Below are 70,259 nucleotides of genomic sequence, written 5' to 3' on the forward strand. Positions count from 1 at the left end.
GTGCCACTTGTGTCAGGTTTACGGACAATTTTTTATACTAGGTTCTTGATTTTCTGAGGTCATTGTAGGGCTGCAGAACCTGGTCCTGAATTTTTGCTACCAACAGCCCCGCTTTCCCCTCAGCGCACTGTGTGATCTGCAAAGTCCTTGGGGACACACTGGGTTGCTGATGGGGCACACTGGGGTGCTGATAGGGCACACTGGGGTGCTGATAGGGCACAGTGGGGTGCTGATGGGGCACAGGGATGCGCAGATGTGGTACAGGAGGTGGCTGATCAGCACAGGGGGTGACTGATCAGACTGTGAGGGTATATTTAGTTCACAAACTATTTTAGAATCCGTTTCTGATCTCCTCTAAAAACCAACAGAGGAGATCAGAGCTGGACACTATAGAAAAACCAGCCCTGCCTACGTCACTCCACTGTGATTGGTCTGTCTGCACTGACAGACCAATCATAGCCATCGCCGACAGACGACCGCTGTGATTGGTCCCGTTGGATAGCTCTGTTGCTAAGCTGTCTCGGACAGCAGTTTTCAGTGAAGTCACCTCGTCCCGCGGCGCTGTGACAGTTTAACTGCATCACGTACATGCACGCGGGAATGCGCTAACCAGCCGCATTCCCCGACGTGCATGTACGTAAAAATGTACGTAAAGGTGTTAACTCTCACTGCTCACTGTGATTGGTGTAAAAAAACAAAACACCAAAATTGCTGTTTTTAGGTCACCTTCCTTTTGAATTATTTCTGTCTCTCTAATACACCTTACTGCGCCTGCGTGCTTAGGTGTGCGTCCATTGGCGGCTTGTGTAGAGCCCATGATTCGCAGCACTGCCTGTCTGTCAGCGGGGTGAAGGCACGTCCCTCTATCCCGCTTATGATTGGTCTGCAACTGATTGAGGGGACACGTGCAGTCACTTTTCTGTGTATATAGCTACGGGATTTCCGCCGCGCGCTGTCATTGGCCCCGAAACCCCTGAAGACGCTACATCCGTATCGAAACATGTCGGGGGCTTCTTCCTAAATTTTAATACATGTCCTTGCTGACTCTTTAGAATTTAACTGTGTCCTCACAATAGAGTCCTCATACATTGCACTACGCTGATCCTTGTCAGCAATGGACTTGAACTTTTAATCTTTATGTAGTCTGTTCCTTGTTATATATTCAATAAAGACTTTGTTATTTTGTCCAGTGATAGTTGGAAAACAGGGCTTTCTTTTGCCGGCAGGCATTTCTCTGTATTGATCTATCTACAGGGGGGCTGTGTCTGGCGCTATCTACACACAGGCCCCCCTTGTAAACATTACTAACTTTATTTGTTTGTTTTTCATGTTCCGCTGTCCTGTTTGGACTACGTCGTAGATTCGTTGGACTACTGCGTTGGTCTACATTTTTTTTTTAAATAAAATGGTGAATAAGGGTTGTGTAGGGTGTTCTTTTTTCAATAAAAAAATATATTTTCTTATGTCTGTTTTTTTTAATACTTTATTGGCGCCTTTGTAATGGCAGTTGTCTGTTACTAAGGTGGAACTTAGTGTTAGCCAGTAAAAAGGCTGCAACTAACCCCCCATTATTAACCCAGTACCCACCGCCACCAGGGGTGCTGGAAAGAGCCGGGTACGATCCAGTACCTGACCATCTGTAGTGATGGGCGGCAGCAGGCTATTATGAGGCTGGAAAGGGCCAAAAACCATGGCCCTTCCCACCCTGGTAATGCTCGGCTGCTGCCGCTATGTTGTGTCTGGCTGGTTATGAAAAAAAGGGAGGACCCCACGACCCCCCCCCCCCCCATTTTCATAACCAGCCAGATACAACATAGCAGCAGCAGCCTAGCATTACCAGTGTGGGAAGGGCCACTGGTTCTGGACTCTCCAAGCCTGCGGCCGCCCCAGTGACCGCCCATCACTACAGATGGTCAGGCACTGGATCGCACCCGGCTCTTCCCAGCACCCCTAGTGGTGTTTTGTATCGGGGTAATAATGGGGGTTAGTTGCAGCCTTTTTACCGGCTCACACTGAGCCCCACCTTTAGTAATGGACGCTGTCAATTAGACAACTGCCATTACCAAGGCGCTATTAAAGAATTAAAAAAAACAGAGACATAAGAAAATATGTTTTTATTGAAATAAGAACTCCCCCACACAATCCTCGCTAACCATTTTATTTAAAACAAACAAACGCAGATCGAAGTAGTCCAAACGAACCTGCAAAAAAATAAATAAATAAGGTTAGTAATATGAAGTAAAAAACTTCTCCTCACCTCCAGCGACTTCTGTCTACTTCCCTGCGCTGCGATAGAAACTTGATGCCAATGAAAAATAATTCCCCTTCATGTAACTCTGCTACCTGTCAGCTGAAAAGTCATCCACCACAGGGAAAAACGTTTTCCCCATCATGTCTGACTCGCAGGTGTTTCTTTGTGTTACTCAACCATTGGGAAAGATCTGTGATATCCAGACAGTCTAGAGATCAGCAGTGCGAATGCGCACGTGTTATTTGCAGAAGGATCTGGCCGTGATTTGATGTGCGTATGCGGGATATTAGGCGTGGTTAGGGGCGTGGCTTAAAATGACCCTCTTTTCCGAATTCAAAAGTTGGGAGGTATGTCTACAACCCTTCCCTATATTATGAGATCCCATGAATATAGATCTACCAGCCATAAGTTTGCGCTGGGGCCCTGTCTTGCCTAGTTATGCCCTTGGTACAGAGCACTTCATGTTATGTTACGTTAGTAAAACAAATAAGAACCCGTTTATTTCTCCATCAAACGTTAATTTCAACTTATTGTACACATCTATCACAGTATGTATTTGATCACGGAAAAACTCCTCAGTACGTAGTTACATCCTTGTAGTATTCTCGTGACCACATAAAAACGAGGTAGCTGATATGGTCAGGTGGTATAGAGACGTGAATATGACGCCGATCACGTGAATCCCGGAAGCCGTATGGAACGCTGTACGTACAATATACGGAAGTGCTTGCGTTCCACAAGTCACGGAATCAGTTATCGCGATACTCTGAGCTACGTGGGCGTTTCCTAAGGAAGATGGAGGCCTCCGGGTCGCTAAATGTCAACAACAAAATGAGAACCGGTGTAGGCGGTGTTATTGCCGGGAGTCCTCAACCGGGAAAAGGACGGGAATATAATCGCAATCAGCGCAAGGATTCAGAGGTTGGGATACGTTTTTTTTTGTCCGTGGGCGCAGTGTGGGGACTATCACCTGGGGAAGTATGAGGATAGTTACCTGATCTTCTCTCCCTCCATTCACTATAATGGCTTAGCATGGCATACGTACATAGATACCGTAGATTTCTAGTAACTACTTGTCTGTGTGATGTAATGGCTCTTATATTATATAGTGCAGTCAGTCAGTCATTGTTTGCTTTTTACAGGATATGAAGTTGTACAATATGATGTCCCATTCGGGTCACTATCTGTGGGGATGAGGCAGAAAGCAATATAGAACCTCTACTGGAAACCAGAGATTCACGAATCCCTAATGACTACAGACGCCATTATGACTATGTTGCTTAGCAACTCCAGATGTCTCCCATGGGTGACACATGGATCTTCCCATTCTAGTGCCCCTTACGTTTAATCTGACTACTGGTGGCACCAAAAATATGTGATCTATTGGCACGTACGTTCCCTTCATGTTTCCTGTCCGCAAGCCGTATTACACCAGTCTGTAGTCTGCGACTCATCACATATGAAAATTATAGACAGCCAGAAACGTGGTTTGAAGTTTGCGAACAGAATTTATAAAAATGAAATAGATCAATCAGCGTGCTTAGTGTAACTTTGTAGATAGTTTTTAAAAATGTGTTTTACTTTTGCAGATACAGCTGTTGTGTATTCTCTATATCGTTCGCTTTACACTGAATCCATCAGTCCCGCGGACCTGACAGGTTCTGTGTCCGCAGGTCCTGCGTGTCACTTAGATGTGATCGATTACAGGTGGATTCTGCCTGTTCGCGGGACTGATGGATTCATTGTAAAGCGATCGATACAGTTGTTCTGTATAGAGACCAGGGAACAGCTATATCTCTAAAAGTAAAACAAATTTTGAATAAAAACAAAGTTACACTGACGTATTTTTTTTTTTTTTTAAATGCCCTCAAAGGTGTCCATGCAGTCCTGTGTAAGCGAAACTCTACTGTCAGATTACCAGAGCGTGAGAGTATTTTTGTATATCCATCCATATACAGTGTGAAGCTATTTCTGCACTAGTTACTAGGTCTGCCTTATGTACCACGTGTACATCTGAGTATTTTTATCAGTAGGCTATCACAAATGGAAGTGCCCAATTTTGTTTTTACAGGGTTACTCCGAGTCTCCAGATCTAGAATTTGTTTATGCTGACGCTGACAAATGGGCTGCAGAGCTATCAGGTAGGTAATCATCCCTATTCCTAGCATGCAGGTATAACTCATTTCAATACAGCAGGGGATACTAACGAAGTGTCAGGTCAAATCCATTGTGTCTGATCCTTTTCTTTAATGGCAGCTCTATGGTCCGTAAACTTTAGGTTATCAACAATAGCGTTGACCAATTTTATCTAAACTTTATGATATAATGAAAAGTTCTGAAATTTTCCAATATACTCTTGTTTCTTACTATTTTTAGATGTCTACTTGCAGTTCGTGAAATAGTACTTACTTTATATGCCAAGACTTAAAATCTGTACAGACTTAAAGGGGTTATCCGGGGACCAATAATTGCATTGCAATAATATATTTACGTGAAACGAAGTAACTTACTAATATATTTTAATTCAAAATTCTGTACTAAATGGTGCCGTTCAAATCTCATGAATTATTCAGGAAGTGCTGGAGCTTTTCTAGTAATATTGACGCCCTGACACCGCCCCACGTGACTGAGCTCATGCTTCATGTGCTGTTCGTGAACATGACCACAAGGGGCTGTCACATTGCCTATTGCTAAAGTCCCGAGCAGAGCATCAGCTAGCGCTTTGCTCGCGACTCCAGCCCTGCTCCCGACGTCCATATTTGGTCAATTCAGGAGTTTCCTATCACTGGAGACCCCGAGCAAAGCATCAGCTGATGCTCTGCCTGGGGACTCCACGGCTTCTGCCGACGTCATTGTCACTGTCCATATATGGACAATGACATCCGCAGAGCAGTACTGGAGTCGCCAAGCAAAGCATCAGCTGATGCTCTGTTTGGGGACTCCACAAATTCTGCCGACGTCACTGTCATGGACAATTACGTTGGCAGCACTACTGTAGTCCCCGAGCAAAGCATCAGCTAATGCTCTGCCTGGAAACTCCACAACTTTTGCCCACATCATTGTCACTATCCATATATGGACAATAACGTCGGCAGAGCAGTACTGGAGTCCCCGAGCAAAGCATCAGCTGATGCTCTGCCTGGGGACTCCACAACTTCTTCCCACGTCTCTGTCCATATATGAACATTGACGTTGGCAGCTGTACTGGAGTCCCCGGGCAAAGCATCGGGGACTCCTGAACAGCTGCCAACGTCATTGTCCATATATGGACAATGACAGTGACGTCGGCAGAAATTATGGTGTCCCCAGGCAGCATCAGCTGATGCTTTACTCGGGCACTCCAGCAATAGGAAACCTCTGAATTGACCAAATATTGATGTCGACAGCAGTAGTGGAGTCCCGAGCAAAGAGCTAGCTGATGCTCTGCCTATTGCTTGAGTCTCGAGCAATGTGACAGCCCCTTGCGGTCATGTTCATGAACGGCACATGAAACAAGAGTTCAGTCACGTGGGGCCGTGTTGGAGCGGCATCATTATTAGAGAAGCTCCAGCACGTACTGAATAATTCATGAGGTTTGAACTGCACCATTTAGTACAGAATTTTTAATTAAAGTATATTAGTAAGTGACTTAGTTTCACATAAATATGTTATTGCAATGCAATTTTTGGTCCCCCGGATAACCCCTTTAATGTTTCTTTTCAATGACAACACAAGAATTGTTCAGATCATGTGCAAATGAAGGCACACGAGCCCTCTGCACTCTAGCAGGGTGATGGCTCCTTCCACCTGCTCAGACTCTAAAAAAAGAAATGTAATTACAGGAGGTAGAAGCCATTACATGAGCATTCTTGGCCCAGTAGGTAGTGCCTTAAAGTGTAGCTAAATGTTCGACAAACTTGTGACATGTCAGAAGTTTGGATTGGTGGGGGTCCGAGCACGGAGACCCCCACCAATCGCTAGAACGAAGCAGCTGAAGCGCTCGTGTGAGCGCCCAGCTGCTTCGTGTCTGTTCGGCTTTTTCCGGAAATAAATGTATCGGAGTACGGGCTCATAGACTTTCTATTATTTCCGAAAAAAGCCGAACAGAAACAAAGCAGCTGGGCGCTCACACGAACTCTTCAGCTGCTTCGTTCTAGCGATTGGTGGGGGTCTCAGTGCTCGGACCCCCACCAATCCAAACTTCTGACATGTCACTATGACATGTCAAAAGTTTGTCGAACGTTTAGCTACACTTTAAGGAATTGTGTGCCCTCGTGTGCATATGCACAGGTGATCTTAAATCGAATCTGTCATTGACATTATGCTGCTCTACTCAGGGCAGCATAATATAGTGACAGATACGCTCTTTTTAGGTGTCTGTCATGCATTTGCTTGACTTAAGCGGTTTATGAGAACTTACCTGCAAAGTCTAGCTAGCCATGCCAGAGAAGAGTCCAGCGTATTCATGAGCTGCTGCTAGCTCCACCCACTCTCTGCTAGCTCTGCCTACTTTCCTCTGATAGATTTCTCCCTATTACTGTGCATAAGAAGACATCTGTCAATCAGACTCATGGCTGGCCGGGCTCTGGAGGTAAGTTCTCATAAACAGCTTAACTTAATGAATGACGGACTGCTGATCTCAGCGTATTTGTCAGTACTTTATGAGTGATGTCAATGACACTTTCCCTTTAAACCCCACATCAAATATTGTTTGTGCTCTCATTATCTCCCCTTTAACAAAGCGTCCCATAGATACCCTAAAATAAAGATTTATGCCGGATGCACTTTCAGCACAGAACTTCTTATAATATTTCTCAAAAGCATTCATTCATACATAAACTAGGGATGCACGATGCATGTTTCGATACTGTGCATCCCCAAACTGTTCAATACTGTTATTTCCTGTATTTCGATACTAAGCTGTGCGGCCACACAGCTCAGTATTGTAACACATGACTGTATGAGAGCAGGGCTGCGGCTGTGTAATACAGTCATTGCCCCGCTCCTGAGTACTGAGAAGTGCGTGCCGTCAGGATGATGCGATGCGGCCAGCGCTGCACTAATGAGCGGCGGCACTGAAGACCGAACATGGCGGGCGCACTGCAAAACACCCCCATGTTCTGTCTTCAGTGCCTGAACCGCCGCTCATTAGTGCAGCCCCGGCCACGTCACCTCATGCTGACCGCACACGCAGTTCCTGTCAGGAGCGGGGCAATGGCTGTATTACACAGCCGCAGCCCCGCTCTATAACGGCGGAGATCAGAGACACCTGTCATCTACGCTGCTATTGTTTCTCTCCTCTCCGCAGCTATTCCCCTGAATTCTGTGTTCATAGCGGACTGCAGCATTCAGGGGAAAATGAGAACGGGGGGATGCCCCTTGGATCGCATCACAGGAATCCCTGTGACGCATTTGAGGGACATACATACCATTTATGGGCAGACAGCCCAGAGCTGTCTTACCATATTTCCTGTTGTTAGGGCATACTTGGGTATGTCCTAACAACTGCCTGTGTATTGGCGTGGCCGTAATAACCTGCACAACAATTTTTTTTGCATCATTTATGATGTGTACGCTGTAAAAAATAAAATAAAAACTTCTTTCTTTCACTTAGGCCTCATGCACACGACCGTAAAAACACCCGTTATTGCTGGTCGTAATTACGACCCGCAATAACGGGCTCATATACTTCTGTTAGCCACGAGTACCTTCCCGTTTTCTCACGGGAAGGTGCCCGTGCCGTTAAAAAAATAGAACATGTTCTATTTTACGGGCCGTGCTGCTATACTTTATAATAGCAGCACGGCTCGCAAAAGCGGCCGGCTGCCCGTGGCCGGCCGTGCTCGTAATTACGAGCACGGTCGTGTGCATGAGGCCTTATTGTGAGGCACAAGTTGTGATGAATGTAACCTCCATGTGCCTCACATTAATAGTAATTAACCCCATCATGTACCTTACACATTAACCCATTATGACTGAGAAACATGATTGGGTTAATTACTATCAATGTGAGGCACATTCAAAATTCATCACACCTCGCGCCTCACATCAGAAAATGGAAGAACTTTTTTTTTTTTTTATTACTGTTGCCAAAATATCGTTTTATTATCGAAATCACAATACTACACGAAGTATCGGTATCGAAGTCCAAATTCTGGTATGGTGGCATCCCTAATATAAACAATGAGACATTATGGAGTGGTGGTTATCAGTCAATGTGAAAATTACTTCAGTCAACGATATAAAGGATAAACAAATTCCAGCAATACTAAAGCACTTGAGTGCCTGCAAGATATAGGCAAGTAGCCAGCCCCTCCATTGTGCTGCAGACACCATATGCATTGATGTTATAAATATATTGATTGTAATATTTTGTTCACGGCCATTCTCTTCTTTCTCCCATGACAGAGCTTTACAGTTACACAGAAGGTCCAGAATTCCATTGGAACAGGAAATGTTTTGAGGAAGACTTGCGATTACATGGTAAGCTGAGGATGATGGGTGTGTAGTCTACCGCCGTTCGCTTTCTATGCTCTGGGTGTAACGATTGCTTGGAGCGCTGTAGTTGGAATCTACTATATACTGTATTTTCTTTATTTTTGTACCTAAGTGTCTGATAAAAAATGGACCGAGCTGGATGTGTCCCAGCAGCGTGCACACGCTATGCGGCTCCTCGATGCTCTAGAGGTTACAGCCAGAGAAAAAAGACTGAAAGTGGCTAGGGCAATCCTTTATGTGGCACAGGGTATGTACAGGCATTTCTAATCACCCAGTGATTCTGTCATGTGTTGTGTAAGTCTTTATTTGTTTTATGTATTGGAGTCGCTTTGACACTTTTCACTCTTTTGCTTAGGCACTTTTGGAGAGTGCACTTGTGAGTCCGAAGTAGAGACCTGGCAGCGACATAACATCTTCCTGCTGCTAGAAGCGGGCGCATTCAATGCCCTTGTGGAACTTCTTAACATGGAAGTTGAGTGAGTATTAATAGGGGCTCAAATATGAAACTGAATACCAAATAGAAAAGTTATTTGATACATTTGCATTTATTTCCAGCAATTTCTAGCATATATGTGGTTTTATTTGTGCACTTTTTAATTGTAACGGCTATACTCCCCTTTTGCAACCAAATGTATTTATTTTTTATTATTCCAATTCATCTAGTCTGAGCAATAAAATAAAGCAACTTATATTAAGTCTTAATTAAAAATATCCTATTGTTTTCCAACTATAGCATCGATGTAGACCCGTGCGTCCCCATGGTAACAGAAACTCTGTGTAGTCTGATCCTGTAGTCAGACTCCCTTTCTCTTGCCTCCTACTTTTTGCTAATTTGAATTTAGTAAGCAAGGAATAAAGGACAGATTGGAAAAAAAAAAAAGCAAACACAAATCGTGGCAATCTGCGGTGCATGCCATATTATGTAGGTATTCTACCCCAGATTTACAAAAAACTGCTACCAGCAGAGAAATTCCTCTTAATCCAACTGACGATGACTAAATAAATAAATAAACAAATTTTATTGTGCTTCTATAAAGCAAAAAGACTGACTACACTGAATGATTAAAATAAGTAACATCACCTCCATTTGAGGTGTAAACGAGCTGTGCACATTGGACCATGTGTATGTGTGTTCTGATCGGTAATGCTCGCGGCTGCAGACCAGCGAGTCAAACAGATAACATATGTAAAGAGCAACGGAGGTACATATTAGATTAAAATGGTAGGTATCAGAGCCCCCCCCCGACATGTTTCGCTGTGCTAAACAGCGTCCTCAGGGGTTCAGGGGCTTAATGGCAGCGCGCCGAAAAAAAGATGCCGTATTAAGCTCTCCAGGAGGAACAGCTGAAAATCAGGCCAGCCAATCACAGGCCGCCGCTACGGCCAAGCCTCCCAACCGGCTTGATTGACATCACAGTGGACCAACCGGTGACTGTCACTGGAGGCCAATCAAAGAGCACAGCGGCTCTGTCCAATAGTACGTGGAGGGGAGAGACACAATTCCCATCTCTTCTGACCAGAGTGAAATCACGGCGGGGCAATGACAAGTGCCCGCCCCCCGTGTATAATCACATACTACGTCTCCTCATTGATTCTATCGTACAGAAGTACACGCAGCAGTACATTAAAGGACAGGCAGCCAGGCAATCACAGCATGATTATGCAGGGTTTATTAAGATCCCTGACAGATGCATGTAATGGCATTCCGAGGGACGGGCCGGCAGATAGGTATAATATCGAAAGGTGGTCAAGTGCCAATATTGTGCATCAACACAAATACATATACAAGGCGCGCTATCACCAATGATACAATAAAAAACACAGGGTAGTCAGAACCACTGTATCATTATATTTCAAAAAATATGTAAGTTATAATAATTATTCTAAATTGGAACGTGCGCACAGGTGCGCTATACACTCCAGTAAGTATGGTGTACTAATTTAATGTAGTAATTAGCCCAACCGAACGACCGGCATGCACACTTTTGTGCACGCGTGTTATCCGATTTTTAAGAGGTACTTTCATTAGATGAAGGCTGCAAAGTTGAAACCTTCATTGAGTCCAACAGAACTCAAAGTATTAAGACGATAGATCCATCTGGCCTCCTCCTGCAACAATTTGCGATCAAGATTGCCCGAACGTGGGCCCATCTTAACCAGAGATATACCCCAGAACTTCAGCACCCGGGTATCACCGCCATGAAGAGAACGAACATGTCTCGATAGTGGTGTATCCTCTTTTCCATTGATGGAGAAACAATGTCGAGAAATTCTTCTCCTAAGTTCCTGTATCGTCTTTCCAATGTACAATTTCGGACAAGGGCACTGTGCTGCATATACTACACCGCTGCTCTGGCAGTTCATAAATTGTTTGATCTGATATGTCTTACCATCCGAGATGTAGATTTTAGTAGCAGGCATATAAGGGCAGAATGAGCATCTGCCACATGGATGTGAGCCCGTAATTGTTGTTCTAAGCCAACATGCGGAGGTAGGTGACGGTTTTGAATAGTGGCTAGGGACCAGATATTCCCGTAAATTCTTCCCTCTTCTGTACGTTACACTGGGAATGGGAGAGATCCGATCACGTAGATCAGGATCTTCCCTTAGAATAGGCCAGTATTTTTCCAAGATCTTTCTAACTTGGGAGGAACATGCATCGTAGGTACCGATGCATTTGTGGTATTCTACCCCACAATCATTGCTTCTTGGATAATAGGGTATTTCAGGGAGGCACCATAGGGCAGTGCTTCACAAACTGAGGTGGCATCGAGTTGTTGGTGAAGTGCAGCTAGGGAAGCGGTTTGAACAAAAGTGGTGGTAAACTGCAGCAATCTCTGGGTTACCAACATAATTGACTTTTTTTTTTTTGTGCTTATTTTAATATTGATTATGGATATCGATTACTTGTGGTGAGGCTAAGGTATCACCATGTTCTGGTTGGTGAGACCTTAGTAGAAAAAGATTGAGGAGCTCTGGTGTAGGGTATTCCTTTGGGTTGGTAATATTGACCTGTGGTCGCTTTGTATGGCCCGTGCACAGCATTGCTCTGTGCATGAGACCTTTTTACTGTGCAGAATACGTGTGCCCGGCTCGCCAAAGTGCAGAAGAGCTCTTGCCTCATGCGAGATTTGCACCTGCAGAGCAGCACATTATAAGGCCTGATTCACACAAACGCTGCACATCTCGGACGTGAAAAACTGCATCCGAGGTGCATCCGTGCTCAGCGCTGCGGGACGCGATGTCACGCATCGCCCATAGTTGAGTGTCTATGGAGGGATGCGTGATTCGTGAAAAGATAGGACATGTCCTATTTTCCCACGGAGCCTTCACACGCGGCGGTGAAACAACTGCTGTGTAAACAGCCACAATTATATAGGTCAATATGAACGACCATGAATTATATAGGTCCGTGGGACGGGCGCTGTTTCAACGGCCGTCCCACGAACGTTTAACACGTTCGTGTAAATAAGGCCTAAGAAGAGAATCTGTCCATTGACTGACGGCGGGCAGGGATCTCAAAAATGGTTATGATTTGAAACTCAAAATATATTATTCAGTGAATAAGCTTCATATTCTTATTATCATGTTCTTGATTTCCACTGTTTATAATAAAGTTACTATTGTATTTCAGTGTATATCAATTTGCATAATTTGCACATTGTTTTTTTATAAATTCTTTTATTTTCATTTTGACCATTTAAAGGGACAGTGTCATGATTTTTTTTATTAATTTGTGTTTTTATTCAATAAAATATTATATTGACTTTATTTAATTTTTCACACAATGTTTTTTTTATTTTTTATTAACTCCTTCTTACTGTGCTGGGGGCTGCCATGTTTTATTTCATGTGTGTGTGTCTCTTAACGACACATACAGAGATGGAATACGGCAGCACAGGGCATAGGACACAACGAACGTGAGCCGTTCATTGCATCTGCCTTCTGGCTCTGTACTGCGCAGATGCAGTTCAAAGTCACACAGCAGAGAAGCTGTTTGTAGGGAGATAGCAGGCGCCATTATGAAGACCGGCTGCACTGCAGGTAAGGTGTGTCTCTCGCTCTCGCTCTCGCGACCCCCGGCGGTCCCCCCTCCCCTGTCGTTAGATGTATTGTCAGTGTGGACGGTGTGCGGACTGTGAGGAGGTGAGGTATCCGTCAGCAGGAGGTCAGTGAGGAGACTGTCAGCAGCAGATGGTTATTCCTATCACAGAGTGGTGTGACAGTCTCCTTTACTGCGGAGGAGACTTTCAGCAGGATTGTATGGGGACGCTGGAGGAGACTGTCAGCAAGATTGGGTAGTGATAATGGAGGAGACCTTCAGCAGTATTGGGTGGTGATCCTGGGGGAGACTGCCAGCAGGATGGAGGGATAAAGTCATTTAGCAGGAGAGGCATGTAAAATGCGCCAAAACAAAAACGTGTCAAATTTACGCCGTGTGAACCGGTCAACTGAAAAGTCATTCACTTCACTTTCATCATTCTAAGGGTATGTTCACACGCAGTGTTTTCAGCCGTTTTTCGTGCCGCAAACGTCCTGAAAAACGGCTGAAATATCGGAAGCAGAACGCCTCCAAATGTCTGCCCGTAGGAAATACAGCGTTATGTTCCGACAGGGTGTTTTTTTACGGAATAAGTAACTTACTTAAAAAAAAAAAAAGTTTAATTCGAGACACATTCCCTTTAAGCAGAAGATAATAAAGCACATACACGAGGAAGCACACACATCGGCACGCAGGCCAAGCCACTCTTTGCAGTCTTGCTAAAATAAAGTTGCAATTTAAGTACAGTGTAAAAAAAAAAGAATCTTCAGCTCACACACGTGTAAAGCAGGCCGCATGTGAATCCGGTTCACTGACCGGTCAGAATGCCCAGATATTCTGGCACTGATCTGTCCCGAGTGTTGGAAAATCCTTGTTTTTTTTATTTAATGTCAGAATTTTGTACTGTAGGTTATTTAATGGGGGGGACGGACTGCATGTAAACACTGAAGATCACTATGATGGTCTACATCAGATTAATGTGAATGTGTCTGTGTTGTCTTTTAGGAACAGTGCAGCTTGTAGTAATGCAGTGAGGAAGCCCGCAATTTCTCTGGCGGACAGCACAGATCTTCGGTAAAGGGAGTCTAAGTTGCCTAATACTTTGGAATTGTATTGTATTCTGGTTTCATCTTGCAGAAGAATGTAGAGGTTTTCATTGCTTTCCGCTTTATTGCATTTCAGTGTTCTTTTGAACATCATGTACCTGATGGTGGACACTTTGCGTGAGGAAGGTGAAGCTGATAGCGAGGACTGGAAAATCATGAGACAAACTTTCCGTTCAGAGCTAGGTATGAAGACAACTGTCTGATCAATTTTAATACATCAGATGTGATTTAGCAAATAAGAGGTTGCAGTCTCTGAGTATATTTGTAAGGCTCTGTTCACACTGGCCTTAGGTTTCATTCCAACACCTGCCTGTTGCTTTTTCGCTAAAAAAACTAAAGGAAAAAAAAAACCTTGCATATCAATCATAAGTCAATAAGATGTACAAGTATCCTTCGCCAAACAAATTCATGGGAACCAATGTCACCAGTGTGAACAGAGCCTACATTCTTTTCATTGCTAAATACATTAAGCCTTCAAATACTTAGGCTGGGTCTAGGCCTAGACTTTTGTAGTGAGCGATAAATCGTTGTCTGTAATTATGCATTATGCAAGGACTATTTATATCACTATAAAAAAAAATCACTGTCCATAGGAATGCATTGAATAGCTTGAAAATATCTTCAAAATCTCTCCAGAGAAGGCGTGTAGCTCTGAAATCCCAGCATGTAGTGACTAAAAAGAAATCGCTAGCAAATCTCTCGAATGGAGAAATTTTGAAGAGGTTTTCAAGCTACTCAATGCATTCCTATGGACAGCGATTTATCACTCACTACAAAAAGAAGGTTCTCTCTTGCCCGAGCTTCAAATGATCACCAACCGTTTAACAAACTTTGCATAAATCAATATTGCCTGCGAATATAAGAAACTTTGTAGTATATCCTATTAGAGAAAATGCCACTTTCTCCAGTAAGCAGGCACTTCTCCCTCCCTGCCTCCTTCACTAGTCATTCACTGATAAAATCTGAACGAGACAGACACTGAGGGATCAAGTTACAGCTGCCCACAGAAGTCTATGTAGAGGGGAGGTGGTGGAGGCAGCAGGAGCAGCTTGAGAGAGAGGCAGATAGAGGCACACAGGGATGCAGCTGCAGCTTCTAGTACGTGTTCTTTCTCACCCCAGTGATGTATTCACAGCTGCACTGCTCAGTACTACTGTGTGATGTCCTCTATTCTGCTTCTGTTTGAGGGTGTGCTGCAAAGAGATAGGAGAGCAGGATGTTCTCTTCTCTTATGCGCTCTTATGCGTGCAAAGTATGGCAGACATGAATCCAGTTAGAGTGGGAGCTAGAGCTTGCAGAGGGGAAAACTGTTGAACAATCCCATATACAAGCCATAAAATAAAGTGGTATTCCTCATGTACACACATGTGACAGCTTATTCTAAAAAGTCACCTGAAAGGTTAGGTATGCTTCAAGTTGTATAGTTAAACGACTCAAATTCAGGTAAATATATTTGGTATGGTGACTTCTGAATTGGTAGCCAGCTCTGCAAAGGGGAATGTACTATTACATGGTGGCCATTCACATATATGGCCGTCTGTGTAAGACTACGTTCGTACTGCATTTACATTGTAGGTTACACGTATGCGCCATGAAAGCTGTGTGTATCTTATAGATCTAAAAAGTGTCATTTTGGCATCCATTGGGTAGGTCGGTATACTCCTTATTTTCTTTTTTAACTGAATTAGAAAATGTCTGTCCTATACAGTGGGCCACCACAGAAAAAAAATATATAGACCATGTTTTCATTTTTTGCATGGGGACTTATGCATGACATATGTCACCGTATAATAAAATAGTTATTTCTCGTTCGTTACATGGGGGACATTGACCGTGGTTATAAGCTATTGCCCCTAGGAGTCTTGACACTAAGAAATAAAAAAAGTGTATATAAGATGGGACACTGGTTTGACATAGTCTCTCTGTTCACTCCTTGGCAAGCGAACAGTGTCATTTTGAAATTGCGCTGTTGTCCAATCTACCTATATGGGAGAAGAGCATCAGCTCCTCTGTCACCTACCAGCCTTAGGAACACCTCTCCCACCAGTGTCTCCTTAGTTAAGGGGTGAAACACTGAGGGGATGCTCCGGTTACATCTAGGAAATGGAGGAAGGATAGCGCTGATCTGGATGGTGTGAGCTTGAACCCCATCCTTCACCAGGGCCACCACTTGTATACAGTTTTGGGTTCACTGGACCTTCCCGCCGGTAGCTAAATTTTCAGGGCTCTTTAAGTCTTTATTGCTGCTGAATGCCATTTACAACCGGCCTGTTACCGGCAGCGCCATTTTTCCCTATTCACTATGCCCAGCACTATCTTCACCAGCCATTTTTACTACATTGTACTGTCCAACTACGGCGCGGGGGCAGGCCTTCCTCTCATCCAATTGCACTCTAGCAGACTTTTTACACTATCCCCTCATTGGGAATCGGCCTCCTTTTGTTTGGCTAGTCGCGGTGGTTCAGGGGCGGAGTATGTATCCGCTCTGTCTCACCTGAATTTGTACGGACGCTGCTGGGGACACAGGACCTCCTGACCAGTTCTGCTGCATCTTTGCTTCAGGAGGGACATCAGACACTCTGAAACTGAGTAGGACTGGCTCTTGGCCTTTTTCTCCTTAACCTACAAGTGCCCTAGCCTCAGTCCCTGAGTTTACACTGAACAGGAGTGTGTTCTTATTCCTAACAGAACTAGGTGAAGGCAACCATTACTCCCTAAAGGGAGTATCTATTGCTCTGCAGTACTAAGTGGTTCTATTGTTTTTTTTACTCCCACTAGTGCAGTGTGTGCTTAAGTAACCCCCTCTACTGCCGTGTCTGACCGAAAGGGAGAACCCTCACACCAGAATACCATTACAATTTATTATGCATGTTCCAAATGCAGTACTAACTTTCCTTGTGGTCCGTCTGCTTCCCTATGTGATGCATTCTGGCCTCCTGAACAAACGCCTGCGGCTCCGGCACCCCTTCTACCACTGGTGTCGCTCACGTCGGTATGGTTGATCTGGACCCGGAATGGGCCCATTCCCTTTTCAGAATTGTTAATAACCTAGCGTATATCACTTAGTTCGAATTGGGTTCGATGCCTACTCCTCCTCCCATGGACTATTGTTCTGGCCGTCCTCATCTGGACCCTACGTCCATGTCTTCCTCTCGTGACAGACTACAAAAGTTGACCAGGTCCTTTTGCTTGCCTTTCACCAGCATCTTCTGTCTCGCCTATCCCACCGGATGTGAGGTCCGGTACTTCTTCAATCACTAAAGAGGTTCTTTCGGAGGATGAACTGTATAATTCCAACTCTGATTCGGATGATTAGGGATCTGCCGCTTTGCACACTTCTGTGAAGTTGCTTATTAGAGCTGTCCGTGACACCTTACAGGTCACTGATTCAGTGTCTTCCCCTTCAATTGCCAAAACTGCTTATGAGACCTCTGACTATGCCCGTGGCCCAATTTTTGTCCATATCACTGAATGGATGCACATACTCCGTCACTACTTACTTTCGGTTCCTCCTCTCGAGGAACTGGTGGATCTGTCTCCTCTTGTCTCCTATGTGTCCAAGTACCTGTGCGAGGTTGCCCGTGACGCTGCCTGTCTCGTAGCTCGGGCCTCGTCCTCTTCCATTGCTATCCACAGGACTACCTGGCTTAAAGCTTGGTCTGCTGATACGGCTTCTAAGCAGTCCCTGACTGCGCTCTCTTTTTCAGGCTCCTGTCTTTTTGGAACCAAATTGGAGGAGATCATCTCAGAGGCTACGGGTGGCAAAAACACTCACCTCCCCCAAAACGGGGTCAAATGGCATGCAACTCTCAAAGGGATGGGTCCTCATTTTCTGTCTTTTTCGTGGCTTCTCCAACATGATGTCCTCCAGACCGGAGTTTCAGCAGGATCAGAAGGCCAAACCTCCCTTTAAGGCTTCTGCACTTCATGGATGTTTGGTTCTCGCTCATTCCGGGCACCTGTGTTCATGTAGTGGTAATCTCTGGATACAAAATTGAATTTACTAGCCTTTCTCCAGAGCATTTCTTACAGTCCTCTTTTCCATAGTCCCCCCTCTAGGGCTGCCGCTTTTTTTTTTTTTTTTGAGCAATCGACTCTCTGCTTCTTCAAGGGGTCATCATTCCGGTACCACTGACTCAAACCTTTTTTGTCGTACCATAAAAGGACGGGCTTGGTTCGGCCCATCCTGGACCTCCAGCGTCTGTACTTACATGTCCGGGTCTGTCGTTTTTCGGATGGAATCCCTTCGATTTGTGATCGCTTCCATGGAACAGGGGGAGTTTCTTTCCTCAATAGACATCAAGGACATATAATCTGTACGTTCCTATTTGCCAGACTCGCCTGTGCTTCCTGCAGTTTGCAGTGCTGTGCCATCATTACCTATTTGTGGCTCTTCCCTTTTTGTCGAGCCACGGCTCCGAGAGTCTTTACGAAGGTTTTTTTGTTCAAGATGCCACTCTTTCGGAACGGGGGGCGGGGCGCTATCCGTCATCCCATACCTGGGTGACCTTTTGATCAAGTCTCCCTCCAGGGAGGACAACGAAACGGCGCTCCAGATCACTCTATACACCTTGAGTCAGTTTGATTGGATTATTAACTACACCAAATTTTTCTGGTCTCCCTCCCAACAAAGTGTGTTCCTGGGCATCGCCTTGGACACTGGCTCTGTGAAAGTCTTCCTTTCTCTGGAACGACTATCGATCCTTCAGGATGGGATTCTTTGTTGGGGACAGCTGCTCCGACTTTACTGTGTCCCTACTTTTAAGGTTCTTGGGATCGTGGTGGCCTCAATCGTGATCACATCTGCCCTCTTCAGCAGGTAATCCTCTCCCGGTGGATCTGCGCTTCATTTTTCTCCTCCGTTGCTCGCTTCGGTGGTGGATATCCTCTCCGGCCGTTCCCTGGGGTCCTTCCTTCCATTGAACTTGCTGATCCTCTCCAAGAATCTTAGTCTCAATGGGGGAGGGCACTTTTCGGAACGACGTCACGACTCGGGCTGTGGTCTCCACAGGAATCCTCCCTTCCCATTAACCTTCTGGAATTGAGAGCCATATTTCTTTGCCTGCTGCACTAGACATCATCGCTGTCTGAAGGTTCAAACAGACAATGCCACAGCCGTGGCTTATCTCAATCGCCAGGGCGGCACTCGCAGCGTGGTGTTGATGGCTGAGGTCACAACGATTCTGGCCTGGGTGGAAACTCACGTTCCTGCTCTAAATGCAGTGCACATTTCTGGCGGTTGAAAACTGGATTTCCGGACTTTCTTAGTCGCGAAATAGTGGATCCCCAGGGAGTAGTCTCTTCACCAGAATGTCTTCAACTAAATATGTCTCAGATGTGGCCAACCCGATGTGGACCTGATGGTTTCCAGATTTAATCCCTACTTCTCCCGAGCCCAAGATCCGTAGGCCTGCGCCATGGACGCTCTCGTGCCATAGTCCGACTTTAGGTTCCTGTACATTTTTCCTCCTATTCCTTGTCTCCTCAGACGACTCAAGTCAGAGGGGATTTCGGACATTCTTATTGGCCGCGTCATTGTCTATACGTGGCCCTTGCCTTTCCGTCTCGATCTTCTCTCTTAGGGACCTCTCTTCCATCAGAATTTAAGGTCTCTACATTTAATGGCGTGGTTGTTGAGGCCACCGTTCTAAGGGCTTGGGGTCTCTCGGAGAGTGGTAATACTCACTATGCTCAAGGCTAGGAAGCCTTTTTCCGCCCGCATTTACCATCACACCTGGAAGGACTAATTTCTTCGGTGTAAGGGTCACAGTCTTCCGCCCCTTGCGGTTTCCTCTATCCAGAATTCTTTAATTTCTGCAGGGTGTTCTGAATCAAGATTTGGCACTTGTCTACCTAAAGGCGCAGTTGTCTGCGCTTTCCATCTAGTTCAGTCGCCCATTGGCTTCTAAGGCTGACGTCAACTTTTCTGCAGGGTGTTGCCCACGTGGTTCCCATTTATCTTCCGCCGATTCCTTCTTGGGATTTCAGTCGGCTCTCTTTGAACCTTTTGTGAGAAAAATCTCCCTTTTGTCATCCTTTTTGGGTATTTCTTCTTTTTTTTTTTTTATGGTCGCTGTGATCTCCATCTGGGGGGTCTCTGAATGGCGGCTCTCTTGCCGTATTGTTTGACATTTTGTTACCTATTATCTGTTTCTCCTACTGCTTGCGGACAGACTGAATAGCTCCTTGTCTGTGGGCCGGGTATATCTTGTAGTAGGGGCCACTTTTTTTTCATTTCTTTATGTTAAGCCTCTTAGTGGCAACAGCATATACCCCAATGGTCTGTGTCCACCCAATGAATAATTTTACGATGAGTATTAATAAGACTATAAGCATTGTCTTTTGCTTAGCTGCTTTTTCTTTTCACCATTCACTGCTCCAATGAAAATCACTGTTTGTAGCAATCAATTGGTTTTCAGCTTTCTTTTTCCCAGAGCAGGTTTGCAAATAAAATAAGTGATTTCATTGGTTGCAGTAAGCTCCACAGATAATTTTTGTGCATCAGGCCCCACAGTATTTGTCCTAAGCAAGATGAAGCTAAGGCGGCTGTAGTCCTAAAACAAAATGGCAGTAAAATCATTGTCTTTTAGTCTCAGCCTTTGTTGTCAGAACATGCTAGTTAAATTAAAAGAGCTGGAAGAAGGTGGTTGCAATAAGGTTCTTTTCACCTTCAGGGTGTTTTCAGTTCTATCGGAACTGGTATTTTTTAATAAAAACACCAGAAACCTGATGGCACCAAATTAGAAGTTCGTGAAATCCATTAGGATTTGTTGGATCTGTTCCAAATTAATCAGTCATCCAGGGCTTGGCTCCATTAAGAACGAAATATATGACCGTAGTGTGAACAGAACCTAACCTTTCCAATTAGTATGATTTAGGTATTTCATTTTAGGATAACTCACCTGCTTCTATACATTATAAGAGGTGCCTACTTTTCTTTAGAGTTAATCACTTTTTTTGTATTGTTGTTCTAATGTAGGATCCCCGGGATATAACAATGAGCCATTTGCAGTGATGCTTTTTGGGATGGTCACAAAGTTCTGCAGTGGTCAAGCTCCACATTTTCCTATGAAAAAGGTGCTGTTGCTGCTCTGGAAGACAGTGTTGGTAAGTTTATGACTGTATTAGGGATGCATCGAAACTTCGATACTGTTTCGATACTTTGCATCCCCAAACGGTTCGATACCGTTGTTTCATGTATTTCGATACTAAGCTGTGCGGCCACACAGCTCAGTATAGTAACACAGGAATGAATGAGAGCGGGACTGTGGCGGTGTAATACATATATTGCCCCGCTCCTGAGTCCTGACAAGTGCGCGCCGTCAGGATGAGGTAATTCTGCCGACACTGCACTAATGATTGCCGGCACTGAAGACAGAACATGGCGGCCGCACTGCAAAACACCCCCGTGTTCTGTCTTCCGTGCCTGTGCCGCCGCTCATTGGTTTAGCGCCAGCCCCATCACCTCATGCTGACCGCGCGCGTACTTACTGTCAGGAGTGGGGCAATGGTTGTATTACACAGCCACAGCCCCGCTCTAACGGCGGAGATCAGAGAAACCTCTCATCTCCGCCGCTATTCTCCTGAATGCTGCGATCACAGCGGACTGCAGCATTCAGGGGAAAGTGAAAAGGGGGATACCCCTGGATCGCGTCACCGGAAATTCCTGTGACTCGATCGAGGGCCATACCATATATGGGCAGGCAGCCCAGGGTCTTTTGAAGGACCCCAGGGCTGTCTTACCATATTTCCTGTTAAGTATGTGGTAACAACTGCCTGTGTACTATCTGTACACAGGCTAATGTACTGTAATATAGATTATAGTAAAGAAAGGAGGAGACCTCCAGCTCACCAGTAGTTGCGTCTCCAGACACCTCGCACGGATCCCCGCTACGGCCAGCGGTAGGTATATCAGGAAAAAGAAAGAGAAAATCCAGCGCTGTGTTTGATTAAAAAGGAAAATTGTTCCCAATTTTATTGAAAAAATGGTTAAAAGTTACACGGAGACGCAGTCTCAAGGTGTATATATAGCGGGCTGGATGACCTTGGCCTACGCGTTTCGAGCAAGCGTGTTGCTCTTAATCATGGCAAAAAGGATATGCCATATCCTTTTTGCCATGATTAAGAGCAACACGCTTGCTCGAAACGCGTAGGCCAAGGTCATCCAGCCCGCTATATATACACCTTGAGACTGCGTCTCCGTGTAACTTTTAACCATTTTTTCAATAAAATTGGGAACAATTTTCCTTTTTAATCAAACACAGCGCTGGATTTTCTTTTTCCTACTGTAATATAGATATATGCCAGTACATTAACGTTTAAAAATAAAGTAAAAACATAAAGTAGTATTAAATTTAAAAAAATACACATACGCCTTTTTTTTTTTTTTTTTACAATAAACATTAACCCCTTAGTGACCAGCCCATTTTAGGCCTTAATGACCAAGCTATTTTATTAGTTTTTCTATAGTCGCATTCAAAGAGCTATAACGTTTTTATTTTTTCGTCTACATAGCTGTATGAGGACTTGTTTTTTGCGGGATTAGTTGTGCTTTTTAATGGCACCATTTTTGGGTACATATAATTTTTATATTAACTTTTATTAACCTTTTTGGGGGGGATTATAAAAAAAAACTGAAATTCCGCCATTGTTCTATGCGTTTTTAAATTGACGCCGTTCACTATGCGACGTAAATAACATGTTACCTTTTATTCTATGGGTCGGTACGATCACGGCGATACCACATATGTGGAGGTTTTTTTATGTTTTACGACTTTTGCACAATAAAAACACTTTTGAACTAAAATTATTTGTTTTTGCATCGTCGCTTTCCAAGAGCCGTAATTTTTTTATTTTTCCATCAATGTAGTGATTTTTTGGGCTTGTTTTCTGCGGGACAAGACGTAGTTTTGAATGGTACTGTTTTGGGGTACATGGGACTTATTGATTCATTTTTATTATGACTTTTTTGGGGGGCAATGGAAAAAAATTGCAATTTCGCCATAGTTTTTGGCGTTTTTTTTTTACGGTGTTCACTTTACGGTTTAAATTACATATTAACTTTATTAATGGAGTCATTACGGTCGCGGCGATACCACATATGTGTACTTTTTTTTTTTTTTTACACTTTTACTAAATAAAACCACTTTTTATGGAAAAAAATGGTTTTATTTATTTTTTTACTGTACTTTTTATTAATAATCTTTATTTCACTTTGATGACTGATTTTATTAGTCCCACTAGGGGACTTTACTGTGCGATATTCGGATCGCTGCTATAATGCTCTGGTATACTTCGTATACCAGAGCATTATTGCCTGTCAGTGTAAATCTGACAGGCAATCTGTTAGGACGTGCCTCCGGCGCGTCCTAACAGGCATATGTCCAGGGCAGACCTGGGGGCTTTTATCAGTCCCCCGGCTGCCATGACACCCCATCGGAGACCCGCGATTGCATTCGCGGGCCGCCGATGGGTGAGAGAGGGAGCGCACTCCCTCTGTAAACAAAGTTAAATGCCGCGGTCGCTATTGACGGCGGCATTTAACGGGTTAAACGGCCGCGATCGAAGTAAACTTCGATCGCGGGCGTTGGAGCAGGAGCTCAGCTGTCATCAGACAGCAGAGCCCGGGCACCAGCCTGCACGGGAGACCCGTGCAGGACTTAGACTAGGCTGACGTGAAAAGGCGTCAGCCTAGCCTAAAGCCCAGTAGTGAATGACGTTAAAAGGCGTATTAGTGGTCACTAAGGGGTTAAAATAAGTCTCCATACATAAAACATACACATATTCGGTATTGGTGCGGCCGTAATAACCTGCACAACAATTTGTTTGCGTCATTTATGATGTGTACGCTGTAAAAAAATAAAAAAAAATTTCACTTATTAATGTAAGGCACGAGATGTGGTGAATTTAACCTCCATGTGCCTCACATTAATAGTAATTAACCCCATCATGTACCTCACACATTAACCCATTATGACTGAGAAACATGATGGGGTTAATTACTATTAATGTGAGGCAAATGGAGGTTAAATTCAGAATCCCACCTCGCGCCTCACATCAGAAAATGGAAGAACTTTTTTTATTATTATTACTGTTGGCAAAGTATGGAATTGGTATCGAAATCGCAATACTACACGAAGTATCGATATCGAAGTCCAAATTCTGGTATCGTGACATCCATAGACTGTATATATTTTTGTTTGTTAGTTTTGTGCGTATTCTTTATCATTCGTCTATTTACAGTGCACTCTGGGTGGATTTGAAGATTTACTGAAAATGAAAGCTGAAAAGAGAGAGCTATTAGGGCTTCCACCTCTTCCAGAAGATAGCATTAAAGTAATACGAAGTATGAGAGCTGCCTCTCCACCAGCTTCAGCATCTGATCTCATTGAGCAACAACAGAGAAGAGGACGAAGAGAGCATAAGGTAAGCAGTGGCTTGTTTAATGGCATGGAAATAGAATAACTTGACAGAATGTGGTATAACATTTCCTTTATTAAACAGTTGAGACAGAGTATAGTATATATGAACAGTTCTACTCGCAGGTATCAGTAAATTGTCTAAATAACTAAATAAGTCCCAAATAATTACTTAGTTAATTCCTAGGAGTTTTAACATTTTGAAAAAATATAAATCAAAATAATATGGATAATAAAAGAAAGATAAATAAAATGTTGTGATGAACATATACAGGTCATCATAAAGAAAAAAGATAGGACAATGTATGAATCCCATTCCCACTAAAAGAGTTTTACGGCATATATTTTTATGATGTCTGTGATAGTCGGGATGTTACATCTTTTCCTTCTGAATGCTAAAGCTGATGTAGAAGATATTAAAATGTCATATTACAATTTGGGATTGTTTGAGAGTAACATCAATCCCAAGCCTTAATAAACCAAGTTCCGGCGTGAGGTTGATATTTACTCTAAATCCTCAGCTAGGGTACTCGAAAATAGAATGTTATCAAAACCATTTGACATATCCAAGACAAGGATGCCCTCTTTCCCCTTTAATATTTGTATTTTGCAGAACTCTTAAGATCACACACTCAAATACAAGGTATACAAATAAATCTACTCATAAAATTGGCTTGTTGGCCGATGACACTATAATATCCCTGAGAAATGCATTATCTTCCCTAAAAACTGTATCAGAAACAATCAAGATATCTCCATATCTTACTACAAAGTCAGTGATCATAGATAATTACTTCTAGGCTTACATACAACCGGACATGAAGGACATTATTGGGCTTCGTTCACATTTGACATATGCATCAGGGCTCTATTCCGTCAGAATAGAGCCATAACGTACACAAACGGAAATCCTAGGTTTCTGTTTCCATCACCGTTGATTTCAATGGTGACTGACCCGGTGCCAATGGTTTCTGTTCATCTCCGTTGTGCAAGGGTTCCGTCATTTTGACGGAATCCATAGCATAGTCGACTACGCTATTGATTCTGTCAAAATGACGGAACTCTTGCACAACTGAGACAAACGGAAACCATTGGCACCGGGTCAGTCACCATTGAAATCAATGGTGATGGAAACGGAAACCTATGGTTTCCGTTTTTGTCAGTCAGGGTCCCGTTCTGGTGGGAAGCTCAGATTGAACGTCCGAACTGGACCCTGACGCAGATGTGAACGAAGCCTAACCCATTCCTTTCCATTTAAATGGCATGACCAATCTATCCCATATCTAGGTATAGAACTAACCTCGTCAATCAAGGCCTTGATTGATGAGAACTTGAAATCTCTGACTGTTCAACTTCAGAAGGATTTGTGGTAAATCTGAACCCTCCTGGTGTGGTAGAATTGTGCTATATAAAATGATGACCTTACCTGTTATACTATATAAATTACGAACAATTCCCGTTCTTCTCCCCCTCCATATAATAAACTAACTACATAAACAAATGTCTATCTTTATCTGGTCGGATAAAAAAAGCAATGGTCGCTTTAAAAACACAACATAAATCTGATGGAGGTTTTAGTGTTCCGATTCTGAAGCTATATCACCATGCAGCCATATTAAACCAACTCAACGAATGGTGGCTCCCTCATTCTCATAAGAAATGGGTAGACATAGAAAAAGCTGCCCTATGAGTAGATAACTTAAAATATATATTGTAAAGCCATTAAATATAGGCCAAAACAAGGCTCAACATGCTACTTTACAAATTTGAAATAATTTTACGAAACCTAAACCTCTTGATATGCCTACCAAAATAGAGAAAATCTCATTCCAAATCTTGAACGCTTTATTCCAGATTTAGACAAACGCAGGCTTAGGTCTCGTGCACACTTGCAACACCGTTTTCACGGCCGTTTTTGACGGATCAGTGTGCCCGTTTTAGCGGCCGTGTGCACTCCGTGTTTCCGAGCGCCGAGCATGGTACTGTCCAGGGTGCTGAAAGTACCATGCTCTGCGCTCGGAAAATGCAATTTTAATGAAACAAATAAATACGTTCATACTTACTTTCCTCTTGTCCGGCCTCCAGAGATGACGATTCATCCCATGTCACCGCTGCAGCCAATCACAGGCTGTAGTGGCGGTCACGCACGTCAGGATGATGTCAGAAGGCATGCCTCCAGGGATGACGCTTCATCCCACGTGACCGCCTCTGCAGCCAATCACAGGCTGCAGCGGCCCCTGCAGCCAATCACAGGCTGCCGCGTCATACAGGAAGGTCGGACTGGAGGAAGAAGAGGGACTCGTCACTAAGACAACGACCGGGTACGTATGAACTGCTTTTTATTTTATTTTTAATCAGCAGCCTCTTTTCTCGATCAGTGATTGATAGAGACAAGTGGCTTCCGATTAGTGGAATATATATGTAATGTACTTCTGCCCGCCCGGCCGTTGCTAGGCAACGGCTCCGTCACACACTGACGGCACACGGATGCCTTCCGTGTGTCTTCAGTTTTTTTGACGGCCCCATTGACTTGCATGGGCCTCACCGTCATGGAATCTCGGACCAAAGTAGGACATGCTCTACTTTGGATCGGAACGGAGCAACGGGACCGTCAAAAAAACTGAAGTGTGCATTGAAATGAATGGGTCAGGGTGCTAGCCGTCAGAAAAACGGCTAGCTATATATATATATATATATATATTTATATTTATATTTATTTTTTTATCTGTATGTGGAAAATACTGTGGTGCTTCTCTGACTTTTCATTCAGATACAAAATAGAGAAGACTCAATTCTACAAATAGGAACTATTATGGGAGAAATTCCATATCCACTACTTTCCCTACCTATGCCGGCTTCTACATACCTGAATAACGAATTATAAACAATTAGCCACTCAATCACCGGGCCTGAAAAGGCCTTAAAGGGGTTTTCCAAGTTTAAGGCCTCATTTACACGAGCGTGTGCGTTTTGCGCAGGCAAAAAAACGCAGCGTTTGGCGTGCGCAAAAGGCACTTGACAGCTCCGTGTGTCATCAGTGTATGATGCGCGGCTGCGTGATTTTCGCGCAGCCGCCATCATAGAGATGAGGCTAGTCGACGTCAGTCACTGTCCAGGGTGCTGAAAGAGTTAACTGATCGGCAGTAACTCTTTCAGCACCCTCGACAGTGAATTCCGATCACAATATACACCAACCTGTGAATAAAAAAAAGACGTTCATACTTACCAAGAACTTCCTGCTTCCTCCAGTCCAGTCTCCCGGCCGTTGCCTTGGTGACACGTCCCTCTCTTGTCATCCGGCCCCACCTCCCTGGATGACGCGGCAGTCCATGTGACCGCTGCAGCCTGTGCTTGGCTGGAGCTGTCACTTGGACTGAATTGTCATCCCGGGAGGTCAGACTGGAGGAAGAAGCCGGGAGTTATCGGTAAGTCAGAACTTCTTTTTTTTTTTTTTTTTATACACGTTCATGTATATTGTTATCGGAAGTCACTGTCCAGGGTGCTGAACCAGTTTAACTCTTTCAGCACCGTGGACAGTGACTGTCTCCTGACGTCGCGTACCGGAATTTTTTTTGCCGGGTTCGGTCAAAACGAGTTCGGCCGAACCCGGTGAAGTTCGGTGCGCTCATCTCTAATTTGACACTCCGTTTGGATGTTTGTAAACAGAAAAGCACGTGGTGCTTTTCTGTTTACATTCATCCTTTTGACAGTTCTTGCGCGAATCACGCAGTTCGCACGGAAGTGCTTCCGCGCGGCATGCGTGGTTTTCACGCACCCATTGACTTCATTGGGTGCGTGATGCGCGAAAAACGCCCGATTATAGAACATGTCGTGAGTTTTACGCAACGCATTCGCGCTGCGCAAAATTCACGCATTGTCTGCACTGCCCCATAGAGTAATATAGGTGCGTAGGACACGCGTGAAAAGCACGCGCGTCGCACACGCGTATATTACGCTCGTCTAAATGAGGCCTAAAACTTTTATGTGTTTAATGCTCTTAACTTGTGAATGTAAATCCATTTGTAATGTACTTACAGTTTCCAAATTGGGCCCATTTCCTGATGCTGCCGTGGGGCACATGACTGGAGAAGTCACTCTCTGCCCGCCGTGTTTTATCATCAATTTTCTTCCTGGTATATGACACGTCACTAGTTCCGTGTATGGGCTGTTCTGTCATACAGCCAGTAACGTGCATGCGCGGCCCCTGCTCCACGGCAGCATCGGGAAACGGGGCCAATTGCAAACTGTAAGTACATTATAAATGTATTTAAATTCACAAGTTAAGACCATTAACACATACAAGTTTTAACTCGAAAACCCCTTTAAAGTGGTTTTCCACATTCTCACAACTGATGACCGGTGGATAGGTCATCCGTTGTCAGAACTTGGAAAACCCCTTTAATGACCAGCTAAATTTTTCAGTTTTTGCATCTCTACCTTTCAGCTGACATAAATGTTTTTCTTTTCATTGACGTGGCTGTATGAGGCCTTGGTTTTTTTTATGCGGAAGAATTTTTTTTTTAATTTTAATTTTTTTGTGCAGTTTGGGGGAAAAACTACTGTGTAAGTTATATCATTTACAGGTCCTTCTCGATGAATTAGAATATCATCAAAAAGTTAATTTATTTCAGTAATTCAATTCAAAAAGTATCTCTCATATATTATATAGATTCATTACACACAGAGTGATCTATTTCCAGCATTTTTTTTCTTTTAATGTTGAAGATTATGGCTAACCGTTAATGAAAACCCAAAATTTTGTGTCTCAAAATTAGAATATTATATAAGCCCAATTTCAAAAATGATTTTTAATACCGAAATGTTGGCCTACTGAAAAGTATGTACAGTATATGCCCTCAATACTTGGTCGGGGCTCCTTTTACATGAATTATTGCATCAATGCGGCGTGGCATGGAGGCGATCAGCCTGTCGCACTGCTGAGGTGTTATGGAAGCCCAGGTTGCTTTGATAGCGACCTCCAGCTCATCTGCATTGTTTAGTCTGGTGTCTCTCATCTTCCTCTTGACAATACCCCATACATTCTCTATGGGGTTTAGGTCAGGTGAGTTTGCTGGCCAATCAAGCACCGTGATATTGTGGTTAGTAAACCAGGTATTGGTACATTTGGCAGTGTGGGCAGGGGCCAAGTCCTGCTGGAAAATGAAATCAGCATCTCCATAAAGCTTGTCAGCCTCAGGAAGCATGACGTGCTCTAAAATTTCCTGGTAGACGGCTGCATTGACTCTGGACTTGATATAACACTGTGGACCTACACCAGCAGATCACATGGCTCCACAGACCATTACTGACTGTGGAAACTTCACACTGGACCACAAGCAACATGGATTGACACCTCTCCACTCTTCCTCCAGACTCTGGGACCTTGGTTTCCAAATTAGATGCTAAATTTACTTTCATCTGAAAACAGGATGTTGGACCATGAGTGGCTTGACACAAGGAATGCGACAGTTGTAGCACATGTCCTGGATACGTCTGTGTGTGGTGACTCCAGCCGCGGTCCACTCTTTGTGAATCTCCTCCGTATCGGCACGTCATGGTGCTGCGGGTGTCGGCTGTGTTTTACAGCTGACACCCGGAAATAACGGCCAGGAACTTGAATTACTGAAATAAAGAAACTTTTTGAGGATATTCTAATTCATTGAGAAGGTCCTGTATTATTGTGAATATAGGAAAAAGCGATTTTAGGCATTTATTTTTTTATCTCGTTCACATTTCACGCTAAATAACGTGTTAAAGTAATTCTTCAGGCTTATTATGGTTGTGTATAGGGCTGGGTGATTAATCAAATTAATATGATTAATTCACCCTCAAGGACGCCCACGATTCTGTTTTTTAGCAGAATCATAGAATCGGTTCTTTAGTGGCGCCGTCGCGCCGAGCTGCAGAAGGAATCTCCACTTCGTTGCTTCCAGGGTCCTCCATGTTCTCTGCTTCCCCATGTTCTCTGCTTCCCCATGTTCTCTGCTGTTCTGTAGTGAATTAAATAATACAGTACGGAACAGCAGTTACGTGGTGAAGCAGGGACTCCTAGTACATAGCCACACCGACCTGTAGATCGCACCACAACCCCCCCCCCTCATAGATTGCGCCGCAGTAGCTCCCACCAGGAGCAGAATCTCCAGCCAAAGCGTCAGCAACCTCTGGATGGGGATTCAGCTCCTAGTGTTAGCTACAGCGGCACGATCTACAAGGGGGGGGTGTTGCAATCTACAAGGGAGGGTTGGTGGTGCTGCGATTTACATGTGGGGGTGAGATCTACATGGGGGTGCTGCAACGATCTACAAGGTTGGGTATGATCTACGTGGGGTTGCTATCTGCAAGGGGGTGCTATCTACATGGGCACTGTGGCACCATCTACATGGGCACTGTGGCACTTCATTTGGCACTGTGGGCACTGTGGCACTATCAACCCTGACAAATTAAATACATCCTCTTCTTCTTCTTTTTTTTTTCTTTTTTTATTTAAACAGACATGAAAGACCGACTGGAAATGGATGAGAATTTGGAGACACTGATGCAAAATGGACATGAAAAACTGACAATTGATCAGTTTTTAATGGACATTTTTTTTTCACTGTCGCCTAAATGACTATGATGCCAGGATTCCCGTTCACATGTACAGTGATCAGGCCGCGGAATCTGGCTGACACACGGACCGTTTTTCACGGTCCACTCATGGTCACGTGAATCCGGCAGTATTGGAGACCAGCTAAGGTGGTGACGAGTTACATAGTTACATAGTTACATAGTTACATAGTTACATAGTTACATAGTTACATAGTTATATAGTTATATAGTTATATAGTTACATAGTTAGTACGGCTGAAAAAAAGACACATGTCCATCAAGTTCAACCAAGGGATGGGAAAAGGAAAGGGAAAAATTTCTACGCATAGGAGCTAATATTTTTTTGTTCTAGGAAATTATCTAAGCCTTTTTTAAAGCCATCTACTGTCCCTGCTGTGACCAGCTCCTGCGGTAGGCTATTCCATAGATTCACCGTTCTCACAGTAAAGAAGGCTTGTCGCCTCTGCAGGTTGAACCTTTTTTTCTCCAGACGGAGGGAGTGCCCCCTTGTTTTTTGAGGGGGTTTTACATGGAACAGGATTTCACCATATTTTTTGTATGTGCCATTAATATATTTATATAAATTAATCATGTTTCCCCCCCCCCCCCCTTTAGTCGTCTTTTTTCAAGGCTAAATAGGTTTAATTCTTTTAACCTTTCCTCATAACTTAGATTCTCCATGCCCCTAATTAGCTTCGTTGCTCTTCTTTGTATTTTTTCCAACTCTAGGGCATCCTATGAACTGGAGCCCAGAACTGAACTGCATATTCTAGATGAGGCCTCACTAATGCTTTGTAAAGTGGTAATATTACATCCCTGTCCCGCGAGTCCATGCCTCTTTTAATACACGACAATATCCTGCTGGCCTTTGAAGCAGCTGATTGACATTGCATGCTGTTATTTAGTTTATGATTTACAAGTACACCCAGATCCTTCTCAACAAGTGACTCCCCCAGTGTAGCTCCCCCTAGGACATATGTTGCATGCAGGTTGTTGGTACCCAGATGCATAACTTTACATTTATCTACATTAAACTTCATCTGCCAAGTGGACGCCCAAACACTTAGTTTGTTTAAATCTGCTTGCAATTCACGAACATCTTCCATAGTCTGAACTATATTACATAGCTTGGTGTCATCTGCAAAAATAGAAATAGTGTTATTAATCCCATCCTCTATATCATTAATAAATAAGTTGAATAATAGTGCTCCCAGCACTGAACCCTGCGGTACACCACTTATAACCATTCAGAGTAGGAATCATTGACCATAACTCTCTGGATACGGTCCTTGAGCCAATTCTCAATCCAATTACAAACTATATTTTCTAAACCTATAGTCCTTAATTTACCCATTAGACGTCTATGGGGGACAGTGTCAAATGCCTTTGCAAAGTCCAAAAACACTATATCCACAGCGGCACCTCTGTCTAGGCTTCCCTTCACCTCTTCATAAAAACAAATCAGGTTGGTTTGACAACTTCTGTCCTTAGTAAAACCGTGCTGGCTGTCACTTATAATACTATTTTTTGTCACATAATCCTGTATATAGTCCCTCAATAGCCCCTCAAACATTTTCCCCACGATGGATGTTAAGCTTACTGGTCTATAATTACCCGGGGAAGACCTAGAGCCCTTTTTGAAAATAGGCACCACATTTGCCCTGCGCCAGTCCCTTGGCACTATTCCAGTCACTAGAGATTCTCTGAATATTATGAAAAGGGGGACAGAAATAACTGAACTAAGCTCTTTAAGAATTCTAGGGTGTAACCCATCTGGTCCCGGGGCCTTGTGCACATTTATTTTATTTAATTTAGCTTGGACCATATCTACATTCATCCAATTCAGTATATCAACTGATATATTAACAGCACTGGCACCGGCTACATCAGCTGCTCTTTCTTCTGTTGTATATACAGAGCTAAAGAACCCATTTAGTAGAGAGGGATGTTAGTGCAAGCAGTGCCTCATTGATTATAGATTCTGTTAACCTGTTCCCTACATCATACATGATCTTCTGTGTCACATTGACACAGGCTGCTGTTAGGGCAGCACATAGTGTGCCCTAACAGCAAGCATGCTGAGCAGACAGCCCCGGGGTCCTCTGTAGGCCCCCAGGTCTAACTGAAGACGGATTCCCCATCTTCGATCGCGTTTCCGGTAATGCGATCAGAGAGGGGAGACCCCCTTTGATCATGACACGGACCGTGGCGATCAAATTCTTAAACGGCTGGGTCGGAATGTTATCCGATCCCAACTGTACTCAGCAGGCTGCTCTAAGTTCAGGAGCTGTTAGTTACAGCTCCTACTTAGAGGGTGATTACTCACAGGAGTGCTCATCCTCCTCTTCTACAGCAACGCCAAAAGACGTCGCTGTAGACTAAGCACCTGCACCGCCTGCCGTCAATAGACAGTGGGTGGTCTTTAAGGAGTTAAAGGTATTAACACGTTTTATCAGATTGGTTCCCAATCACTTACTTTTGAAAATCAAACACATATATCTAAATGGCATAGAGATCTGAACAGACCATATTCAAGAGACCAGTGGTTAAGAGCATTCTCTTTCTCTCAAGTCGTCTTCTTGTACTAATCATCAATAATTATATTATAAAATATACTATAGATGGTATCTCACTCCATATAAACTTCCAGAATATATAGTAATGCATCCCCCCAATGTTGGAGAAGTTGTAACCATTTAGGATTTATACTTCACGTATTTTGGGACTTTCCTTTTATTATTAACCTTCTGGCAATCAAATAGCGCACTACTAAATGATCTTACAACTCACTGTACTATTTAGTAATGGAATTTTTATGGAATAGAGGATACAAGATTTACATGTATGTGGATTCCTAATGAGTGGGCTTTGTTTCTAGGCTCTCATTAAGCAGGATAACCTTGATGCATTTAATGAGCGGGATCCATACAAAACCGATGATTCTCGTGATGAAGAAGAGGAAAATGATGAAGATAACAGCTTGGAGGGAGAAGCTTTTTCCATGGAACGGGAAGAAGTGATGCCACCATCAGTTACTCAACCTCCTGCTGATCGACTTGCTTTGCCAAAAGGTTTACCTTGGGCACCAAAAGTGAGGTGAGAGCAAAATGTGATTAAAAGGGAGGTTCCCCCATTTGCCCCCTCCTAACTCTGTGTTTAGAAAAAAGTAAGTTTGATGGGGGTCCGACCTATAAGGCCACCACGATGACCAGAATGAGGGGCCCTTAGTCCCTCTTCTCTATGGAGTTGGACAGCACCTGCACGTACACTACCGTTCAAAAGTTTGGGGTCACGCAGAGAATTTTGTGTTTTCCATGAAAACTCACACTTATATTTATAAAATGAGTTGCAAAATGACTAGAAAATATAGTCAAGACATTAACAAGGTTAGAAATAATGATTTTTATTTGAAATAATAATTTTCTCCTTCAAACTTTGCTTTCGTCAAAGAATGCTCCATTTGCAGCAATTCCAGCATTGCAGACCTTTGGCATTCTAGCTGTTAATTTGCTGAGGTAATCGGGAGAAATTTCACCCCATGCTTCCAGAAGCCCCTCCCACAAGTTGGATTGACTTGATGGGCACTTCTTGCGTACCATACGGTCAAGCTGCTCCCACAACCGCTCTATGGGGTTGAGATCTGGTGACTGCGCTGGCCACTCCATTACAGATAGAATACCAGCTACCTGCTTCTTCCCTAAATAGTTCTTGCATAATTTGGTGGTGTGCTTTGGGTCATAGTCCTGTTGTAGGATGAAATTGGCTCAAATCAAGCGCTGTCCACAGGGTATGGCATGGCGTTGCAAAATGGAGTGATAGCCTTCCTTATTCAAAATCCCTTTTACCTTGTACAAATCTCCCACTTTACCAGCACCAAAGCAACCCCAGACCCTCACATTACCTCCACCATGCTTGACAGCTGGCGTCAGGCACTCTTCCAGCATCTTTTCAGTTGTTCTGCATCTCACAAATGTTCTTCTGTGTGATCTAAACACCTCAAACTTCGATTTGTCTGTCCATAACACTTTTTCCCAATCTTCCTCTGTCCAATGTCTGTGTGCTTTTGCCCATATTAATCTTTTCTTTTTATTAACCAGTCTCAGATATGGCTTTTTCTTTGCCACTCTGCCCTGAAGGCTAGCATCCCGGAGTCGCCTCTTCACTGTAGACGTTGACACTGGCGTTTTGCGGGTACTAATTAATGAAGCTGCAAGTTGAGGACCTGTGAGGCGTCTATTTCTCAAACTAGAGACTCTAATGTACTTGTCTTGTTGCTCAGTTGTGCAGCGGGTCCTCCCACTTCTCTTTCTACTCTGGTTAGAGCCTGTTTGTGCTGTCCTCTGAAGGGAGTAGTACACACCGTTGTAGGAAATCTTCAGTTTCTTGGCAATTTCTCGCATGGAATAGCCTTCATTTCTAAAAACAAGAATAGACTGTCGAGTTTCACATGAAAGCTCTCTTTTTCTAGTCATTTTGAGAGTTTAATCGAACCCACAAATGTAATGCTCCAGATTCTCAACTAGCTCAAAGGAAGGTCAGTTTATAGCTCCTCTAAACCGCAAAACTGTTTACAGCGGTGCTAACATAATTGCACAAGGGTTTTCAAGTGTTTTCTAATCATCCATTAGCCTTCTAACACAGTTAGCAAACACAATGTACCATTAGAACACTGGAGTGATGGTTGCTGGAAATGGGCCTCTATACACCTATGTAGATATTGCATTAAAAACCAGACGTTTGCAGCTAGAATAGTCATTTAGCACATTAACAATGTATAGAGTGTATTTCTGATTAATTTAATGTTATCTTCATTGAAAAAAACTGTGCTTTTCTTTCAAAAATAAGGAAATTTCTAAGTGACCCTAAACTTTTGAACGGTAGTGTACTTCTCATCAACAGTGTTAAATAGGGGGCATCTCAAATAGCCGAGCCCCACTCCCTGTGAATAATTAGTTTCCCTTTCATTTAGATAAACTGCATCTGCATTCAAATCTTCCACAATTATTTGTTTTCCCTATAAACAGGGAGAAAGACATTGAGATATTCTTGGAGTCAAGTCGCAGTAAGTTCATTGGATATACTCTTGGAAGGTAAAATTCTAATTTTTATTTCCTAGTTACTAGTTAGATGCTTCTAGTTGACTGTAAATCCAATGTTCACTGTACCTTTTCTCTAATTTGACAGTGACACCGATACAGTAGTTGGTTTACCGCGACCTATTCATGAGAGTATTCGCACTCTAAAGCTGGTAAGTGTCTTATAAATTTAATTACATGTGCATCCACATAAAAGTTAGCATTTTATGTCCTCAGTATTGTTTGATTTAATTCACAACCCGTTGTACAGGAGAATACATCGTACCTAATGCTTAGTGATCAGATATGAATCCACAGAGTATGATAAATCTGAGGAATGCCATATGTTTATAATGGTTGGTAGCCTCTCCTGCAAAAAACCTGATACGGTCTAATTCCAATCATCACCTTTCCTCTTCCACAGCACAAATATACTTCTATTGCCGAGGTTCAGATTCACCTAGAGGAAGAGTTTATAAGGTGTCCACTCTCAGGTGTAAGTATTATTACAATATAAAAAACAAAAAAATCTTATCTATTTCATTTTTATTCTTGCAATTGTTATTTAATTAGGGTGAAGAGGAGGTTGAACAAGTACCTGCAGAGGTCTTATATCAGGGACTTCTCCCCAGTTTACCTCAATATATGGTGAGTGCATAATGTCCATGCCAAGAATCTAGGTATACCTATTTAGCGTGTGTGTGTGTGTGTGTGTGTGTGTGTATATACACACACACACACACACACACACACATACACATATATATATGTGTGTGTGTGTGTGTATATATATATATACACACACACACATACACACTATATATATATATATATATATATATATATATATATATATACACATACATATATACATATAATATATATATATACACACACACACACATACATACATACATACATACATACATACATACATACATACACATATATATATATATATACACACACTAATATATATATATATATATAATGTGTGTGTGTATATATATATATATATATATATATATATATATATATGTGTGTGTGTTTACATATACAGTGAAGGAAATAAGTATTTGATCCCTTGCTGATTTTGTAAGTTTGCCCACTGTCAAAGACATGAACAGTCTAGAATTTTTAGGCTAGGTTAATTTTACCAGTGAGAGATAGATTTATATTTAAAAAAAAAACAGAAAATCACATTGTCAAAATTATATATATTTATTTGCATTGTGCACAGAGAAATAAGTATTTGATCCCCTTTGGCAGACCAGACTTAATACTTGGTGGCAAAATCCTTGTTGGCAAGCACAGCAGTCAGACGTTTTTTTGTAGGTGATGATGAGGTTTGCACACATGTTAGATGGAATTTTGGCCCACTCCGCTTTGCAGATCATCTGTAAATCATTACGATTTCGAGGCTGTCTCTTGGCAACTCGGATCTTCAGCTCCCTCCATAAGTTTTCGATGGTATTAAGGTCTGGAGACTGGCTAGGCCTCTCCATGACCTTAATGTGCTTCTTCTTGAGCCACTTCTTTGTTGCCTTGGCTGTATGTTTCGGGTCATTGTCGTGCTGGAAGACCCAGCCACGAGCCATTTTTAATGTCCTGGTGGAGGGAAGGAGGTTGTCACTCAGGATTTGACGGTACATGGCTGCATCCGTTCTCCCATTGATGCGGTGAAGTAGTCCTGTGCCCTTAGCAGAGAAACACCCCCAAAACATAATGTTTCCACCTCCATGCTTGACAGTGGGGATGGTGTTCTTTGGGTCATAGGCAGCATTTCTCTTCCTCCAAACACGGCGAGTTGAGTTAATGCCAAAGAGCTCAATTGTAGTCTCATCTGACCACAGCACCTTCTCCCAATCACTCTCAGAATCATCCAGATGTTCATTTGCAAACTTCAGATGGGCCTGTACATGTGCCTTCTTGAGCAGGGGGACCTTGCGGGCACTGCAGGATTTTAAACCATTACGGCGTAATGTGTTACCAATGGTTTTCTTGGTAACTGTGGTCCCAGCTGCCTTGAGATCATTAACAAGTTCCCCCCGTGTAGTTTTCGGCTGAGCTCTCACCTTCCTCAGGATCAAGGCTACCCCACGAGGTGAGATTTTGCATGGAGCCCCAGATCGGTGTCGATTGACAGTCATTTTGTATGTCTTCCATTTTCTTACTATTGCACCAACAGTTGTCTCCTTCTCACCCAGCGTCTTACCTATGGTTTTGTAGCCCATTCCAGCCTTGTGCAGGTCTATGATCTTGTCCCTGACATCCTTAGAAAGCTCTTTGGTCTTGCCCATGTTGTAGAGGTTAGAGTCAGACTGATTAATTGAGTCTGTGGACAGGAGTCTTTTATACAGGTGACCATTTAAGACAGCTGTCTTTAATGCTGGCACCAAGTTGATTTGGAGCGTGTAACTGGTCTGGAGGAGGCTGAACTCTTAATGGTTGGTAGGGGATCAAATACTTATTTCTCTGTGCACAATGCAAATAAATATATATAATTTTGACAATGTGATTTTCTGTTTTTTTTTTTTTATATAATCTATCTCTCACTGGTAAAATTAACCTAGCCTAAAAATTCTAGACTTTTCATGTCAGTGGTCAAACTTACAAAATCAGCAAGGGATCAAATACTTATTTCCTTCAGAGTGTGTGTGAGTGTGTGAGTGTGTGAGTGTGTGAGTGTGTGAGTGTGTGAGTGTGTGAGTGTGTGAGTGTGTGAGTGTGTGTGTGTGTGTGTGTGTTATGAGACAATGTTGCCTTGTCAAGGAATGAATGAGTGAGCAAAATGTATTTCATTTCTATCCAATGCAACTAAAAAAAGAGAATCGCACAGTCTGCATTTACCCCACTAAACTTTAATGGGGACAGAGAGGTTTTATGTTAAATAATATAAATATATGTATTACTTTTTTTTGTGTGTTTTTTATTTTACTATGTCATTATTTATATTAAAAAAGAATCCTGACATATTGCAGTTTTCACTCTGGCCACTGTGCCTCATAACTCCCTGTTCTGTAGAGATCACTTCTCAATTCCCTTTTACATTTCCAGAGGAAAATCTGCCTCAAAATTCCATTTGAGCGTCGCGGGCATAAAACGCCGCGAAATGCGCTTTCTCTGCCTTCCATGTCAATGGGAGGTCAGAGGCGTAAACGCCCGAAGATAGGGCATGTCCCTTCTTTTTCCCGCGAGCCGGTTTTTCCGTTCGTGGGAAAAAGACGCCTCTGCCTCCCATTGAAATCAATGGGAGGCATTTACGGCTGTTCTGCGGCGTGGTTACCGCGTCAAAAAACTCGTCAAAAACCTCTGTGTGAACTCCCCCTTAAACGAGCACTGATTGACAATAAAGCCTCTAAAATGAATAATAAGGCAACTTTGCAAGTAGTCTTTATTACTAATTTCCTTTATTACTAATTTTGTGCCTACAGCTCCTATGCAGACCTATGCATCTCCATGTCAGCAGATCGCAAATAAACCCTGTTCTGTCTTATTCTGTATGTCCACTACTGCTTGCTAACCTACCAAATGTATATTAGTAAGAAGTCAAGAATGGAAAGAAGAGGGAGTATGACAATCATTACAGAGTTTATTTGTAGTCTGTTACCATGGAGATACAAATCTGCATAGGAGCTGTAGACACAAAAAGTAGTATATTTTTCACCGAGACCATTTGCAAAGTTGCTTTATTTTTCATTTTTAATGTATTGGGACACCTAAAAAAATGTATTTGATTGCAAAAGTTTACATGGCCTATATCGGTCATAACTTCCCTTTCCCTACCCATGTGATTCTTCTAAAAAAAACAACCTGGTCCTAAATTTCAGATTTATACAAAAAAAAGGTTTTTGGCAGGAATCTTTTTTGAAGATATTCTGTCCAGTAATCGCACATAAGCCTTATGTCAGTCCGTTCTTTAATAGTTGCAGATTTTTAGTGAGTATTGCGTGAAATAGAGACCTATTTACAATCGTTATTTTGTTTGATCCATAATAAATGTTACTATTGTAATCCATTCAGATTGCCTTATTGAAGATCCTGCTTGCTGCTGCACCTACTTCCAAAGCCAAGACTGATTCAATTAATATTTTGGCAGATGTGCTTCCGGAAGAAATGCCGTAAGTAACGCTGTTATGAGTGGGTGCATGTGTAGGATGGCTGTTCAGCTTAGCTGCTAAATGAAAATCTGTGCTTTTCTGTAAAATCTTTCCAGTTTTTATATGTAAACATCTTGTATTCTTTGTTATGTGTGTTTTTACAGCCCAATTTTCTCTTCTAGAACCACCGTTCTGCAGAGCATGAAGCTGGGAGTAGATGTGAATCGACACAAAGAGATCATTGTCAAAGCCATTTCTGCGGTGTTACTGCTGTTACTGAAACACTTCAAGCTAAACCACGTTTATCAGGTTTGTATTTCTTAAACCAGTGAAAAATTTGTTTGGTTTAGCCTTACCCTTATAGATTCATGAATATTCTAAAAATGGTAGTTTCTCTATACTATATGCAAGCTGAGCTAGCGTAGAGTTGCAGGACTGGAAGTGCGAGTGAATAGACATGTGCACGTTTTCTGTAGTAGTCTAAAAGTCATCTTTGGCATCATGTTGCAGCACCCCATTTGTCACTCAATTCACTCACGGATGCAACTGTTGCAGCACGCATTACCTGTCGGTATTCCCAAAATATACCGTGAAGTTTTAAGAAATATGTATATGCCAAATAGCTAACAAAATGCTAAAAAAAAAAAGTCTGCACGTAGATCTGTTTGTGTTGTGTAATGTAAGGTTTAAATATTTTTTCTTTCCCCAGATGGAGTATATGGCTCAGCACCTGGTGTTTGCAAATTGCATTCCTTTAATATTAAAATTTTTTAATCAAAATATTATGTCGTACATCACAGCCAAAAACAGGTAACTGAGGTGGGAGTTGAAAACAAAACTGACATTTCTGGTAAAATGTATGTATGATGTTTTTTAAAAAAATATATATATATATATATTTTTTTTTTTTTTTATAGTATTTCAGTTCTTGACTACCCATATTGTGTGGTCCATGAGCTGCCGGAGCTGACAGCAGAGAGTTTGGTAAGTCTGCTTAAGTCAATTGATATGTCCAGAAACAAATAATATGAATGTCTATTTTACATGTCTTCTAATATGCTCGCAGGAAGCTGGAGATAATAATCGATTTTGTTGGCGAAACTTGTTTTCATGCATAAATCTTCTACGCATCCTGAACAAGCTGACTAAGTGGAAGCACTCTAGGACCATGGTTAGTAGACAAGGTCTTGTTTTCTGTTTAATGTCTTTGATCACAATATACATCTTTTCTACACAGAAAGGGACATCTCCCGCCTGAACTGAAGTCCTCCGGTTATAGACTTTGCGTATTTAAAGGGGTATTCCCAGAATCGACATTTAACTTCTGTCTGATTGCTGGGACCCCACCAATCACTAGAACAGGGGTACAAACCCCCCATTTCTCCTAACTGCAGCCCCCACAGTGAGGAGGAGCTGGAATGATGCGGCACTCGAATATTTGCCTTTCCACTCAATTCAATGTCTCTGGGGCTAACGGAAACAGCCAAGGGCTGTACTCTGCTTTCTCCTTCCGTCCCATGGACTTTGATTTGAGTGACACCGCACATGCCTGCCCACCACTCCATGCAAAGTTCTCCTGATTGAAGACAGCATGAATAGGCGGCTCCCGAGACCCCTTTTCTAGAGATCGGAGGGGGTCCCAGTAGTGAGGGCCAGTGATTAGACTATCCCGTGGCTAGGTGATAAATGTTGATTAGAAACAACCCTTTAGTAAAGTCTTCCTATATATGCAATACTGTCACCACATTATAAGTATATAATTATATGAAACCAAATCTCGTTTAGCTCCGTGATCTCGCGAGATTTGGTTTCACTTGCCGGAATCTCACAAAGAAAGATTCAGAAGTGTCAGGATTCTGAGTGCACATGACGTCCAGGCTGGATGGTCATGTGTATTCATTATCAGGACACTGTAGTAATGTTAGGGCTTGTGTATGTAGCTGCACATAGTGATATAACTATATCGCTAGTGCAATGTAAATGAATGGAGAGGAGTGCATGATGCTGATTGGTCAGCGTCATGCACTCCTCTGTACAACGCCAACTTGGGCATTAAGAAAGCTCATTAGCATAAACCAAAATCGCTCCTAACGTTGTGAAAAAAGATCGTTTTTTAAAATAAAAAGCATCACTGTCACCTACATTACAGCGCCGATCTCCTTATGTAGGAGATAGGGCACTTATAATGTGGTGACAGAGCCTCTTTAAAGCAGAATTACATTTCATGTCCACTCAAAGATGTAACTTTATAATATTTCTTACCTATAATGGAGGATTGTGGGCAGGTTACTATAATTGCGTTTACTGCCTTTACAATGCTGTACTAGATCAGTGTGAATGTAGACAGCAGTGTGAGAGTAAAAGCATTTATGACACTTATGTTACCTTTGATAATGTTAAATTCCTTAACACATGCTGCTTTTTCAAAGGAGATATCAAACTGTGCCTTTTTATTGCAATGCTATTTATCCATTTGAAACCGGTCCCAGTCACATTAGTTTTGTCTTTTTTTTTTTCATATTTCGTGGCTTTCAAGGGGTTGTCCACGAACAGACAACTGATGACCTTTCCACAGGTCATCCATGCCGGAATCAGATGGCTTTGGTCACGGAATAGCTGCAGTTCTGCAGCTCTGCTCCCATTCAAGTGAATAGGAGCAGGGCTGAAGTTCTTCAGAACGGCCGCTATGCAATGTACGGAGCCATCTTCTTCTGGCTCCAACTACTGCATACCCGTCATAATATTCGGCAGCTGATCGGTGCAGGGTCCGGGTGTCGGACCCACACCGATCATATACTGATGATCCTGTAGATTAGTTGTCCGATCGTGGACAACTCTTTAAGTTAGTTGTCATCTACACGGTACTATGATTGTAAACAGTACTGTTAACATATTTTTAACCCCTTCCCTCTTTGGCCACTTTTGACCTTCCTGACAGAGCCTCATTTTTCAAATCTGACATGTTTCACTTTATGTGGTAATAACTCCGGAATGCTTTTACCTATCCAAGCGATTCTGAGATTGTTTTCTCGTGACACATTGGACTTTATGTTACTGGCAAAATTTGCCCGATACATTCAGTATTTAATTGTGAAAAACACCAAAATTTAGCGAAAAATTTCAAAAATTAGCATTTTTCTCAATTTAAATGTATCTGCTTGTAAGACAGGCAGTTATACCACACAAAAATGTTGCTAACTAACATCCCCCATATGTCTACTTTATATTGGCATCGTATTTTGATCATCATTTTATTTTTCTAGGACGTTACAAGGCTTTGAACTTTAGCAGCAATTTCTCACATTTTCAAGAAAATTTCAAAATGCTATTTTTACAGGGGCCAGTTTAGTTGTGAAGTGGCTTTAAGGTCCTTAGATATTAGAAGCCCCCAATAAGTGTCCCCATTTTAAAAACTGCACCCATCAAAGTATTCAAAACAGCATTTAGAAAGTTTCTTAACCCTTTAGACGTTGCGCAGGAATTAAGGCAAAGTAGAGGTGAAATTTACAAAGTTCATTATTTTTTTCCAGAAATTCATTTTGAATCCATTTTTTTTGTACCACGGAATGTTTTACTCAAGAAATGCAACTCAATATTTATTGCCCAGGTTCTGCAGTTTTAGGAAATATCCCACATATGGCCCTAGTGCGCTAATGGACTGAAGCACCGGCCTCCGAAGCAAAGGAACACCTAGTGGATTTTGGGCCTCCTTTTTATTAGAATATATTTTAGGCACCATATCCGCTTTGAACAGGTCTAGTGGAACTAAAACAGTGGAAACCCCCCAAAAGTGACTCCATTTTGGAAACTACACCCCTCGAGGAATTTCTCTAGGGGTGTAGCAAGCATTTTGACCGGCCAGTTTTTTTGCAAAAATTTTTGGAACTAGGCCATGAAAATGAAAATCTACATTTTTTCAAATAAAATGTAGGTTTAGCTAATTTTTTTTCATTTCCAAAAGAACTAAAGTAGAAAAAGCACCACAACATTTGTAGAGCAATTTCTCCCGAGTAAAACAGTACCCCACATGTGGTAATAAACGATTGTTTGGACACACGGCAGGGCTTAGAATGGAAAGTGCGCCATTTGGCTCTTGGAGCTCAAATTTAGCAGGAATGGTTTGCGGAGGCCATGTCGCATTTGCAAAGCCCCTGAGGTGACAAAACAGTGGAAACCCCTAACAAGTGACCCCATTTTGGAAACTATACCCCTCGAGGAATTTATCTCGGGGTGTAGCAAGCATTTTGACCAGCCAGTTTTTTTACAGAACTTATTGTAAGTAGGCCGTAAAAATGAAAATCTACATTTTTTCAAAGAGAATGTAGGTTTAGGTATTTTTTTTTCATTTCCACAAGGACTGAAGGAGAAAAAGCACCGCAACATTTGTAAAGCAACTTCTCCCGAGTAAAACAATACCCCACATGTGGTCACAAACATCTGTTTGGACACACGGTAGGGCTCAGAATGGAAGGAGCACCATTTGGATTTTGGAATGGTTTCTGGGTGTCATGTCATATTTGCTGAGCCCCTGTAGTACTAGTACAGTGGAAACACCCCAAAAGTGACTCCATTTGGGAAACTGCACCCCCTGAGGAATCATCTAGGGGTATAGTGAAAATTTTGATCCCAAAGGTTTTTTTGCTGAATTAATTAGAATTAAGCCATGAAAATGACAAATTATTTTTTTTTCAAACAAGATGTTGTTTGAGATACACATTTTTCATTTTTGCAAGGAATAGAGAAGAAAAAGCACCCCAACATTTGTAAAGTAATTTCTCCCGAGTACAGTAACGCCCCATATGTGGTTATAATCGGCTGTTTACGTATATGGGAGCATTCAGAAGAAAAGGAGCGGTATTTATCTTTTGGAGCGTAGATTTTGCTGGAATGGTTTGCGGACGCCATGTTGCATTTGCAAAACCACTGATGTACCAAACAAAAGTGACCCCGTTTTAGAAACTACACCCCTAAAGGCATTTATCAAGGGATGTAGTGAGAATTTAGACTCCACAGGTGTTTTTCAGAAATGAATACGCAGTGGATTGTGCAAAGTGAAAATTGCAATTTCTCCACTGATCTGCCCATTCACCGCACAAGATGTTGTGCCCCTAGAGAATCTTACCCCATAAATTGTTAAGCGGGTTCTCCCGGGTATGGTAATGCCTTACTTGTGGCCATAAATTGCTGTTTGGGCACACTGTAGGGCTAAGAAGGGAAAGACCGCCATTTTGAGCATGGATTTTGCTTGGTAATAGTTCTGTTTGGGGTTTTGCTGGTATTTCCGTTTATAATGTGGTGGCATATGTAATCTGTGCGGAGTATATCAGGGTATATGTAATCTGTGCGGAGTACATTAGAGTATATGTAATCTGTGCGGAGTACATCAGGGCATAATAAGAGGGTATAATAATTGGGTAAATAATACAATTATCCATAGGTGTGTGTTACGCTGTGAAGCGATCCGTTATGCGCAGGCCGGTGTCACACTGATAAACGGTTTTCTTTCTTATCCCCCTTTTGTAACACTCTTTACACTGCACCTTTTGGGGACTTTTTCTCCTTCGTAGTTTGGGAAATATTACTGGGAAAGTTTTGCGCTGGTATAATACGGGCACCCTCGCTTCCAACGGATGTCCCTTCCCTTTCCTAGTTCCTAAATCCTGGGGCCCTGAAACTGAAGGAATGTTCCCCTCCGGCCTGCACATTGAGATGTTTTTCATCACCGCATTACTAGTGCCATAACTTTTTTATTTTTCAGTTGATTGAGCGGTGTGCGGGCTTGTTTTTTGCGAGACGGGCTGTAGATTTTATTGGTACCATTTTAGAACACATACGACTTTTTGATCACTTTTTATTTCATTTTTTGGTAAAGGAAATTACCAAAAACAAGCAATTCTGGAATCGTTTTTTATTGGTTTTTTTATCGGCATCCACAGTGTGCCCTAAATTACATGTTAGCTTTATTCTGCGGGTCGATACGATTACGGCGATACCAAATTTATATAGTTTTTTTAATGTATTGCGGCTTTTGCACAATAAAATCACTTTTTTTATAAAATCATTTGTTTTCTGTCTCGCCATATTCTAAGACCCATAACTTTTTTATTTTTGCGTGCACGAAACGGTGTCAGGGATTATTTTTTGCGGGACGGATTGCAGTTTTTATTAGTACTATTTTGGAGTAAATGTGACTTTTTGATCACTTTTTATAGCATTTTTTGGAAGGAGACGTGACCTAAAAACAAAGATTCTGGCGCTGTTTTTCATGTTTTTTTTTTACCGCGTTCACCGTGCGGGATAAATTACATAATAGTTTTGTAGTTTGGGTCGTTACGGACGCGGCGATACCAATTATGTATAGTTTTTTGATTTTTACGGTTTTTCCCATAATAAAAGACTTACTATGGGAAAAAAGTCAGTTTAGCTTTATTTTTATTTGAAATGTGTGTGTTTTTATTGTTTTACCACATTTTTATTAACTTTTTTTTACTTTTTTTACTTGTCCCACTAGGGGACATGAGGGCCTGATGCCCGATCGCTACTCTAATACACTGCACTACATACGTAGTGCAGTGTATTAGCGCTGTCAGTTATTCACTGACAGCAAGCCTATGAGGACACGCCGCAGGCGGGTCCTCATCGGCTCCCGTACAAGGCAGACTCGGACGCCATTTTCTGGCGTCCGATTGCCACAGCAATCGTTTGCCACAGCAACCCAGCGATTGCATCTGAGGGGTTAATCTGCCGGATCGGAGAATAGCTCCGGTCCTGGCAGTTACAGGAGGGTGCCAGCTGTATAATACAGCTGTCACCCCGCGGTGATGGTGCCGGCTCTGCTCCTGAGCCCGCACCATCACTGCGCCGTATATATGGCGCTTTGCGGGAAGCACCTCCCGACAGCGCCGTATATATACGGCAGATGTCGGGAAGGGGTTAATGTAACACCTTGTACTAAACAAACTAAAATAAAGTATTTTTTGGTGCTTTTTGTTTCTATCTGTCATTTATTTATTCTGTTAATTTGTCTCCATAGATGCTTGTGGTTTTCAAGTCTGCCCCCATCCTAAAAAGAGCTTTAAAAGTTAAACAGGCGATGATGCAGCTGTATGTACTTAAGTTGCTGAAAGTGCAGACCAAGTACCTAGGACGGCAGTGGAGAAAAAGCAACATGAAAACTATGTCAGCCATTTACCAGAAAGTGCGACACCGCCTAAATGATGATTGGGCGTATGGAAATGGTATGACTTTTAAGAACTGGATTTATTATATTTGTTTTGTGTGAATTTGAGCAAGAGATTTAATTCTATGTTTTGTTTTTGTTTTTTTGTTTTTTTTGCTGTTAACATAGATCTTGATGCTCGTCCCTGGGATTTCCAAGCTGAGGAATGTGCACTCAGAGCCAACATTGAGCGCTTCAACTCTCGCCGCTATGATCGGACTCATAGAAACCCTGAATTCCTTCCAGTAGACAACTGTCTCCAGAGTGTTCTTGGTCAACACGTGGAGCTACCGGAGGATTTTCAGATGAACTATGACTTGTGGCTGGAGAGGGAAGTTTTTTCTAAACCAATATCGTGGGAAGAGTTGCTGCAATGACATGCACTTTAACATCGGCTTAGAGATGATCGTCCGCTTCATCTCCCTACTCAAATTTATAACACTAGTTGCTTTTCAGAAATGGTTATGACCTCTTATTGGTATCCTCTAATAATGTACATGGGCCAAACAGCTATAACATAACTTTTGGAGGCAATGAAAATATAGATGAAGTTCTTAGAGGGACATGTCCTTTTTTTTTAGTGGTTCTCCTGAAGAGTTTGGTTCACTTTAAATAATCACTCCTTTTCTGGAATGAGCCTGTATATTTGGTTACATTGTTATAGATATTACGTGACCAGTAGAGCCAGTATATATATAAATGACTCTGCTTCAAGAGGTCAACCATGATCTGACCTTTCCTATATTGTAAATGCCCTTTACAGTGTTGCTTCAATGTGTAGTAGTATTGACAAAGGTTTATCCCACTGAGAGAGCGATTACTTGTGACTCTTAAAAACACGTTATTTATACTCATTGTAGTGCGCCAAATCGTTTGTCAGTTGCTAACAGTGGAATATCTGATGCAAAACGCAAATTTACACAAGTGAACTATTTATTATGGTTTTGAAGTAACATTCCTCTTGTTTATCTTCAAGGAAAGTTTGAAAAGTGTTTTTATATTTGTGTGGATTTAGCTTTACATATATTTTATCAGCTTGTACAAAATGTCTGGCCACATATAAAAGCGGGGTTATGTTGTATTTTATTGAGCATTTTATTGGGACTTATACTAGAAGTAGACAATGTGCCCTTCTGCACTACACTGATGGTGCAAGTGTGTCCATAGCCGATAACTGTTGCTGAAGCTTACACACCATACACCTTTTGAGAATTATTTTTACTTCAAATATCCACATTTTTTTAAGTTTGTGTTTTTTTTTTAAGAGATGTCGTTTGGACTATCTCAACAGAACGAACTTACAACACAATAACAGCATTAGAGGGTGTTCTTTGTCAAGTAGCAAGCTTTTTTAGTTTGGATAGCTGTAAGGTCATGCTCTTAGGATGGGAGGACAGCTTCACCATCAGATTTTAACACTGGGAAAAACTGACATGGAAAAGGAATGTGATATTAGTAGATGGTAAATTGAACTGTAGCAAAAAGTGACCGGCAGATGCTGCCAAGACAAGAAAAATCAAAGGATGGGTCAAAAGATAATTTCAGGTAGGAACTCCTTTCTTACAGGTTCTGTCATGTTAATGACATATTTGGTGCCCAAAAGTATAGTTTTGGATATTATACACAACACACTATGTGCAGTGATAATGAGAATATAATGTTACCTTTCTGTAAATCCGTAGTATGTATAAAAACTACTTACCTGCAAACGCCGATGCTGCTGCAGAATCAACTGTAGCCTCTGGTGCCGATGTGTCCTCGCTCGTCCGACACGATGCAGGACCTGGGGCAGGAAGTGAGTGACGTCACAGCGTGATCTCTCGAGAACACGCTGTGTGTCTGCACTGCCAGAAGCTGGGCGTTGTGAAGTGGATGATACTTCTCGTCAGAACGCCCAGCTAGTAAAAGTAGTAAACACACCCAGATGTAACACACATAATACACGCCCAGTTGGACTTTTACTTTAAACACGCCCACTTGGACTTTTGCAAGCCTCATTTGCATAACTACAAAAATGGTCATAACTTGGCCAAAAATGCTCGTTTTTTTAAAAAATAAAAACGTTACTGTTCTCTACATTGCAGCGCCGATCTGCTGCAATAGCAGATAGGGTTTGCAAAATCTGGTGACAGAGCCTCTTTAATGACCAAGCTATTTTTTGAATTTTTCCATCGCCTCATTCTGAGGGTATGTGCACACACACTAATTACGTCCGTAATTTACGGACGTATTTCGGCCGCAAGTAGCGGACCGACCACAGTGCAGGGAGCCGGGCTCCTAGCATCATAGTTATATACGATGCTAGGAGTCCCTGCCTCTCCGCAGGACAACTGTCCCGTACTGTAATCATGTTTTCAGTACGGGACAGTAGTTCCACGGAGAGGCAGGGACTCCTAGCATCGTACATAACTATGATACTAGGAGCCCGGCTCCCTGCACTGAGTTCGGTCCGGTACTTGCGGCCGAAATACGTCCGTCAATTACGGACGTAATTAGTGTGTGTGCACATACCCTAAGAGCTATAACTTTTATTTTTTATTTTTGCCTCGACATAGCTGTATAAGGTCTTGATTTTTGCGGGACAAGTTGTACTTTTTAATAGCACCATTTTGGGGTACATATAATTTATTGATTAACTTTTTTGGGGGGTAATGGAAAAAAAACTTAAATTTCGCCACTCTTTTTTTGCGTCTTAGATTTATGCTGTTTACGGTGTGGTATAAATAACATAATATCTTTATTCAGTGGGTCATTACGATTGTGGCGATACCAAATTTATATAGATTTTGTTATGTTTTACTACTTTTACACAGTAAAAACTCTTAGTTTTTTCAAAATTATTTGTTTTTGTGTCGCCATGTTTTAAGAGCCATAATTGTTTTATTTTTATGCCGATGCAGCTGTATGAGGGCTTTATTTTCTGCGGGACGACTTCTAGTTTTTATTGGTACGATGTTTAGAGTACATGCGACTTTTTGATCACTTTTTAGCACATTTTTTTTGAAGGCAGGATGAACAGAAAACAGCAATTCTGACAGTGGTTTTTATTTTATTTTTTATGGCGTTCACCGTGTGGGTTAAATAACAATCACTTTATAGGTGGGGTCATTACGGATGCGGCGATACCAAATATGTATGATTTAATTCTGATTTAATTTTTTCATATTAAGGTATTTTATAAGGGAAAAAGTGGGTTTTTTTCATTTTTTTATTTTTTTATTTGGGATTTTTATTTATTTATTATTAACTTTATTCAACTTTTTGTTAAACATTATTTTTAGTCCCACTGGGGAACTTCACTATGCGATCTTCTGATCGCTTTTATAATACACTGCACTACTTCGTATAATACACTGCAGTGTATTATTGCCTGTCAGTGTAAAACTGACAAGCACATGTTAGGTCATGCCTCAGGCATGGCTTAGCAGGCATCCACCACAGGCAGACCTGGGGGCCTTTGTTAGGCCCCCGGCTGCCATAGAAGCCGTTGGCACCCTGCGATTGCCATTGCAGGGTGCAGATCGGGTGAGAGAGGGAGCACCCTCCCTCTATAACCATTTGGATGCGGCGCTCGCTATTGAGTGCCGCATCTAAGGGGTTAAACGGGTGAGATCGATGTTGAAATTATCCCGCCCGTTAGTGCAGGTGTCCGGCTGTCTTTAGACAGCCCGATACCCGCTTTAGCCAGCACAGAACACCCGTGCTGGACTTATGTCAGAGCGCTGTGAAAAGGCATTTTATTTTCGTCACGTCAAAGGGCAGCACATATGGGTTATCTTGTGGCTCCACCCACATCCAGGAATGTAGCCTAGAACTAAAGCAGAAATGCGCAGCTGCCAGTAACATCCACTCACATACTATAACCGGCTCTTGAAGAGGTTTACGATTGTGTAATAAAATAGCTAAGATTGATACTCAAAATATTTATTTAAAGCGGGAGTGTGCTAACTTTGGACTTGAGGAAAATAACATTTCTGGTAGGAAAAAATTTTGTGGAAATGTAGGAAAAAAGTTCACGTCTTCTGCAGCACATATTGGACATAAGTAGCAAGAAATAAGAGGTAGATGTTCAGGATTATGCAGCATTTAGTACTTCTGTACCAAAGGCCAAACATCTAGACGCCAAGAGATCCAGCCAGTAGTGCTTGGTAAATGTGTTAGGATTTGCCCAAGAAGCTGCGTTACATATCTGTTGCAACGATACATTAGCAAATTGCCCACAATGCTGGTGTTGCCCTAATTGCATGGGCCTGAAAATCAACTTGTGGCGACACCCAATAATATATTTAAGCCATCTGAAAAGGGATGCAATGCTTTCTGCGTGACCTTTCTCTTCTGAATTTCTGAAGGATTTTGTTTAAAAGACAAACGTTTTAGACGGACTAGCTCTGGCTAAGGTTCAAAGGGGGGGTTTCATTAAAGACTCCAGACCTACTGGAATTTGCGCAGGGACTCCTAATGATGGGTCAAAGATTATCACACCCTTAAAGGTATTGTCCACTACCGGACAACTGATGACCTATCCACCGGATAGATGATCAGTATATCATCGGTGTGGGTCCGACACCCGGACCCTGCACCGTTTAGCCACTCCGGTGACCTGCGGGCATCGGATGTTATTGCCCATTATGCGATGTAAAGAGCCTGAAGCAGTTGGCTCTGCACATAGCATAGTGGCCGTGCTGCAGCTCTGCTCCTTTTCACCTGAATAGGGACAGTACTGCAACGTGGCCGGAGCCAACTGCTTCAGGCATGTACTATCGGAGCCCAGAGGCAGCAGGAGATGCTAATCGGTGCGGGGTCTGGTTGACGGACTGATGTACTGATGACCAATCTGGTAGATCGGCCATCAGTTGCCGGTAGTGGACAACCCCTTTAAATGCTTAGTACACCTTCTTTTTTTTTTTTTATTAAAGATGTGTATCAGTGGTGTTAGTGCAACTTTGTAATTACATTTTATTAAAAATTATTTTAACTTTTTCAGGTACAGCTGCTTTGTGTCCTGTATACAGAGCAGATATATCTTGCGTGGAGACCTGAATCAGTCAGGTCAGTGGCACTGACAGATTCAGTGTCAGCGGGTCCTGCGTGTCTATAAAATGCAGGATCGAGCTGTTACCAATCACATCTAAGTTCATAGCCAGTTAGTCTTGCTGACCTGATGTATTCAGGTCTTAGCGCAAGATACAGCTGCTATGTATACAGGATACAAAGCAGCTGTATCTGGAAAAAGTTCAAATTTACTTTACGAAATCTTCCTTTACATGAGTCCTAAGGCAGACACCAAAGGGTTAACACACTGTTTTCCTATAGGACAGGAGAAAACACATGTTAAATTAACAATTTATCAATTAACATGCTGGCTGCTCCATAAAACACCCCTAGAGACCACAACAAACCGAGTAGCAATTATTTCATAGGGAGGGCTATTGTGCTTCCTCAGGACTCCTGGAAAGGAAAATTTCGGTAAGTAAATTTCAACTTTCAATTTCGTCCTTTGGAAGCAAACACCAAAGGGATATACACTACCATTCAAAAGTTTGCGGTCACCCAGACAATTTTGTGTTTTCCATGAAAACTCACACTTATATTTATCAAATGAGTTGCAAAATGACTAGAAAATATAGTCAAGACGTTGACAAGGTTAGAAATAATGATTTTTATTTGAAATAATAATTTTCTCCTTCAAACTTTGCTTTCGTCAAAGAATGCTCCATTTGCAGCAATTACAGCATTGCAGACCTTTGACATTCTAGCTGTTAATTTGCTGAGGTAATCGGGAGAAATTTCACCCCATGCTTCCAGAAGCCCCTCCCACAAGTTGGATTGGCTTGATGGGCACTTCTTGCGTACCATACGGTCAAGCTGCTCCCACAACAGCTCTATGGGGTTGAGATCTGGTGACTGCGCTGGCCACTCCATTACAGATAGAATACCAGCTGCCTGCTTCTTCCCTAAATAGTTCTTGCATAATTTGGAGGTGTGCTTTGGGTCATTGTCCTGTTGTAGGATGAAATTGGCTCAAATCAAGCGCTGTCCACAGGGTAGGGCATGGCGTTGCAAAATGGAGTGATAGCCTTCCTTATTCAAAATCCCTTTTACCTTGTACAAATCTCCCACTTTACCAGCACCAAAGCAACCCCAGACCATCACATTACCTCCACCATGCTTGACAGCTGGCGTCAGGCACTCTTCCAGCATCTTTTCAGTTGTTCTGCATCTCACAAATGTTCTTCTGTGTGATCCAAACACCTCAAACTTCGATTCGTCTGTCCATAACACTTTTTTCCAATCTTCCTCTGTCCAATGTCTGTGTGCTTTTGCCCATATTAATCTTTTCCTTTTATTAGCCAGTCTCAGATATGGCTTTTTCTTTGCCACTCTGCCCTGAAGGCCAGCATCCCGGAGTCGCCTCTTCACTGTAGACGTTGACACTGGCGTTTTGCGGGTACTATTTAATGAAGCTGCCAGTTGAGGATCTGTGAGGCGTCTATTTCTCAAACTAGAGACTCTAATGTACTTGTCTTGTTGCTCAGTTGTGCAGCGGGGCCTCCCACTTCTCTTTCTACTCTGGTTAGATCCTGTTTGTGCTGTCCTCTGAAGGGAGTAGTACACACCGTTGTAGGAAATCTTCAGTTTCTTGGCAATTTCTCGCATGGAATAGCCTTCATTTCGAAGAACAAGAATAGACTGTCGAGTTTTACATGAAAGCTCTCTTTTTCTAGCCATTTTGAGAGTTTAATCGAACCCACAAATGTAGTGCTCCAGATTCTCAACTAGCTCAAAGGAAGGTCAGTTTTATAGCTTCTCTAAACAGCAAAACTGTTTACAGCAGTGCTAACATAATTTCACAAGGGTTTTCAAGTGTTTTCTAATCATCCATTAGCCTTCTAACACCGTTAGCAAACACAATGTACCATTAGAACACTGGAGTGATGGTTGCTGGAAATGGGCCTCTATACACCTATGTAGATATTGCATTAAAAACGTTTGCAGCTAGAATAGTCATTTAGCACATTAACAATGTATAGAGTGTATTTCTGATTAATTTAATGTTCTCTTCATTGAAAAAAAAACTGTGCTTTTCTTGCAAAAATAAGGACATTTCTAAGTGACCCTAAACTTTTGAACGGTAGTGTATATAGCAATGTGAAACAGAAAAAGGGTAGGGAATCACAAAGACGCCATTTCAAGCACTCGTCTGCTAAGGACTGCTTCTTTGTTGGCAGAGATGTCTAGTTTGTAGTGTTTCACAAACGTACAAAGTAAAGACCAAGTCGCCGCCCCGGCATATATGATCAAATGAGACTTGGGCCAAGTTGGCCCAGGAAGTAGAAATAGATCGAGTGGAGTGCGCTTTAATTCCAGTAGGAGGTACAAGGCCTTGATTAGTGTAACACTCAGTAATGACATTTTTAATCCATCTGGATAGGGAAGCTTTTGAGGCTGTATTCCCCTTGTTAGGGCCTTAAAACTGAAGGAAGAATGAATCACACTCTCTGAAGTGATGGGACTTTTCTAAATCAATTATGACAGATCTTCTGGCATTCAGTAGATGCAGTTTCCTTTGATATTCTACTTCAGGGTTGGGAAAAAACTGGGAAGTATAATCTGATTATTATTCTCACTGGAAGGAACTTTAGGCAAGAAACCTGGTCCCTTCCGAAGCATAAGTGAGTCTTCGTGTACCTTAACCCCTTCGGTACTGAGCCATTTTTTGATTTTTCGTTTTCACTCCACGCATTCCAAAGCCATAACTTTTTTATTCTGTTAATAGAGTGGTGTGAGGGCTTATTTTTTGCGGGAGGAGTTGTAGTTTCTATTGGTACCATTTATAGTTCCATATAATTACTGGGAAACTGAAAAACAAATTCTTTGCGGGCTGAAGTTGGAAAAAACTGTGATTCCTCAATTGTTTTTGGGGTTTCGTTTTTACGGCTTTCACCGTGCGGTAGAAATGACAACTTATCTTTATTCAGTGGCTCAATACGATTACAGTCATACCAAATTTATATAGTTTTTTTTTCTTAAATTTTACTACTTTTTATTGATACATTTTTTTTTTTTTTAACAAAAAGTTTGTCGCCACATTCTGAGAGCCATAACGTTTTTTATTTTTTCACCGATTGAGGGGTGTGAGGGCTTATTTTTTTGGGGACGAGCTGTAGTGTTTATCGGTACCATTTTTTGGTAGGTAGAACTTTTTTAATCACTTTTTATGACATATTTTTTTTAGAGAGTTGACCAAAAAAAACCTGCGATTTTGGCGGTTTACATTTTTATTTTTTACGGCTTTCACCATGCGCGTTAACACTATATTCTAATATATGGTTGTGTTCAGACAGCACCAGTATCTCCGGGTGCTCGAAATAGGGTCCCAACCCAGGTATAGGTCAAGAAATGTATTCAGCACACCTTGGTTGTGTTCAAAAAAATCTTTTTATTTCTCAGGGTAAATGCCAGAGGCTATACGTGCAATGTCAACGTTTCGGTCGTGAGACCTTCGTCGGGCACTGAGGAAACATATACATATAGTTTATAGCATATCATATGAGTGTTGAAAATTACCATAAAACACACAACAGAACATGTCATACATAGACTGAATATAACCTTATATGTTCAATTTAGGTCAATATTTACAAAATAGAAAAAAATAACGTTAAAAACAATAGGAAGTTACAGTAACAGATATCCTAGGAACAGTCGCCAAAACAGAATGAATTACGGTAGTAATAGTATGTGTGTCTGTAGGCTAGAGCTAGTAATAGTACATTTGGCAACATCCAGTGTTACCTGCTTGATGTAGATGAGTGGTGGTTCCCCTTGTATGCGGAGATCTATATAAGGTTAACCCCTTCCCGCATTTGGGCGTAACTGTACGTCCGAAAACCAAGTGAGTTTCCGCATTCGGGCGTACAGTTACGCCCTGGAGATAAAGCGAGCACAGGAGCTGTGCGCGCTTTATCTTCAGCGGCTGTCAGCTGTTATACACAGCTGACATGCCGCTGCAATGGCGGTTACCGCCGATCGCAGCCATTTAACCCCTTCAATGCGGCTGTCAATGGTTGCCCAGGTACGGTAGCCTATTAGGTCCTGCCCAAGGCAGGACCTAATAGGCGAACTGTCAAATGAAAAATGACAGTTACGATCCACTGCACTACATAAGTAATGCAGTGCATCGTAGCGGGGATCAGAAGACCAGATCTTCAAGTCCCCAGGTCAGTGTAAAAGAAAAAGTAAAAAATGTGAAAGAAAAATAAAGAAATAAAAGTTAATAAATAATAAATAAATAATAAAAACAACACTTGCCCTGTTTCCCTGATCAACTCCTTTATTATTAGAAAAACATGAAAATATGAAAAAAAAACTATACATAATAGGTATCGCCGCGTTCGGAACGGCCTGATCTATAAATATATCACATTATTTTTACCGCACGGTGAACACCGTAAATTTTTTTAAGAAAAAACAATGACAGCATTTTATTGTTTGGTCATCTTGTCTCAAATTTTTTTTAATAAAAAGTGATCAAAAAGTTGCAAGTAACGCAAAATGGTACCAATAGAAACTACAGTTCGTCCCGCATAAAACAATCCGTCCCGCAGCGATATCAACTAAAAAATAAAAAAGTTATGGCTGTCAGAAAATGGCGACACTAAAACATGATTTTTTTAGAAAAGAGTATTTTTATTGTGGGAACGTAGTGAAACGTAAAAAAACAATATAAATTTGGTGTCGCTGTAATCGTATCGCCCCGCAGAATAAAGTTAACATGTTTATACCGCACGGTGAACACTGTAAAAAAAAAAAAAAAAAAAAGTCATGTGCTGGTGAAGCTGTTTTTTGGTTTCCTCATCTCCCAAAAAATGGAATAAATAGTGATAAAAAAATCGCATGTACCCCAAAATGGAACCAATAAAAATTACATCTCGTTCCACAAAAAACGCGCCCTCACACAGCTCCGTCAACGGAAAAATAACACGTTATGACTCTCAAAACGCAATGATGCAAAATGATGCTAAATGACGGCCCAGACTCCTTTTTAGGTCCAGTAGAATTTCACTAAATACCCCACATTGTCATTTGCTGGACCCCACGGGTGGACCCTGTAGATGCAGCGGAGATGAGGAAACTTTAGGGCCTTGTGCGGCTTATAGGGCTAGTGAAGAAGTCAAATATAAGGCAACACTGGAGCGCAGATATTCTGTATATTACCCAATAAACCCGGCCTGTGCATAAAGGATTGGTTCAAAGCGACCACACCAATCCATGGATTATTCATTCACCCCATTATTACATCATCCTGTTATGACCTCTTGCACTCCGCCAAGCTTACATATACCCTGATGTACTCCGCCCAGCTTACATATGCCTTGATGCACTCCGCCAAGCTTACATATACCCTGATGCACTCCGCCAAGCTTACATATACCCTGATGTACTGCGCCCAGTTTACATATACCCTGATGTACTCCGCCCAGCTTACATATGCCTTGATGCACTCCGCCCAGCTTACATATACCCTGATGTACTTCGCACAGTTTACATATACCCTGATGTACTCCGCCCAGCTTACATATACCCTGATGTACTTCGCACAGTTTACATATACCCTGATGTACTTCGCACAGCTTACATATGCCTTGATGTACTACACACATATTACATATACCCTGATGTACTTCGCACAGATTACATATACCCTGATGTACTACGCACAGCTTACATATACCCTGATGTACTCCTCACATATTACATATACCCTGATGTACTCCTCACAGATTACATATACCCTGATGTACGCCTCACATATTACATATACCCTGATGTACTCCTCACAGATTACATATACCCTGATGTACTCCGCACAGTTTACATATATCCTGATGTTCTCCTCACAGATTACATATACCCTGATGTACTCCGCACAGATTACATATACCCTGATGTACTCCTCACAGATTACATATACCCTGATGTACTCCGCACATATTACATATACCCTGATGTACTCCGCACAGATTACATATACCCTGATGTACTCCGCACAGATTACATATACCCTGATGTATTCCTCACAGATTACATATACCCTGATGTACTCCTCACAGATTACATATACCCTGATGTACCCGCACATATTACATATACCCTGATGTACTCCTCACAGATTACATATATCCTGATGTACTCCGCACATATTACATATACCCTGATGTACCCGCACATATTACATATACCCTGATGTACCCGCACATATTACATATACCCTGATGTACCCGCACATATTACATATACCCTGATGTACCCGCACATATTACATATACCCTGATGTACTCTGCACAGATTACATATACCCTGATGTACTCCTCACAGATTACATATACCCTGATTTACTCCACAGCTTACATATGCCCTGATACCACATATGGGGTATTCTGGAGAACCCGCTTAACAATTTATGGGATGTGTGTCTACGGTGGTACAAGCTGGGCACAACTCATTGGTCACTGAAATGGCATATCTGTGGAAAACAGCAATTTTCAATCTGCAACATCTATTGTTTACTCATTTTTGCAAAACACTTGTGCGGTCAAAATGCTCACTACACCCCTAGATCAATTCTTTGAGGAATCTAGTTTCCAAAACGGGGTAATTTATCGGGGGTACCACTGTACTGGTACTATAGCTCAATGCAACATGGTGTCAAAAAACGAATCTTATAAAATCTCCACTCCAAATACTAAATGGCGCTCCTTCCCTTTAGAGCCTTGCTGTGTGTCCAAATAGCAGTTTATGACCACGTGTGTGGTATTTCCCTACTCTGAAGAAGTTGCTTTACAAATGTTACAGTGCTTTTTCTCCTTTATTTGTTGAGAAAATGAAAAAATGTTAACTAATGCTGCGACTTATTGGAAAATAATGTAATTTTTCATTTTCACTGCCGATTTCTATTAAAATATATGAGACAAATGTGGGGTTAAAATGCTCACTACACCCCTAGATGAATTCCTCAATGGGTGTAGTTTGCCAAATGGAGTCACTTTTGGGTAGTTTCCACTGTACTGCTACCTAAGGGGCTTTGCAAAAGCGACATGGTGCAGAAAAACCAATCCAGCAAAATCTGCTCTCCAAAAGCCAAATGGCGCGCCTTCCCTTCTGAGCCCTGATGTGTATTCATACAGTACTTTATTACCACATATGAGGTATTTCCGTACTCTGGAGAAGTTGCTTTACAAATGTTACGGCGATTTTTCTCCTTTATTTGATGAGAAAATGAAACATTTTTACCTAAAGCTACGTCTTAGTGGAAAAAAATGAAATTTTTCATGTTTACTGCCCAATTCTAATGAAATCTATGAAACACCTGGGGGGGTCAAAATACTCACTACACCCCTAATTGAATTCCTCTAGGGGTGTAGTTTCCCAAATGGAGTCACTTTTGGGGGGTTTCCACTGTACTGGTACCTTTAGGAGCTTTATAAATGCGACATGGTGCCGAGAAATCAAACCAGCAAAATCTGTACTTCAAAAGCTAAATGGCATGCCTTCCCTTCTGAGTCCTGCCGCTTCCCCAAACAGCCGTTTATGACCACATGTTGGGTATTTCCGTACTCTGGAGAAGTTGCTTTACAAATGTTGGGGTGCTTTTCATCATTTATTTGTTGAAAAAAATAAAAATTTGGAGGTAAAGCTACATCTTATTGGAAAATAATGTAATTTTTCACTTTCACTGCCCAATTCTAATGAAATCTATGAAACACCTGTGGGGTCAAAATGCTCACTACACCCCTAGATGAATTCCTCAAGGGGTGTCGTTTCCTAAATGGAGTCACTTTTGGGGGGTTTCCACTGGTCTGGTACCTTAGGAGCTTTACAAATGCGACATGGTGCAGAGAAATGAATCCAGCAAAATCAGCGCTCCAAAAGCTAAATGGCGTGCCTTCCCTTCCGAGTCCTGCCGCTTGCCCAAACAGCAGTTTATGACCACATGTTGGGTATTTCCGTACTCTGGAGAAGTTGCTTTACAAATGTTGGGGTGCTTTTCCTTATTTATTTGTTGAAAAAAATAATAATTTTGAGGTAAAGCTACATCTTATTGGAAAATAATGTAATTTTTCATTTTCACTGCCCAATTCTAATGAAATCTATGAAACACCTGTGGGGTCAAAATGCTCACTACACCCCTAGATGAATTCCTCAAAGGGTATAGTTTCCCAAATGGAGTCACTTTTGGGGGGTTTCCTTTGTTTCGGCACCACAAGACCTCTTCTAACCTGACATGGTGCCTGAAATATAATTTAAGAAAAGGAAGGCCCAAAAATCCTCTAGGTGCTCCTTTGCTTCTGAGGCCGGTGTTTCAGTCCAGTAGCGCACTAGGGCCACATGTAGAATATTTCTAAAAACTTCAGAATCAGGGCAATAAATATTCAGTTGTGTTTCTCTGCTAAAAACCTTCAGTGTTACAGGAAAAATGGATTAAAATGGAATTTCTGCAAAAAAAATGAAATTTGCAAATTTCCCTTCCACTTTGCTTTAATTCCTGTGAAACGCATAAAGGGTTAAGAAACTTTCTAAATGCTGTTTTGAGTACTTTAAGGGGTGCAGTTTTTAAAATGGGGTGATTTGTGGGGGTTCCTAATATATAAAGCCCTCAAAGCCACTTCAGAACTGAACTGGTCCCTAAAAAAATAGGCTTATGAAATTTTCTTGAAAATGTGAGAAATTGCTGCTAAAGTTCTAAGCCTTGTAACGTCCTAAATTTTTTGCACATTTTCTCAAAATTTTGGTGTTTTTCACACAAAAATATTGAATATATCGACCAAATTTTTTCACTAACTTAAAGTACAATATGTCACGAGAAAACAATCTCAGAATCGCTTGGATAGGTAAAAGCATTCCCTAGTTATTACCACATAAAGTGACACATGTCAGATTTAAAAAATGAGGCTGTGTCATAAGGTCCAAAAGTGGCTGCGTCCTTAAGGGGTTAAGGAGTCAATATAAAGTTAGATGTAAAGTAGCCGGAATAGAAGTGTACATTAAAGAGCATCGGACTATGAGGTAATTAGCAGGGAGGTAAATACATTTATGAGTGGTGATCCCTGAATCCAATGTATCACTGACATATACAGATGAACTTCATGAATAAAAAGCATGCAGCTCGAGGAGGGGGGAGCCTTGAGTACAGAGTGCATTAAAGGATGAAAGCACCTTTGTAAAATAATGAAAGCACCTTTGTAAAATAATAATACTCTGTCCTTAACTGAGCCGTACTGGGGACTCGATCAGCGTGGATATAGCGTTAGTAGTAGCGCTGCTTTCAATTGTATATGGCGGCTTACCGCTCTTTAGGGCGCTAGCAGTACCTAGTTACTTTCAGGGATCACCACTCATAAATTTATTTACCTCCCTGCTAATTACCTCAGAGTCCGGTGCTCTTTAATATACACTTCTATTCCGGCTACTTTACATCTAACTTTATATTGACTCCTTAACCTTACAGAGATCTCCGCATACAAGGGGAACCACCACTCATCTACATCAAGCAGGTAACACTGGATGTTGCCAAATGTATTACTATTGTACTATTACTAGCTCTAGCCTACAGACACAGACACATATACTATTACTACCATTCATTCTGTTTTGGCGACTGTTCCTAGGATATCTGTTACTGTAACTTCCTATTGTTTTTAAACTTTATTTTTTTCTATTTTGTAAATATTGACGTAAATTGAACATATAATGTTATATTCAGTCTATGTATGACATGTTCTGTTGTGTGGAGATTGGTTCAGAGTGCACTAGACCAGAGGAGGTGCACGAATAGGGTCCCAACCCAATCGTATTAGAAAAAGTATTCGGCACACAGAGTCGTGGGTTTTAAATTCTTTGAATTTATTGCATTAGATGCCAGGGGTTTGGTGCGTGCAACGTTTCGGTCAATGGACCTTCGTCAGGCACTCGTTCCCACTGGTCGCTGGTGTGTCCAGATGTTCGGCGCTGTCATCGGTATGGCGGATTTCCGCTTGTGCTCAAATAAGCGGAAACCCGCCATACCGATGACAGCGCCGAACATCTGGACACACCAGCGACCAGTGGGAACGAGTGCCTGACGAAGGTCCCTTGACCGAAACGTTGCACGCACCAAACCCTTGGCATCTAATGCAATAAATTCAAAGAATTTAAAACCCACGACTCTGTGTGCCGAATACTTTTTCTAATGTTCTGTTGTGTGTTTTATGGTAATTTTCAACACTCATATGATATGCTATAAACTATATGTATATGTTTCCTCAGTGCCTGACGAAGGTCTCACGACCGAAACGTTGACGTTGCACGTATAGCCTCTGGCATTTACCCTGAGAAATAAATAAAAATATTTTTTTGAACACAATCAAGGTGTGCTGAATACATTTCTTGAACTATATTCTAATAGTTCGGATGCAGTGATACTAAGTTTGTTTACTATTTTTTTTTTTTAATTTACATTACTTTAGGGGAAAAATGGGAAAAGGTTTTTTTTTTTCTGTTTTTTTTTTAATAGTTTTTTTTTTAATTGTTTTTTTTCACTACTAAACTTTTTTGCACTTTTTTTACACACTTTAATAACCCCTCTAGGGGACTTGAACCAGCGAACATCAGATCGCTGGTACACTACACTGCAATATGAACGTATTGCAGTATATTGTCATTTTTACAGGCTTCTGTTAAGCCCTGCCACAGCGCTTAACAAGAGGCAGAGTGAAGGCAGTCCTGGGGGCCTTCCTTAGGCCCCTGGGCTGCTATGACTACCCGTCGTCACCCCCTGTTCGCGTGGGGGGGCGGCGGCGATTAAGATAGAAACTTCAATGATGATTTTTCTAGAGGCTCAAATGGAGATTGAACTAAAGCTTCCAATACTGGGGGGAGGTCCCAGAAGGGCATAGGTTTCCTAACAGGTGGGTGTAAATTCCTGATGGCTTTGAAAAATCTTCCTACTAAGGCCTGATTTTGAAAACTTTCCTTCGTATACGGAATTTATAGCTGAAAAATGGACCCGAAAGGTGTTGAATTTATTTAAAAAAAACAAAAAAACACCTTGAAGAAATTTGAGAGCATCTGGAAGGGAAGGCAAAATAACTTGAGCATCGGAGCACCAGAAACTGAAAAGTTTGGCAATACAATCGTAGACCTTAATAGTAGAATCTCTCGTTGAGGAAACTAGTATATTTACTACATCTTCTAATAATAATCTGCTAATTCACGCTAAATAACCCATTAGATTAATTTTACAGGTTATTACGGTCGTGTAGATACCTAATATGTGTAGGTTTTTTGTTTTTATTTAGTGTAGGGGCAATAAAATGTTTTTTTATGCAAAATAATGACTTTTTTTGTGACTTTTTTTTTTTTTTAATCCCATCAAGGGATAACTTTATTTATAACTTTATTTTTTACTTTTAATGTATTAGCATACTCCTGTATGCTAATACATTACACTGTGTCACTATGACACAGTCTGCTGATCGGGCAGCACATAGTTTGCCCGAACAGCAGGCAAACGGAACAGACAGCCCTGGGGTCCTTTGTAGGTCCCCAGGGCTGACTGCAGAGGGATTCCCTGGTGTTTGATCGCATCACCGGAATCCCGGTGATGCGATCAAAGAGGGCAATTCCTTTTGATCATGCTGCGGTCACGGACCGCGGAAATCAAAGGGTTAAACAGCTGGGGTTCGAATGTTTTCCAACCCCAACTGTGTTCAGGAGGCTTCTCTAGGATCAGGAGCTGTAAGTTACAGCTCCTGCTTAGAGGATGAGCGCTCACACGAGCGCTCATCAGCCTGATCTACAGCGACGCCAAAAGACGTCTCTATAGACTAGGCACCTGCACCACCTGACGTCAAAAGACTGGGCGGTCGGGAAGGAGTTAAAAAAAAAACTATGTGTGGTCCCTCCATTTTTCTTCCCAGCCAGATACAACATAGAAGCAGCAGGCTAGCGTTACCAGGGTAGGAAGGGCCTGGGCTTTCCCAGCCTAATAATACCAGCCGGCAGCCGCCCCAGTACCCGGTTAACATTACAGATGGTCGGGTATTGGATCATAGCTGGCTCTTCCTGGTACCCCATTTAGCGGTTTGTGCTGGGTAATAATAGGGGGTTAGTGTTATCCCTTTCACTGGCTAATACTAAGCCCCGCCTTAGTAATGGCCACTGTCAATCAGACCGTGGCCATTACTAAGGCAGTAGTAATAAAGTTTACAAAAAATACATGCAGAAAAAATATTTTATCGAAATAAGTAAAAACCTACACAACTCTCGTTAACTATTTTATTTAGAACAAAAAAAACATGGTCATCGAAGTAGTCCAACAACCTGAACCTGTAAAATAACAACCCCAAAAATACCCATTACTAACACATAACCCCCCCCCCAGACATGCAGCAGGTCCCCAAACCCCCCCCCCCCCACCCACACCCACACACACACACACACACACACACACACACACACACACACACACACACACACACACACACACAAACCCCCTCCACACACACACACACACACACACACACACACACACACACAATGTAGCTGCTCCCCAAACCTCCCACACACAAACATGTAGACGATCCTCACCCGCCAGCCACCCCAATAACTTGCCTGCTGTGTTCCTTCTGCTTCTCTGCTGCAGTTGCTCCTCCGCTGTGTGTTGCCAGAAGCCGTGGCCGGAAGTCATCCTAAGGCTGGGTTCACACACCCTATTTATGGACATAATTAGGCCGCTTTAACCTCGAATTACGTCCGAAAATACGGCTCCAATGCGCCGGCAAACATCTGCCCATTCATTTGAATGGGCTTTAAGATGTTCTGTGCCAATGGTCATTTTTTTTATGCGCCGCTGTCAAAAGATGGTGCGTAAAAAAGACGCCCGCGTCAAAGAAGTGCCTGTAACTTCTTGGGACGTAATTGGAGCCGTTTTCCATTGACTCCATAGAAAAACCGCTCCAATTACGCCTGTAATGGACAATGTGAAAAACGCCTGCAACATGCCATTACGTCTGAAATTCAGGAGCTGTTTTCTCCTGAAAACAGCTCCGTAATTTCAGCCGTAATGGACGCTGCAGTGTGAACATACCCTAATAGTACCCGGCAATGAATTCCAGTCTTCAATAAAATGGCACTGGCCTTTCCCCTAGAAACTAGCTCCTATGATGTTGCTGTGAATTGTGCATGGCACAGAGCATGCGCAGCTCACAGATCGGTACCAGCATAGATTGGGTCGTCTCCAGTCCCTACTCTCCTATGCCCTGCATGTGCCGTATAGCATCTGCGTATGTGTCATGAAGAGACACGCACAAATGCTAATAAATAAAAAAAAATAGGGGACATAATAAATTACTCATTTATAATATTTAAATATGTAAAAACATTACAAAAGAAAACACTTCTTATAATGTTGCTAAGACACTATATTCTTTATTTTATCTGTAATTGACTGTAAGGCGTTTGCAATATTTTATATAAAGCAAATTAAAAAATATGTAAGGCGTCATGCACACTTCCTTCATCGCTTTATCGGACGTTTTTGATGAATCCGTGTGCCCGTTTTGTTATCCGTGTGGTTTCCGTATTCACTCCCGTGTGCACTCCGTGTTTCCGAGTGACGAGCATGGTACTGTCCAGGGTGCTGAAAGAGCATGGTTGTTCAGCGCTAGTCACTGTACAGGGTGCTGAAAGAGTTAATGGGCTGCATTGATCGGCGGTAACTCTTTCAGCACCCTGGACAGTGACTAGCGCTGAAGAATGACCATGCTCGGCACTCGCAAAATACAACGCTAATTAAATTTAAAAAATCAGTTCATACTTACCCAGAACTCCCTGCTTTTTCATCCTGTCCGGCCTCCTGGGATGACGTTTCATCCCATGTCACCACTGCAGCCAATCACAGGCTGTAGTGGCGGTCCCATGGGATAAAAGTCATAACAGAAGGCCGGACTGGGATGACGTCAGAAGGCCGGCCTCCTGGGCTGTAGCTTAATCCCATGTGACCGCCTCTGCAGCCAATCATAGGCTGCAGCGGCCACATGGACTGCCGCGTTATACAGGAAGGTCGGACTGGAGGAAGAAGAGGGACTTGTCACCAAGACAACGACCGGGGGGGGTACGTATGAACTTTTTTTTATTTTATTTTTATTAGCAGCCTATTCTCCCTATCAGTGCTGGATAGAGAGAAGTGGCTGCCGATTAGTGTAATATCTCTGTACTTCTGCCCGCCCGGCCGTTGCTAGGCAACGCTCCATCACACACGGACGGCACACGGATGCCTTCCGTGTGCTTCAGTTTTTTTGACGGCCTCATTGACTTGCATGGGCCTCACGGTCACTGAATCTCGGACCAAGTTTACTTACCTGAAATTTTATTTTCCTTGAGTCCGAGGCAGCACCCTTGAGTTATGTGTTCCAACTCGAAATAAAGGACAGAACCTACTAAAAAGCAGCAACAAAGAGTTAGGCCCCATGCACACGAACGCAGTGTGCGTTCGTAACGCGTAGGCTCGGGTACATTCCCTGCTTACTCTTGCCTTGAGACTGCGTCTCGCTCCAAAGATTTTAAATATTTCCTCAATAAACATGGGAATTGTTCCTCCCTTTTAAACACTACCATTGGCGCTGGATCATCTTTCTCTTCTCTTGCAATACATACCGCGAGCCGTCGCGGGGATCCGAGCGACATCTGAGCAGACGCAGAACCGGTGAGCTGGAGGCTTTCTCCCTTTTCTACATCATCCTATTATGCCCTGATGCACTCCACCCAGCTTACATATACCCCGATGTACTCCGCACAGATTCCATATATCCTGATGTACTCTGCTCAGCATACATATACCCTGATGTACTGTGCCCAGATTATATATACCCTGATGCACTCCGCATAGCTTACATATACCCTGATGTACTCCGCACATCTTACATATACCCTGATGTACTCCGCACAGATTACATATGCCCCCACATTATAAGCTGAAATACCAGTAAAACCCCAAGAAACATCTGCGCTCCAAAAGCAAAATGGCAGTCCTCCTGAGTCTGGCAGTGGGCCCAAAAAGCAGTTTATGTCCACGTATGGGGTATTATTGTACTCTGGAGAACCCCCTTAACAATTTATGGGGTGTGTCTCCAGTGGTACAAGCTGGGTACAACACATTGGGCACTGAAATGGCATATCTGTGGAAAATGGCAATTTTCAATCTGCAACATCCACTGTGCACTAATTTCTGCAAATCACTTGCGGGGTCAAAATGCTCACTACACTTCTAGATGAACTCCTTGAGGGATCTAGTTTCCAAAATGGGGTAACTTTTCGGGGCTTTCCACTGTACTGGTACCTTAGCTCAATGCAACATGGTGTCAGAAAACTAATCTTGTAAAATCTCCACTCCAAAAACCGAATAACGCTTCTTCCGTTTAGAGCCTTGCTTTGTGTCCAAATAGCAATTTACGACCACATATGGGGTATTGCCTTACGCAGTAGAAATTGCGTAACAAATTTTGGGGTGTCTTTTTTCCTGTATTCCTTGTAAAAATGAAAAATGTTGAGCTAAAACGACTTATTATTAGAAAAAATGAAGATTTAAATTTTCATGGCCCAATTCTAATTAGATCTATAAAACATATGTGGGGTCAAAATATTCACTACAACCATAATTTAATTCCTTGAGGGGTAAAGTCTCGAAAATGGGATCACATTGGGGAATTTCTAATGTACTGGTACCTTAGGAAGCTTTGCACATATGACATGGCGCCAGAAACCAATTCAGCAAAATATGCGCTCAAAAAGTAAAATAGCGCTCCTTCCTTTCCGAGTCCTGCCGTGTGTCCGAGCAGTAGTTTGCGATCGCATATGGTGTATTGCTGTACTCGGGAGAAAATGCTTTATAAACATTGAGGTGCATTCCAAAGTTATTACCACATAAAGTGAGACGTCGGATTTTAAAAATGGGGCTCTGTCATTTAGTCCAAAAGTGGCTGCGACGGGAACATTAATGAGAATAGTTTCCAGAATAAGATGGGAGGGCAATACATTGCCCTTCTTCTTTGGAAAAAAGAAAATAAACATTTTTACCCTTGTATAGGAAGTTCTTCTTAAAGTGTAGCTAAACGTTTAACAAACTTCTGACATGTCTGAGACCCCACCGATCGCTAAAATGAAGCAGCTGAAGCGCTCGTGTGAGCGCTCAGCCGCTTCGTGTCTGTTAGGCTTTTAACTGAAATAAATGTATTGGTGTATGGGCTCGTAGACTTTCTATTGAGTACGTACTCCAATAATTTCCGGAAATTTCCGGAAAAAGCCTAACAGACATGAAGCGGCTGAGTGCTGCTTCGTTTTAGCGATTGGTGGGGGTCTCCGTGGCTCGGACCCCAACCAATCAGAACGTCTGACATGTCACTATGACATGTCAGAAGTTTGTTAAACGTTTAGCTACACTTTATACAACTTCTATGGTAGATTTAACTGCTTTAATCAGCTTAGATACTTGTTTTCATAACAAGAAAATTATCATCATCATCATCTGAGTCAGAATTTTTAGAGGTTGCCATTGAACATATCTTTCTTCCTCTGACATAGAGGAGTCTGCAGGTTTAGGGACTGATTTAGCAGATTGACCACTAGATGTCGCCACTTCCCTAAAGGTTTCCAATAAGTGACCTTTAAACCATGAAAAAAAATACTTTGCTTCACAAGCTAGAGGCAACTCCTCCAAACCAGTGAAGTAAGAGGTTGTCCACTACCGGACAAATGATGACCTATCCACTGGATAGGTCATCAGTACATGATCTGTGGGTGTCCGCCACCTGGACCCCGCACCGTTAAGTCGCTACGGCTGCGTCCGGGCACTGTGGACGTACATGCCGGAAGCAGTTGGCTCCGGACACGGAATAGCGGCCGAGCTGCAGTGAATAGGATCAGCACCGCAGTTCTGCAGCACGGCCGCTATGCTATGTACGGAGCCAACTGCTTCCGGTTCTGTACATAGTATAACGGGCAATAACAACCGGTGCCTGTAGGCCAGCAGGGCGGCTGATTGGTGCGGGGTCCTGGTGTCGGACTCGCACCAATGATATACTGATGACCTATCCGGTGGATAGGTCATCAGTTGTTCGGTAGTGGACAACCCCTTTAACACAGACATCGTGCATATACTCATCTGGCAAGGGCTGTTGACAGACGTTGCACTCTCTATGTCTGGTCTTTCTCTTAACAGGCTCCTTCCTTCTATGTAACGCCTCTGATGGACTAGACACGGGGCGTAGCTAAAGGCTCATGGGCCCCAATGCAAAAGTTCTTATTGGGCCCCTCCCCCCCCCCCACCCCAGCAAACTTCTCATGGCAGCACTAGCAGCCACGGGCGTCCCTAGGGACTTAAAATGTCAGGGGAAATAGCCCCAATACATATGTGTCCGCCCAAAAAAATTGTATGTGTGTATAGGAGACAGCCTATCTATAGCACAACGACTCTATAAACTATGGATAGGATTAGATACAGCGGCTCAGCAGACAGTATCACACATGATAGGATTAGATACACAGCTCAGCAGACAGTATCACACATGATAGTATTAGATACAGCGGCTCAGCAGACAGTATCACACATGATAGGATTAGATATAAAGCCCAGCAGACAGTATCACACATGATAGGATTAGATACACAGCTCAGCAGACAGTATCACACATGATGGGATTAGATACAGTAGCTCAGCAGACCGTATCACACATGATAGGATTAGATACAGTGGCTGAGCACAGTATCACACATGATAGGATTAGATACAGTGGCTCAGAAGACAGTATCACACATGATAGGATTAGATACAGTAGCTCAGCAGACCATATCACACATGATAGGATTAGATACAGTGCCTCAGCAGGCAGTATCATACATGATTGGATTAGATATAGGGCCCAGCTCGCTGACATTGCGGCTCCAGCG

At 42.3% G+C, this 70,259-nt stretch overlaps 1 protein-coding gene across 1 annotated transcript; it reads left to right on the forward strand.

The window, feature by feature from the left end:
* Positions 1–2,977: 2,977 nt before the first annotated feature.
* Positions 2,978–48,357, forward strand: STRIP1 (striatin interacting protein 1). The gene is made up of 21 exons (XM_075853664.1): positions 2,978–3,172; positions 4,323–4,392; positions 8,639–8,713; positions 8,841–8,975; positions 9,084–9,204; positions 13,776–13,844; positions 13,953–14,059; positions 20,856–20,983; positions 24,119–24,301; positions 33,761–33,978; positions 35,907–35,972; positions 36,067–36,130; positions 36,382–36,453; positions 36,531–36,605; positions 39,981–40,078; positions 40,240–40,366; positions 40,767–40,867; positions 40,975–41,041; positions 41,124–41,228; positions 47,091–47,295; positions 47,406–48,357. The coding sequence occupies exons 1-21, from the start codon at positions 3,047–3,049 to the stop codon at positions 47,651–47,653; spliced, it is 2,460 nt and encodes an 819-aa protein (XP_075709779.1). The 5' UTR covers positions 2,978–3,046; the 3' UTR covers positions 47,654–48,357.
* Positions 48,358–70,259: the final 21,902 nt, after the last annotated feature.

Source organism: Rhinoderma darwinii, chromosome 2 (assembly GCF_050947455.1).
Source record: "Rhinoderma darwinii isolate aRhiDar2 chromosome 2, aRhiDar2.hap1, whole genome shotgun sequence".
NCBI classification, from domain to species: Eukaryota; Metazoa; Chordata; class Amphibia; order Anura; family Rhinodermatidae; genus Rhinoderma; species Rhinoderma darwinii.

Coding starts and splice junctions, on each gene's coding strand:
- STRIP1 (XM_075853664.1), top strand. CDS start 3,047: ATGGAGGCCTCCGGGTCGCTAAATGTCAACAACAAAATGAGAACCGGT. Junction 8,714..8,840: donor GGAAGACTTGCGATTACATG/GTAAGCTGAGGA, acceptor TTTGTACCTAAG/TGTCTGATAAAAAATGGACC. Junction 36,131..36,381: donor GTATTCGCACTCTAAAGCTG/GTAAGTGTCTTA, acceptor CCTCTTCCACAG/CACAAATATACTTCTATTGC.